This window comes from Felis catus, chromosome C2 (assembly GCF_018350175.1).
Source record: "Felis catus isolate Fca126 chromosome C2, F.catus_Fca126_mat1.0, whole genome shotgun sequence".
NCBI classification, from domain to species: domain Eukaryota; kingdom Metazoa; phylum Chordata; class Mammalia; order Carnivora; family Felidae; genus Felis; species Felis catus.
Window position 1 is genome coordinate 36,845,082 of NC_058376.1, and position 72,089 is coordinate 36,917,170.

Genomic DNA, 72,089 nt, shown 5'->3' on the forward strand with positions numbered 1-72,089 from the left:
AAAGAAGCTTTTTGAGACCAGAATGGAGACAACTAGGGAGAGGTTGGAGATTTGGGTAAAGGCCAGATTGTGTATGGCCTTATTTCTCACGTGAAAAGACTTTCCATTATCCTAAAAACAACAGAAAACCATTAACTGTGGGGAGAAGATAATTATCAGATGTACATACCTAATAAGACTCTGGTTATAGTGTAGAAGCATGATTAGAGATGTAAGAATTGGATGCAAATCCATGAATGTTGATTGTCATGGCTTAAAATGGTTCAAAACTATACTGACTGATTTCATCTCAAATTCTTGACCATAAATCTCAAGTGAGCCTCTGATACTGTTGGGCAGGCACACTACATGACAGTTACTCCCTCTTACGCTCTTCTAATAACTCTTTAAGATGTTCTCTTTTCTTCTCAAACTTGTAACATCTACTCTGCTAAATTACTTCTCAGCTTGTGACCTTGCTTCTTATCTCATTTTCAAGCAGAAGACAACTAACTTGCTCAAACTCCTGTCCTCCAATAGAGGTACCCATATTATCCACCTTCTCTCTGTATATTAAAATGAATAGTTTGTGCTGTAGTCTAAAGACAACTATGCCACTTGGACACCAGATTTCATTTGAGAGGCCTGTATTGCCTATCCAAGGCAAGGTAAGATTCTTTTCTCTGTCCTACACCATCAACTTTTCAACTCTACTAGATCATACCTGTCATTACACAAGCAAAATATTCTCTCTCTCACCTTATAAAATCCTCCTGAGGTTTCACTGTTTAAAAAAAAAAAAATATATATATATATATATATATATATAGGATAATTCCTTCATAGAGTCATTGATGCTTGCTTTCTCTGATATATCTCTTCCAATTCTTTCTTTCATTGTAGTGCTAAATAAATTATCTGGGCTTGTTTTCCTTTTTTGACCTTTTACAATAGAACTTATCAGATACATTAAAACTTAAAGAGAATTATGTAGGGGTGCCTGGATGGCTCAGTCAGTTGAGCTTCCAACTTCTGCTCAGGTCATGATCTCACGGTTTGTGAGTTCGAGTCGTGAGTCGGGCTCTGTGCTGACAGCTCAGGGCCTGGAGCCTGCTTCGGATTCTGTGTCTCCTTCTCTCTCTGCTCCTCCCCTGCTCACACTCTGTCTCTCTCTCAAAAGTAAATAAAGATTTAAAAAATTTAAAAAAATAAAGAGAATTATGTAATAAACCTACATATATACGTCAGCCAGTTGCATTGATTATTAACTTACAGACAGTATTGTCTCTCTCCCACTCTCTCTCCTCATTTTAAATTATTTTGAAACAATTTATAGATATGGCTATCTACCCATAAACGTGCTAGAATGTCTCTCTAAAAGATAAAGGCTTTCAAAAAATTCACAATATTATTTTAAAACAGCAAAAATATTCATTTAATAATAAAAGGCTCAAACTCCCCTAAATTTTTCACAAATGTGTTTCTTTCCAGTCTGTTTGACTGAATCAGTATCTAATAAATTAGTAAATACTTTGTAATTGATTGGACATTTATTATGTCTACCATAAATCCGGATCTTTTTGTGATATCAGCCAAGTGATTACCCCTTGGTTTTATTAATTCATTAGTCATCCTTTCTTTAATTTCACACCAATTATGTGTTTGACCCTGCAACTACATAGAAAATGTTCTTGTTAAGGTCATCAAAGACCTCTGTTATTAAGCACAATGGTAAATTTTCTGTCCACAACTTACTTTGACATGTTAGCAACATCTGACACCACTGTCCAGTACTCATCCTTAACATGCTTTCATCATTGGCCTTCCAGGAAACCACATAATACTTTGGTTTTCCCTCCCACCAGACAAGCTACTCATTCTGTTTGCTCTGCTGGCTTCTCTTTTTCCCAAATACTATTGCTGGTGTGTCTCAGTCTGTGGATCTGCACCCCTTTTTAGTAATAATCAGCTTATGGTTAATATCTCATCCAGTCTCACGGCTTTAAATATCATATATTATACACTGACAACTTTAAGATGTAGATTTCCAACATAGGTCTTTTCTCTAAACTTCTTCATACATAACCTCTTCATTTGTTTGTCTCTTTTGTTTCTTAAATCCCACATATCAGTGAAATCCTTTGATATTTGTCTTTCTCTGACTGACTTATTTTGCTTACCATAATACACTCTAGCTCCATCCATGTTGTTCCAAATGGCATTATTTGACTTTTGAGGCCTTATATTGAGGGTAAGTTGCTCCTCTAACATATACTTAACTCATTTGTTTTTATTCTTTCCAAATTGAAACCTATAAATGAGGATATTCAATACTCTGCCAACTCATCTTCTCTGCATCAGGAAACTGGGGAGTTATAAGAAGTACCACGACACTCATGTTGAACCTCATTGTTAGCATTTTTCAAAGCATACTGTATGTTTAGATTCATTTTCTCTTTCATTGTTACCAGTAAACTTTAAATCTTTTTTTCTCAATTTTGGGGTGCCTTTGTTAAATTATAAAGGTATTTTCTCTGATATTGTAAAGTTATCTCTGTATTAATACCTGACTTACCCTTAGTTTTATAAACTATCAAATTGAGCTATTAGCAATACTTGTCTCATAGTCCTGTTTTGGATGTTACCTAAGTAATAAAATGTATAATGTTTGGTGGATAGCCCTGCAAAAAGTTGTTGACACAAATCAAATTAAACTATTGTTATCACTCACTTCTAAATATGGTACTGAAATCTGACACATATACAAACAGAATTATATTAGAGAAAGAGATAACATTTCCAAATGTATTTATCATAAAAGTTTCCTTTGGATATTTTCTTGAAACAAGACGTTAAATATATTTTAGGCTACATAAACAAAAAAAAAAAGCCTACACATATCTTAGAATGGGTATGGAGAAAAACCTTGCCTTCTAAAGTAAAAGTAGCAGTTTTAATTTTAGAAATTGTATTCTAATGAAGCAGATGGAAAAGCTGTAGGTAAACTTCAACTGCCATTAATTATGTATATCTGTTGGATTTCAACAGCTGGTATCATTATAAACATTATTAGCCTTATTAGGTATGTATGTAGCATTTTATTTGCAAGATGCTTTATAGTGTTTAATTAACGCACAACAGTCTTAAGAAATGGATGAGGTGGTTATTTTAAATTCCTAGTAATGGAAACCAAACGTACAATGATTATCTCTACAACTAATGCTGTTGGTATTTTGGGTGCAAAATAAATTCAAATTCCTAAGTAAGTGCTTATAATCATGTTCTATATTCTTGAAATTCAGCTTTTATGCAAATATTGTAATGCTATTTTATTACTCTGTCATTTTCATGTTTCTGACATTTTTCCTTCATTCAGTGCTTTTTGAATAGTTTTTTTTTGGGGGGAGGGGTGTTGGTTTTATTTTTTTCCTCTACAGAAAAATGTTCATGTAGGAAATCTACAGCAATATAGTAAACATTATTTATTGCATTAATTTTACTTTAAAAATGGGACAAAGGCAAAAATTTATGTATCATAAAATATTAAGGTTTACTTTCCAAGATATCTTCTTCTATTGAAAACCATCAAAGTTCCATCCATAGTTTTTGTCACAATTATTTGTATTAATCAGAATCTAAAACTCAGGGTTTGCAAATGTGTTTATTGTAAAGGTGCAGAACTCCTGATGCCTAGAGTAATATCCAGTCAGTTTGGGTTGACTGAATACTTAATACCCACTCAAAACTGAATGACATTACTCTGTGGATCAGAACTCTAAACCTAATCGTGAGGATTGGATTGTGGAGATGATGACTTTTGCTCTCCTTAAAACAGTGAAGACTCAAGAATATATAATTCTCTTTATAAAGTTTCATGCATGTTTAAACACTTTTAAAATACTTTAAAACTGGGGTTCCTGGCTTACTCAGTTGGTGAAGCACACAACTCTTGATCTCAGGGTCGTAAATTCGAGCCCCATGTTTGGTATAGACACTATTAAAAATAAAATCCATAAAAAATGAAATGAAATATTTTAAAACTATATTTATACAGCAATCAGAATGTGAATGGTTAATAGAATGACATCAAATCAAAGATAATAAAATAATTTATATAAACATGATAATATAAGTTGATACAATGTATTAATTAGTTTAAATTAGTATACATAGACCTTTTAATTAGGATGTTAATTAGCTAGTTATAGGTATTTAAATATATTCTTTCCTTTTCTACATTTACTATCTCCTTCTCCCTTATTAACCAATCTTCTCATTACCACAATCTCTAGAAAATACATACTCCACACAAGGCCAAGTTCAAGTTAAAAGGTATGGTGAAGGAAAATTATATAAAAAGAATTATTGCTACACGGTTCTTATTAAAATAAAAACAGAGAGATATACCATTTCTATATTTATTGTAAGGGTCATCAGGGTGAATTGTAAATTACCATATAGAATTATTAACTTCAGACAGTTCAACTGAAATAAAAACTATATTAGTGCACATAATGCATTCTTATATTGCCTTAGGGAAAGTACTGTACAGTAATCATCACCACCAGTATTTACTAAATAGCCATTTATAAATTGGTACTACCCAAAATCCATAAAACAGGTTTAGGAGTGATACCTGTGCCCTAAGGGCATAATATATGAGACAAATATAACTTTATGAAAAAATGCCTAGTATAGACTAAAATATTCACTTTTCATTAGGACAAAAACTTCAGTGTACTTTGTAAGGTAATGAAGAATAATATGTGACCTTCTCAGAAATTTGTTATATCAATTCTGGAAATAATCACTAACTCCAGCATAAGCAAATATTTGCATAATAAAAATAAATAAGGGGTATATTATAATTTCAAAAAAACTTCTATTTTGAAATTGGATTAAAGACAAAGGTGTTTATAGTAAGATTAATTTTCAAAACTGTAAAATTAAAGACACCAATCATAGTAATTAAAATGGATTTTCAATTACACATGTATTCACAATCCCTTTAAAGAGAAAACTTCATGAATAAGTCTATTATCCAAATTTTAATCTTTTGAATTATGTACTTTTCAACGTGTTTTTTTCCAACAACGTGCTTTTTAAAGGAAAGCCTGAAGTAAGTTAATTCCTCTCTAACAAATAAAAACTATAAATGTAATTGACTTTGGTTGGATGGGTCTCTGTTGCCAATAAGTTACCTATCGGTGATTGATAATGTATCTTGGAACAATGGTTCTCAAACTTTGCTGCTTTTTATAATCACCTGGGAGGTTTAAAAAATCCATGTCTAAGTTGCACTTGCATGCCTACTAAATCAGAATTTCTGGAGTTAAAAAAAAGCATCAGTACTTGCGAAAAAAATTCTGTTTCCAATGCTTAGCCAATTTCTTAGAACAGTATTTGCCAAACTTAAAATGTAATTTGTAATCTAAGAGGTCTGAGGCAGGGCCCAAGAGTCTGTGTTTCTAACTAGCTCCCAAGTGATGTTGCTGCAGGTCCTTGGACTTCACCTTGAGAAGCCAGGTCACAGAGCACCTTTATCAATTCATCACTCAAATACTATTTCAAAGTTTAACACTGTATGTGTTTTTCTGATAAGAGAAAACAGCATTATGTAAAATTTGTTATTTCTTTCTTCCAAAATTGGTCATTTAGTATAGTGCCGTTAATGTTAGCTTTATTAAAATCTTAAAAAATTGTTGATCATAAGTTTAAATTATTTTTCATATAGGTATTTTTCTTAATGTTTATTTATTTATTTTGAGATAGAGAGAGCACACGAGCTGGGTAGGAGCAGAGAGAGAGGGAGAAAAAGAATCCCAAGCAGGTTCCTTGTGATCAGTGCCAGGCACCCCCATTTTTTATATGAGTATTTAGAAATACTTCCTAATGTGAAGACATATTGTCATCTTGGTAGACAGTTTTGTACGTTAAGCCTGTTCTAATTCTTCTATAATATTTTTCAAAGAGTTACGACTTGTGTAAAATTAGAATTCCTTTAGTCCACAGAAGCTTGAAATAATTTAAAAACATTTTTGTGAAGTTTGTCCATGTGAGTCTAATGTTTCACTGTATTATTTTATTTGAGTTAACCAAAAAATAGCAGGTTCCAGATTATCTTCTTTCATAATAATTACAATAATAATATGTTATAAGCACCCTTCATCTGAAAAGTTTAAAAGTCAAATCTTATAACCTGTTCGTAATCTAAAGATGGCTTAATAAATTTACCATATTTTGGCTTGGTTATTGAAGGAAAAATTAAAAAGGAATACAACCAATATGTATCCTGTGCCTATAATTCTGAAAATTGTGTTTTTGTTTTTGTTTTTGTTTTTTACTGTATGCTGAGGAGATATTAGCAGCATTAATTTGCTTCTTTAAATTTACTTTGCTCTTGTTACTAATATTCAGCAGAAAAATCTCATTTACCTTCACTTAATTACATTATATTAATCAAAGCAATACATCTATGCAGCCATTTCCTTTCTAGTTATCTTCATATCTGATTAATATAAGTGGTTTTTTAAAATGATCCTGTAAGTATATTAAACATTAGGTGAAATGGTAATTGAACCTATTTTGATTTTGAATATTGACATCCTGGGTTAGAAGAGGAATACATTATAATTCTCTAAAACTGTTTCTTAATCACATCACTTGATAAAGTTGAGTAGAATGTATGTTATCCCTAATTAAGTACTTGATATTTTTTATTGTCAGAACTACTACCACCACTACCATCACAATCCCAATAAGAAAAGTGTAAATCATCCTTCGTTTGGTAAGGAAGACACTGTTTGAGAAAGAACAAATTTTGTTGAATTTTTAATTAGGACAGAACAGCCACACAGTCTTTTTTAAAATATATGAGCCAGGGGGAAGTGGGAAATATATCAAATTAATGTGTATTAATATCACCTATTAAAAGAAAACCTCAGGTAACATTCCCTAGAATTATAAAACCGAGGTATTCGTCAATGTGTTAAACTAACTCACTTCCATGCAGTGGTTGAGGTGAATTAACTACTGTCATATTGAAATAACACATGCTATGGTGGATGCATAATGACTTCTTGGGAAACAGATGCCAATTAGAAAGTTACTCTTATTACCTCTTCTGCAGCATGCATTGATAACAAGGTCCACAAGTCATGGCACCAAGGCGTAAGTTTCCTTTCTTTCTCATACTTGAAAACAACTGGAAAAAGTTATCTGACACAATAATTCCATCTTCCCTAATCAATAGTGCTATGGTTTCTCAGATCTTAATATTTTTTTTCTGAAAAGATATTCATAAGCTTTTAGTTTTGAATGAAATTTATCTTAGAATCTTGAGAACCTAGAAGGAAATCAAATTATATACCTAAAAATATAATAATTGTAACTGAAAAATTATACATGAACAATTTTGGTTATTATATATTTAGATATAAACTATGGTGGCACTATGAGCAAGAAACCATCACAGTATAAATAATGTTGAAATTATAAGTAAATTCCAAAGCTAAAAATTAGACTTAAATTTATAATTCTCATGTCCTTTCATTTTTCTTTTGAAATAATTTTATATGCATAGAAATGATACAAAATAATACAGATTATTTCCTCTGCACCCTTCACCCAGCTTCCCCTAATATTAACACCTTGAAAAATAATGGTATGATTAAAACTAAGAAATTAATGTTAGCACCATGCTATTAACTAAACTACAGATTTTATTTAGATTTCATCAGGGGCAGCTGGGTGGCTCAATTCAGATTCTGTGTCTGCCTCTTTTTCTGCCCCTCCCCCACTCACGCTCTGTCTCTCTCAAAAATAAACAGTACAAAAGAAAATTATTTAGATTTCATCAGTTTTCCACTAATATTCTTTCTCTGCACCAGTCCAATCTAGGATTCAAAACTGAATTTAGACAACATATCTTCTTGGTTTCCTCTAATCTGTGACAGTACCTCAGGCTTGTCTTTCATGACCTGGACATTTTGAAGGATACTGGTCAGATATTGTCTACGCTGCCCTTCAGTTAGGGTTTGACTGAAATTTCTCATGATTAGATTTAGTGATACGCTTTTTTTTGTGTGTGTGTGTGTGTGTGTGTGTAAGAATAGCATACAGAATTGCCCTTCTCAGTAAATCTTATCAGTCGTACATAGGATGTCTGGTTACTGAAGATACTAACCTTGATCATATCATTAAAGTTGTGTTTTGAGGTTATTATGTGGTAAAATTATTTTTCCCTTTCCAACTCAGAAATATCTTGAGACTCTTTAAGAACATATTAGTATCTATTTCTTTTCAAACTTCCGACCACAAATTTTAGTAGTTATTGTGAATCTTGCCTTCTTCAGTTATTACTGTGGGGTTCTAATGTTGATTTTTCTATTTTCCTCATTCCTTCTACATCATCCATTGGGAATTTTCTCCAAGAGGGAACACTGTCATGTTCCCAATAATTTATGTATTCCATTTTGTTTTAATATATAAAAATATTGGGGCGCCTGGGTGGCGCAGTCGGTTAAGCGTCCGACTTCAGCCAGGTCATGATCTCGCGGTCTGTGAGTTCGAGCCCCGCGTCAGGCTCTGGGCTGATGGCTCAGAGCCTGGAGCCTGTTTCCGATTCTGTGTCTCCCTCTCTCTCTGCCCCTCCCCTGTTCATGCTCTGTCTCTCTCTGTCCCAAAAATAAATAAAAAACGTTGAAAAAAAAATTTAAAAAAAAATCTATAAAAATATGGACTCATGTTAATTTGCTCTATAGCTTACAACTTGATATTATTATTATTTTCCTGCTCTAATTTTCCTGTTCTCAGTTTTAGTCAGAGAGTTCTTTCAAAACGCCTCATCTACCCTTTCTACATGCACATATATCTATGCCTATGTCTACATATACTTCCACAACTATTTTTTTATCTATCTATATCTATATCTATATAGTACTTCCCTATTTTTTATCATTATAAGTTTTTCCAGATTCATCTTGATTTTTCTGCCACAGCCCTAGAATCAATAATTTATTTAAGGAGAAATGGCATTTAGAGATGAATATCAATGCTCACTGCTAAATGTGCTCATTCCTACAAGAGTATCATTTCTAGGGTCTCTCAATAAAAACAGAGCTAGGAAATATAACCACATTATATTATATGTATATAATATAATGCATGGATAGTTAAATCAATAGATCAATCGATAGATAGATAGATAGATAGATAGATAGATAAATGAGTCCTTACATGTAATACCAGAGAACTTATTTCTCCAACAGTGAAAAACTGTGTCCTACTTATTTACAACATGTTTATTTATTTGTTAATACTAGGATATCCATAAAAGTCTTAGAATTGTAACCTATACACCTGTGAAAAAAATTACTAAGTATTATTTATAGAATAGAGTATCTATGTAGTTTCTTTTCTTTAGTCTTATATTATCCAGCCAAAATACTGTTTTCCAAAGTCACATAGGTTAGTTCTTTCCATCCCCACATTTTTCAGTGTAGTTGTCAATTTGAATTGTACTTAATTCGTAACTATATCCTACTCTCAGTCCTCCTCTGTCTGGACTGCATCTTATCTAGGTTGAATTCATAGGTTGAAGTCTAACCCCCAATAAGTATTTGCAATAGGGTCTTTAAGGGGGTAACTAAGGTTAAATGAGCTCCTAAGGGGCCCTAATTCAATAGGAGTGGCGCCCTTATAAGAAGAGACATAGGGAGTGTGCCCACTCATGTAGGGACATAACAAATCAGTGGCTGCCTGCAAGCCAAGAGAGGCCTCAAGAGAAACCTTGCTCAAAGTAAATTGGAATATTATAAAGCCCTAGAAAACAAAGCAAACAACAGAAATGCTTGAGTTTAAAATGATACTGTGACTGGGTTTATATTCAACCAGCTGGAAGTGAAACTCCCGACTCCAAAATAATTCATATTTTGAAAGAAAAAGAGAGAGAGAGAGAGAGAGAGAAAGGAAGGAAGGGAGGAAGGGAGGGATAAAGGCAGGAATGGAGGGAGGAAGGAAGGAAGGAAGGAAGGAAGGAAGGAAGGAAGGAAAGGAAACACTAGAAATTTTCTAAAGTATGGCCTCTGTTACACACAGGAAAAAAAAAAAAAACATGACTGGATCCCAATGGATTCCATCCTGCTTTCCTAGAGCTCAATGAAGAATAAATAAAATAGAGATATACAAGAATTTGGCATCTATAAAAAAGCAAGATGAAGTATAAAAGGATAAGTAGGAAAAAGAAAGCACAACAGAAAAACAGAGAGGTCGGGGAGCCTAAGACGACCCTCATCCAGATCGCCTTCCCCTAGAAGGTGAATTCCCTGGTCATGAAGACTGGGCAGTCATTCTCCATCTCATCTACACAGAACCAAGATTTGCCCCGGGAGGGGGGTGGGGGGGGGCGGTGGGTGGTGGTGGTGGTGGTGGTGGTGGCGTAATCCTTCCCAAGCCGCTGAAATGAAGAAGACGCCAGAGCTCCCAAAACCTTGGATGAAAGTTAAAGAAACTTCAGTGCAAGAGGCCACCTCTACTAGTAACATCCTAAAAATTCCCAAACCTGAACATGTATCAGACTCTAGAGAACCTTCTTGGGGTTGGGGGGTGGGGGAGGGGAGTAAAGAAAATTATAAAAATGAAAAGGACAAACATACTTACTTGACCACGTTCCAAATTGAACTCCCAAATGCCTTCTAAGTCTCCTTCTCATTCTCAATAGAGCCAACACCATAGATCCCAATGAAGATCAGTGACTCAGGAGGTGGCCTAGCCCACCAACGAGGCCATTTCTCAAAGAACTCCACAGGACAGGTGTCTCCTCCACCAGACAGGCGTCTCCTCCATCAGACAAGTATCAACCACAAGGCATAACAGGAGAGATCTCCAATGAAACAAAAAGATGCTCATCTGCAACCTTGTCTGGGAACAACATACTGTCCTCCTTTTATGTCACCATCAAGGAAACCTCCCACAAGAATATCCAGTCCTCCCGGTAGAACTAACAGGTTATCTTCCACAAGTCTTCCAAGAAGGTGCCGTCTGTAACCTTCAGCAACTCCCCCGCCAAAAACGTTTCCCTCAGCACTGTACAATCCAACTACACAAGAAAAAGACGTGCTTCTGTCTCCCTAGACAGAACTTCAAGTAAAATGATAAAACTTAAAGGAACTGAGAAAAGGCAAGTCCTTTACCAGCACTCAAACCTAGAAAAGTAGTTGTCGAAACCAAAAAAAAAAAAAAAAAAAAACAGTTAAAGAGAAAGTAGAGTGATACAAGCAGCAGCAGATTCGGTTCAAGACGCAAAGATGGCCAACAAAACTAGCAGCCTTTATAGGACTCAGGCTCTTTCTCTCAGCAACTTGCGACTCATGAGGTCCCATGTGAATTACAGAGACAGGCAGGCTGCAGAAACACCCTCCTTCCCAGGGTGCCTATCCACGAAAGTGCCGGAAAGAGATTTCCCTTGCTGCAGAGGGGGGAATTGCCGTTACTGCTGCATCAGAGGGCACCGTTTTTCCTCCTTTCTTCCCCTTTCTCTCCCTTCTCCCCCATCTCCTCTCCCACATCCGTGCTCACCTTCCCCAAGAAGACACTCATTCTAGAACACAGAGGACATATTCTCCAGAGAAGAACCGTCTCCGCCCAACCTCCTAAACAAAAGCATCACTCTCGGAACCACAGCAATGCAGAGGCTCCCCCCATTCTTCACAAAGAAGCTTACCAGTCACCAAGAAACATTTGCCTTTGTTATCAGAAAAGCATAAGAAAGAGCCTTCCCTGAGCCCATTTAGCCAAGAAGCACCATCACTACAACCAACCAGTGTTTGCCTTCACCACCACCTTCAGATCACCATAGCACCCTTCACCGTTTTCTGCCCAGTCACCCCCACCTTAGGAGTAGCAGCAGCAGCTTACCACAAAGAAAGCAGTCCATATCTTCAAGTCTTAGGGCCAGGACTCTGGAATTCCAAAAGGTGAGAAAACAAAATAAAACTAGGCAGCATCGGCATCCCCAGTTTATAAGAAGAGTTACCAAGCTCCAGATCTGTCTCAGGATCTCATGATCTGCAGCAATCTCCATCCCTGATGTCACCCAGTAACAAAGAAAACACAAGAAGGAAAAGACTGCGGCTACTCATGTGCAGGTATTCTAGCCCCTGCAGCCATTTCTGTTACTGCAAGCACAACAGCACTGGGAACTCCAGGGACTGAACTAGAGCCTAAGGGGAGACTGAAAGTGAAGCCCGGGGTAACGTAGAAAGTGCCCGGAGATCAATGGGGTAGACTGATGGATTCCCTACATTTGGAGATATTTGGTATGATGTAAATTATATTTCATTTGTACAACATGGATTTATATTGCAAAAGGTATAGCATTTTAGTGGCATTTATTAACAGCTGAACAATTCATTTAGAGTGAAATATTTTAAGCCAAAATTTCTTTTCTTTAAAAAGGCTGTGGGGGCACCTGGCGCAGTTGGTTGAGTCTAACTCTATTTGGGCTCAGGTCATGATTACAGGATCTTGGGATTGGAGCCCCAAGTTGGGCTGCGAACTGAGCGTGGAACCTGTTTAAGATTTTCTGTCTCTCTCTCTCTCTCTCTCTCTCTGTCTCTGTCTCTCTCTCTCCCCTTCTGCCCTGCTGCCCTGCTTGCTCTCTCTCTCTATCTCAAATAAATTAAATTAAATTAAATTAAATTAAATTAAATTAAATTAAATTAAAGATGGATTTAAATATGGTTGGCATTCTTGCTTCCTTTAAATGCCCATGGCTATTCCCAGGGGATTTTTTTGTATTTATTTACTTTCTCTCATTTGAGTCTTAATGCCCTTTTAAGTTATGATGATTTTGACCCTTTTATAGTTTATAATCTTTCCCAGAAATTTAACCATTGTTGAACAATGAATAATAACACATGAACAAAATGAACACAATTATATATAAACAAAATTGTAAATGAATTTTAATGACACAATCTTTACTGTTTATTTACATAAGTATACAAAATATAACACCTATACTATACACCTTTTTCAGAAATAGAAGAGGAAGAAATACTTCCCAACTCATTTTAAGAGACCAGCATTAGTTTAATACCAAAATATTTCTGGTAATATCTTTCCAGAAATGAAATTGCAGACCAATAGCCCTTTTAAACACACTACATATAGGTGTCATGTTTTCTTTAATGGAGAATTTTAACTATGAATTCAATTTATCTGATAGTTATTGAGCTATTGATTATTGGTTTCTTCTTGAGTGATTAGCATTTATGTTAACATGCATTTTAGACTTTAATAAGTAATTACCACATTGCTTTTCAATAAGGCTATTGTAATTTACTGTTTCCAAAAGCAATGTATGAGAATTTTGTTTTCCCTACAATGCTAAAGAAGTAGTCATAATCACAGTTTTTAATATTTAAGCTGATGTTGTAAAGCATTATCTCATTGTTATTTTATTTTACAATAACATGACTAGTAGTGACTAGGTAGTATCTATGACTACTTACATTTATTGCTATTTTGAATTTACTATTCTACAACATGCTTAATCATCTTTGCACCACTTTCTTTTTGCATACTTATGTTGTCGATGACATATCACAGGCTTTATTTCCTACGTACATATAATTTTTATATTTATTTCCTATATAAATATTTGTTTGTCTAGTTGTGGATTGTGATATGTAAATCTCATCAAGCAGGAATCAGCATACGGACCAAATCTGGCCTATCTCTCATTTTATACATAAAGTTTACTGAACTACAGCCACATTCATTTCTTTATGACTGACTACCCGTGGCTGATTTTGCATTACAGAACTGAGCAGAGTGGAGTATTCACAATAGGGACTGTATGGACCAAAACACGTCAAATAATTACTCTGTGGTCCTGTATTGACCCCTGCCATAGACCACAGGTAATAGGATTTAGAACTAGAAGAAAATAAAACATATATTTCATTTTCTATTTGCGACTAAGGAGACAGAATTAAAGCATGGAATAATTGGCCTAATTAAATATATCTAGTTACTCTAACCAAGATGAGAACTCTAGCCTCTTGGTTTTCATTTTCATCATTTCTGTACCTGTATCTATTTTTCAAAATCTGTAATTATGGCCAATTACTATGTAAACATTAAAGAAAATCAATCTTTGGCAAAATAAATACTCAGGAGACTGCAAATATTTTACCATAACAGTATCTTGCCTGAAATATAAGTGGTGAAATTAAAAGATTGTTATTTTAAAATATATGATGAAGACATATACCTTATAATAGAAACTATCAATTTAAGAATAGAATCAATATCTAAAAACAACACTTTTGTTGGGGAAGGTAAAAGATTTTCCACTATAGTGTTTGACAGCATTTAAATTATTTTTTAAATGTAACTCACATGGCATGAATTAGAAATGATATAATATTAATAACAGACATAATGATCAAGAACAGCATAGTTAAAGAATGTTAGGAAATGACATCACACCTTTGTCCTTATCACTCTTCAAGGATTCTACTACTAACTCTTTTGTTTTCCACGATGAACTTTATATAATAAGCATTTTTTAGTTACCATCTTTTACTTAAGATAATTGAATATATATGTATTAGTTTGCTAGGACTATTGTAACAAATACCTTAGACTGGGTGACTTAAATAATAGAATTTTTTTTAACAATTTTGGAAGCTAGGTCCAAGAATCAATGTGTCATTAGGATTGGTTTATGAAGGGCTTTCTCCTAGGCTTGTAGATAGCCATATCTTTGTGTATTCACATAGTTTTTCTCCGTGTTTCCACATGTCTGTATCCAAACATACTCTTCCTACATGGACATCAGTCATAATGGATTAGGGTGCTCCCATATAACCATAGGACCCACTCATTTTACCTTAATTGTATCTTTAAAGACCCTGTCTCCAAATACAGTCACATTCTAAGGTACTGAGGGTTGGGACTTCAACATATGAATTTGAAGGCGAAACAATTCTACCCATAGCAATATATGACCCTTATTGTCCCACATTATTTGGTGACATTTTTTGGCTATTTAAACTACATATTCATGAGAGAGATTGCAAAGTCTATATTAATGAAATATATAAAAATCTGAAGAACAAAGCCAGGAAAGTCTATATCAGAGCAACAATATTTTAGTTCTTAGCAGTTAGGCTTTTTCCCTAGGCTGTGAAACAAGTGTCTGTGCCTTTGCATAGCAAAGCTTTCCCAAGAAAGAAGTTATATTAAATTGTGGATATAGTGGTACATTCTCAAGAAGAATAATTCAGATGCTGGCTTCCTGCACGTTGTTGATACAACTTGTGTTAGATTCAAACATAGAGGTCACTTATATACATTGAATATTTCCTTGATATGGGATGAAACTAAAAAAAGTAAAGAGATATTTCACAGATCTAAACTTTAGGATATGGAGGAAAAGAATGGCACTGTAAAAATTTTTTAAAAAGCTAAGATGAGCAAGCTAAGATCTACATGTGTAATTAAGGTATGCATTCTGAGTTCTGTTTATGAGAAAGTTATCTATTAGGCAGAAGTTTGTTGAATTTTTTTGTCTGGTAAGTGATACTTAAAATAATTGTTGGCTTCAGGCCTGCTAATTCTAAAATGATCAGTTCCTTCTGTATGATTTAATTATTTTTTCATTCCAAATTTTGTCTTGTTATTTTTTCCATAAATTTAAAGGTACCATGATCACAATCTGTCACTAAAACCCACACAGAGAGGAAAATTAAAGATAGTCAAATTTATTCATATGAAAAATGAAAACTATTCATTTCATAGGCCTAAGATTATCTATATATGTAAGTTCAGATCTATCATGATTTACAGTGTTTATGTTCTATTGTTCTTATCAGTATCTCTTCAGTTACTCAATTTATTTCTGTTAGTTACTAATTTTGCTGACTTTGTTATGCTTTACCCTCATAAAGAGTTCTTTCCACTTAGGCAACATAGATTATCTAATAATTAACATTAATGATAATAAAAATAATAAACAGCATCTAAATTTTTGTGACAGTAACTACTATTTCTATATTTAATATATTTCTATACTTCTACAAAAATTTTCCAGAGGATTTTCAAATGACATATTTCATAATCATAACCATAATTATCCGAAAATAAAATTAGATTCACCATACAAAACCATCAATATCTGCTGAAAGCTCCGTATGACATACCTGTTCTCAGAAGTCAATGTATCTACATTTTGAGGATTCCTGGACAGTTCCCTCTTAAGATCCCTAATTCTCATGGGTAACTTTTTATTTTATAAGCTGGGAAACAAAGGGGGTAAAACAATTTATTTGTATGCACATAGTAGGAGAACAGACTAATTCCCAGGTCACTTGACTTCTTTTTACATTTGTATTGCATGATCCCAAACAACGTGTGAAATCATTATTCTAAGACACATATCTTAAAATTATTATTTTGTAATTATGCTTTCATTATTTCAACAATAGAAAAGTATTCCTCTATGTACAAAATGAACAGCTAAGTTTGTATAAAGCCAAAGGTCACTAATATAGAATTTCTGAGGTTCATCCACATTTTATATTAAATTTGGTGAAAATAACATCCTCATTTCTAAAAAATTTATAGAGCTAGAATAGCCCAAAACTATTCAGGTATAAAAGAAATAAATGTTTTTGTAATGCTGCAGTATATTATAAAACATTGATGTGCATTTAGTTTTTTGACTGATTGTTATTATAAGCCTTTATTTCATAGGAAATTAATTAAAAATGTAATGTTCGTGAATGACTCTGCTTAATGATACTCTTTATATAGCTTCAGAGCTTGTGGCTACTGTATTAGGTTTATTTAAAAAAAAAAATGTTTAAAGCCCTGCAGCTATCTGTAGCATTCAGAATCTTTGTTTTCATATGGAAAGGCATATCTGAGTGCAGACAATAATCTTTTCAAGTTTTATGGTTGCTGTGAGCATTTGCTCCTACTGAGGATCAACTGCCTTAAGCTGCAAAGAAATCACAACCTTCAATCCTCCTGCTAATAAGAAAATCCAAAATGGCAGAAAAGATTTTTGTAGTTTCTAAGATAACTTGTGAAGACCTTAGCTGCTTGAAAGTATAGAAAATGCCAAAGAAAAGAAACACAGGCAATTAAAGAAAACTATCTCTTAAACACAATTCAAAATGGAAAGCATATAAAAATGAGAGTGAAAAAAAAAAGCATGACAATCTTATTTTCAAATTAAATAAATATCTTCAGTAATATAATCTGGCTTTTATAATATCAGATTTTTTAAATTTTTTAAAATGTTTATTAGAGAGAGAGCAAAGGAGGGGCAGAGAAGGGAGACAGAATCTGAAGCAGGCTCCAGGCTCTGAGCTGTCAGCACAGATCCTGACGCAGGGCTCCAACTCACAAACTGTGAGATCATGACATGAGCTGAAGTTGGATGCTCAAACTGACTGAGCCATCTAGGCACCCCTGTAATATCATATTTAAACACATGCTATTAAACTAAAGTTTTCATATAATAAGTTTTTTTTTTCATTTGGCTTTCAAAAAGAGGCTAGCCCTTTCTACTACATGATATATCCTGAGGGAATCACAAACTAAAAACAAACTACATAATTAAAAACAAAATCTGTATGTAAACCACACAATAATCTATCTTATATGCATAACTCAATGCATAGAGAATGTCTAGATAATTATCACTAAAATGCTAACGAAAATAATGTAACTTAAACTTTTGCATTTGTATTTTTGAAAATTAATGTTTGTTTTGCCATACTGATGTTTTTTTACGAAACAAATAAGAAATCTATTGTATAATTATTCCTAAATTTAGATCTCCAACCCTGATATATTTCTGAACTTCAGACTCACATATTGGATATCTGTGTTACTTAGTGTAATGGGCAGTTTCAACTTAACATTATAACACTCTTAAATTCTACCATTAAACATGTTTCTCCCACAATATCCTCCATTAAGATGGAGGTAAGTGGCAAAGTTTATTTTCTAGTCTCCCAGGACAAATATCTTGTAGTTACCCTTGATTTCTCTTTTAGTAAACACCCTAAATTCAAACCTTGACAAAATCTTGTCAACTTCAATTTCAAAAGATAGCCAAAAACACCACTTTTCCCTACTTACACTGCTGACATCTTAGTCTAAGCCACCATTACCTCTTGCCTGGATGTCCTAACTGGTCTCCATGGTCTTGCCCCTGTTCTTTTAAGATTTATAGCCAACAAGGCAGGCAGAGATAATCTTTTATAAGTAAGTTTTTCACATCTTCTGTTCAAAATCGTCTGAAATCGTTTCTGATACTTACCAGCATAAAATATCAAATCCTTATCATAGTACTGCAGAGGCTACCCGACATCCATTTTTGCCCAGTTTGTTCTATCCTCATTAATAGAATTCTGATTTCTTTGAAGTGATAATGTGATTATCCCCAAAACTTTATTTCCTATCATGCCTTACAGATAGGGTCCAAAAAGATGTAACTGACATTTTACAGTAATTTCAGGAATGTTCCTACAATAGTGGCAGGTTCAATTGGCACTCCTTTTTGCTTTTATTTGTTTGTTTGTTTGTGTTTGGTCTTTCCTCATTACAGTGTTATGGAATATAATTATGCTATTTAAACTGGTCAACTATCTTATAAGAATAGAGACCATGCTCTATGGATGGTGTAGAAGATAGCTATAATTGCTATCTGAGTTTTTGATGAAAAACTAGATCCATCATTAAAGCCCTGGACCTCGTATTATGCAATAAAGTTTTTAAAATATAAATTTAAAAATGAAGGGTTTCCAGGGTGGCTTAGTTGGTTAAGCATCTGACTCTTGATTTCAGCTCAGGTCATGATATTACACTTTGTGAGGTCAAGCCCCACATCGGGCTCTGCTATGACAGTGCAGAGCCTGCTTGGGGTTCTCTCTCTCTCTCTCTCTCTCTCTCTCTCTCTCTCTGCCCCTCCCCTGCCTGTGTGCATGTTGTGTCTCCCAAAATTAATAAATAAATAAACTTCAAAAATTTTTAAAAATTAAATAAAAGTGAAAGAAGTCACTATTTGAGTTTTCTATTACATGTAGCTGAACTTAGTCCTTACTGGACACATTTGATCTTCAAAGACCTAGATATATCTGTTTCTAATGCCCTAGATAACCACCTGTATTAGTTTGCTAGGGCTACTATAACAAAGAGCTACACACTGGGTAGCTTAAAAGAAGAGAAACATTTTTGTCTCACAGTTTTGGAGTATAGAAGACTAAAATTAAGGTGTTTGTGGTATTATACTTCCTCTGAGACTGTGGGTAGAATCCTTCCTTGCCATTTACTAGCTTCTCGGTATAGCCAGCAATTTTTACATTCCTTGGCTTGCAGCTACATCAGTCTAATCTCTGCTTCCCTCATCATATAGCCATCCTCATATATTGTCTTCCTTCTGTGAATGTCTGTGTCTATGTCCAAATTTACTTTTTTTTATAAAGACACCAATTGTATTGGATTAAGGGCACAATCCAATCCACAATTAACACTGCCCCTAGTGATTTTTTTGCCTGATCTTTGTATTAATGCAGCATAATGCAATTCTTTATTGAATATTCCAAGTGTGCCCTTGTCTTGGAGTATTGGAGTAGTGGATAGAATGGTGGCTTCCATAAAGACAATGACTACCCCTTAATACTTGGAACCTGTGATTGACCTTATTTGAAAAAAGTGTCTTTGGAAGTTTAATGAAATTAAAGATGAGATAAATGAAATGATCCTGGAATACCTGGATGTGCCTTAAAGTTAATTAAAGTCCTCCTAAAAGAGTACTACTACTGGAGGAGAAAACAGAGAAAGCAGGAGAAGACAAGGAAAGAGGTGGGAATTATGCCAAAAGCCAAGGATACCTGGTGCCACTAGAAGGTAGGCAGGGCAAAGGATTCTCTGGTAGAGCCTCCAGAGGAAGTGTGGCCCAGCGGACACCTTGATCTCTGACTTCTGGTCTCTAAAATTATGAGATAAGACCTGAAACTATAAAAATCTTAGAGAATACAGGCAAGTAACCTCTTTTGTTGCTGCAGCAACATTTTCCTAGATATGTCTCCTAAGGGGAAGGAAACAAGCAAAAGTTAACTATTGGGATTACATCAAAATAAAAAGCTTCTGCACAGGAAAGGAAATAATTAACAAAACTAAAAGGCAACAGACAGAATGGGAGAAGATATTTGCAAATGACATATTGGATAAAGGGTTAGTATCAAAAATCTATAAAGAACTTATCAAATTCAACACCAACCCCCACAAAATAAAAAAACAAGTGAGAAGACATGAATAGATATTTCTCCAAAAGACATCCAGATGGCCAAGAGGCACATTAAAAGATGCTCAAGATCACTGATCATCAGGGAAATACAAATCAAAACTATAATGAGATATCACCTCACACCTGTAAGAATGGCTAAAATCAACAACAGAACAAACAACATACGTTGGCAAAGATGTGGAAAAAGGCGAACCTTCTTGCACTGTTGGTAGGAATGAAAACTGGTACAGCACTCTGGGAAACAGTATGGAGGTTCCTAAAAGTTAAAAATAAAACTACCCTATGATCCAGCAATTACGCTCCTAAGTATGTACCCAAATAATACCCAAAGAATATGAATTGCAAGGGATACGTGTACCCCAATGTTTATAGCAGCATTATCTATAATAGCCAAACTATGGAAACAGCCCAAGTGTCCATCGACTCATGAATGGATAAAGAAGATACGGTATGTATAAATATTTATATATATACATATATATAAATTAAAATCTTGCCATTTGCAATGACATGGAAGGAGCTAGAGAATATTATGCTAAGCCAAATAAGTCAAAGACAAATACCATATGATCTCACTCATATGGAATTTAAGACACAAAAGGGGAAAAAAAGAGAAAAGGAGGCAAACTACAGACCAGACTCTTAGCTAAAAAGAAGAAACTGATGTTTGCCAGAGGGGAGGTGGGTGGGGGGATGGGTAAAACAGGTGATAGGCATTAAGGAGATCCCTTGCTGTGATGAGCACAGAAGTGCTGTGATGTACAGAAGTGCTGAATCATTATATTGTACATTTTAAACTAATATTACACTATATGTTAAATAGATGGAATTTAAATAAAAACTTTAAAAAAATAAAACTATAAGATGATAAATTTCTGTTCTCTTTGAGTCATCCAGTTTGTAGGAATGTGTTACAACAGCCTCAGGACTTCAATATAGAACTTTTGCATAAGCTCGTCCTTTGTCCTAGAACAAATTTTTTTTACATATTTGCTATAAATTAGGCTTCCTAACTACATTCAAGTCTCAAAGGTTTGTTTTTTATCAACCTTACATATAGTTTTCATCATCTCACATATCACATATCTCTGTTATTTTGTGTCTGCTTCTCTCACTAAAATAAAGGAAACATGAGAGCTGAAACTTCATTATCATCAGCTCTTAGAAGATGCCTACATCAGAGTAGACACACAGTAAATACTTGGTTGATCTAATGTAACTAATTAGGAACTAATAAGTATTGATTAAACTAATGAACAAAACTGAAAACATTAAACTGACCTCTACATGTGGTTTTATTTAGTCTTATTTTAATCACTAGGAAAATGAAAAGTCATGACTTTCATAATTACATCTCAGTTTATCCTTTATGATGTTAGGGAATGGTATCAATAATATGAAATGGATAGGAAGACGAGCACTACAATTTATTTATATATTTTCATTTTCCAAGCAGCACTTTCTTTAATTCACTATTTAGAAGAAAGAAATATTGACTTCATGCAAGTGTGTTATTCTGAAAATATAGAGCATATATATTTTTATGTATAAAATAAGCTAATAAGTTTGTGAAACATCAGCTATTCATTTTTAAACTTAAATAGATACACAAAAATAGACTTATTTACATCAATGCTATGTTGTTCACAATACATATGTAACCCTTCATTTGTAGTCTCATCAACCTTCCAGCCAAATCCCGATACTGCTAAGGGCCTTGAGACAGGACTTGGCAAAGTATGGAAATGCAGAGACAGAGTACAGAAAAAGTGAATTGTTAGCCAAGAAGCGTTTGGAATCCTAAAAATAGTTTCAGTGGAAGAGTATTTTGAAATCATAATATGAAGAAACATGATTGAATAGTCACATGCATCTTTGGTGAGTGTGTAATAGAATAAAGAGGGCAAGATGCCTATGCCAGAGATGGACCTCTAAAAGGGAAACAAATAACAAATATCCTGAGATGAATGTGGCAAATCTCCTTATAGTTTAATTAATAATAACATTGTCTATGTCTTTTATTCTGTCCTATGCATCATAGCTTATTTAATAATTTAAATTTAAATCAAGAAAGTTGATATTCTATTAATTAGCTTCTCAAAATTTTATGTGACTTGAAACAATTTAATGGTAAGGAGAAGGTCTATAATATTACCCTCTACTTCTAGTAATATGTAAACTGTACGTTTACTAAAAATGTGCTATTTTACTAAAATATTATATATAAACAATTAAAATTCTATTTTATGGTATCAAATAAAGCCATCTTACAGGAGGTTCTCAAAGCCACTTCTTCTCCTTAAAAAAAAAAAAGAATTTTGTTTTTTGAAATGTCAATTTATGAGTTCCACAAAAAGCCTATTTTTAAAAAGTAATTTTTTAAAAAATGTTTTATATAGTTGTGTGCATGTGTTTGCCCTCTGATTCTAAATGCTATGAGAGCTTTGGGGAACAGTGGCTATTTGTTCATTTGTGGAAATATTTAAGAATAATTTTAATATCCAAAATTCACTCATTATTTTAAAATATATCTTACTATATCTTTATCAGTCCAAGAAGAATATTTTTGGATAAATGTTTATCTTTCTAAAAATAAGATTCTGGGGCGCCTGGGTGGCGCAGTCGGTTAAGCCTCCGACTTCAGCCAGGTCACGATCTCGCGGTCCGTGAGTTCGAGCCCCGCGTCGGGCTCTGGGCTGATGGCTCAGAGCCTGGAGCCTGTTTCCGATTCTGTGTCTCCCTCTCTCTCTGTCCCTCCCTGTTCATGCTCTGTCTCTCTCTCTGTCCCAAAAATAAATAAACGTTGAAAAAAATATTTAAAAATAAGATTCTATGAAATATGATAAAATAAACAGGAAGAAAATTTGCTACTTCAAGGAACACATTTGTAATTTTAAAATCATATCTTAATATAGATTAATCAGAATTTTATATTAATTTGTTTCTTAAAGTAAAGAACTGGTGGATACAAGTGGTCTTCCTAGAAGAGTTTTAATATATCATTAAGGCTCTTTATATGGAGATAGATAAATAGATAGATTATGTATACATTTATGCACAAAAAGCATACATAAATGTATCCACACATTGAAGTCTTATTTTTTTCTCATTCTCATTCATTTTAAAATAGAAACCAGAATAATTTAGAGTGAATTAGTACATAGCATCAGGGACAACACTAAAGGCACAAGTGTTTTCATGTCTGCTGTATGGGAGCCAGAGCTATTCAGATTTGCTGCAAGCTTCTTCCATAAAAATAACCCAAGAGACCGCATTCTTATACCACTTGGGGGTACCTCTGATGGTACATATTAATTTATATTGGCAGGAAGTTTTGGAAGTCAGCCATTTGCCAGCTTTCCAAGTACAAATTGTATAGCTACAGATGTTGCAGCAGTAGGTAGGTACAGAAAAGTAGAAACCATGAAAAATAAAAATGAATTACTATTATTTTTTTAGAGTTTGTATGTAAATAATTGAGGGATGATAACATTTTCAAATTGAAAGACTAATTTCAAAGCTTATTTGAGCAAATTAGTCTGTGTATAAATAAAATAAATTAAGCTTTACTCAAGTGCAGAAATATAAGTTTAAAATTTGGATCTACAAATAACTGGCAAAGAAAAATATGTCGATTCAAAAAAGGGGCTGCTTCTGAAGAATCTTTGCTTGTTCAAGAATTCTCAATCTATCTGTATAAATGTATATAAAACCACTAATATACTTTCAGTGTCATTGGCAAGAAAACCATAAACTATCATTTCCATTCAATGGTTTACAGCTAAATGGTTTAAAATATGAATTTGGCAAGGGGAGAGAAAGGGGGAAAAAATGAGATCTATGACCTGAATTGTTCACACAGAGATATCATTTTAATAGAGTTTTTAAAAGCATTTTATTCAATCTTAATATCCCAAATTTGAAAGATAATTAATCTATTTCAACTATTCATACCTCCTCATAACCCAGTTTAAGCCAGTTCCCATAAGAAATATTAACTCTCATTATTATTGAAAATTGCATATCTTTAAATTAACCCATTGATTTGCTAATTACACTGTACTCTGGAAAATTCTTCTGTTAGCTTCACTAAAGAACAGAGGAAATTATTAGGGTGCATTTTGAATTCCGTTTTTTTATGCATTTAAATAATGATTATATTTGTAAGTTATATTTGTGATTTAAATACTATTTTAATTCCATTGAATATGAATGATAGAATCATATATCGTTTATAGGAAAGAACATTGTCTTCAAAACCATTGCTGTAGGAAGCTTTAAATCCATTGATATCCTTGCCATTTATGGCCACTATATTTCAACGTATAGATTTTGTTTAGCTTTTAAACTGACTTAAAGGTCTGACAATATCAATTATTCTTCCTTTGAGGGTGAATATGATTTTTGAAAATGAAAATGCACTAATTGAATAAATTTATGGTAAAAATAAATAATGCAGAGTAATGACATATGCACTCTTGGAGATAACAGTATTAAGGTTCCAGTAGAGGTGGAATTTAATCCTATGACTACAAATAAAAACAATATGGCTTTATACAATTCAAATGAACTTTCATGTTTAGGTTTGTCTACAAAATGGATAGTTTAGGGGCATCTGGATGGCTCAGTTGGTTAAGCATCCAACTCTTGATTTCTGTTCAGGTCATGATCTCACAGGCATAAGATCAATAACTCCATTGGGCTCCACACTGAATGAGGAGCCTGCTTAAGATTCTCTCTCTCCCTCTCCCTCTGCCCCTCCCTTGCTCACATATGCAGGAGCTCTCTCTCTCTCAAAAAAAGAAAAAACAAACAAAACAAAATGGATAGTTTATATCAATTTACTTCATTTTCAAAGCTGAATTTAAAATTATTACGTTACTTATTACATGTAAAATAGATTGTATTTATTTAAATATTATCAGATTGTAGAAAATGTTGTAGCGTATGAGAAAAGAAAAGTGGAAGTCCCCTGTAATCTTTTTGTCTTGCAAAAACTAGTGTTAATATATACATATAACATTATATGTATATAAAAGATATTATACTAAAGAAAAATGGAAGAGAGAACACTTTTTAATAAAATAAGTAAATATTTTCTTTTTTTAAATATTTTTTTTAGTGTTTATTCACTTTTTTGAGAGACAAAGTATGAGCAGGGCAGGGGCAGAGAGAAAGGGAGACACAGAATCTGAAACAGGCTTCAGGCTCTGAGCTGTCAGCACAGAGCCTAATGTGGGCTCAAACTCACGAACCATGAGATCATGACCTGAGCTGAAGTCAGATGCTCAACCGACTGAGCCACTCAGGCACCCTTAGAAGTAAACATTTTCATCTTTGGGCCAAGATGGAGTAACAAGAGCTGGATTTATCATCCTAACTTAAACAAATAGAATCTAGATAACATCTGAAAGACTGTTTTCAGACATTAGACAACAAACAGCACAGAACTGTGAGTCCCTGACAGAGGGGGCCAAAAAAAGAAAAAAAAAAAAAAAAAGATAAGTCCTGAGAAAAAGAAAATCAGAACTTATCTCATAATTGAAAAATAAGGCAGACTGGGGCGCCTGGGTGGCTCAGTCAGTTAAGCATCCAACTTCAGCTCAGGTCATGATCTTACAGTCTGTGAGTTCAAGCCCCGGCGTCAGGCTCTGTGCTGACAGCTCAGAGCCTGGAGCTTGCTTCAGATTCTGTGTCTCCCTCTCTCTCTCTGCTCCTCCCCTGCTCATGCTCCATCTCTCTCTGTCTCAAAAATAAATAAAAACTTTAAAAAAATATTCAAAAATAAATAATAAGGCAGAAAATCAGAAAGGGCATAGAAGAGTAGAACAATATGTCCTAATTAAGATTTATAGAACAACACAATCAATGGCAGTATAATACACATTTTTTCCCAAGTGTAGATGGAATATTTACCAAGATAAACCATAATTTGGCCCAAGAGTCAAGTCTCAATAAATGTAAAAGGAAAAACAGCATGGGATGTATATTCTCGGAACACAACAGAATTACAAAATAAATCAAAATGAGAAGATACCTGGAAAATTCCCACATATTGAAAATTAATCAACAAACTTCAAAATAATCCACACATTTAAAAAGAAATACAAATGAAAGTTTGAAATTATTTTAAGCTGAAATAAAAAAACACTTTTAAATAATAAAATATGCCAGATACAGCTAAAAGAGTATATAAAGCAAAATTTGTAGCATTGATCACATTAGTAAAGTAAAAAGGTCAGGACATCTGGGTTGCTCAGGCCATTAAGTGTCTGACTCTTGATTTGGCTCAGGTCATGATCTCATGGTTCTTGAGATAGAGCCTCACATTGGCTCAGAGCTGACAGCATGGAGTCGGCTTGAGATTCTCTCTCTCTCTCTGTCTCTCTCTCTGCCCCTCCTCTACTCATTCTCTCTCTCTCTCTCTCTCTCTCTCTCTCTCTCTCTCTCTCTCCCTCTCTCTCTCTCTTTCTCCAAATAAATAAACAAACATTAAAAAAAGAAAAAGAAGGAAAGTAGAAAGGATTAAATTCAATGAGTAAGTTTTCATCTTTAGAAATTATTAAAAAAAAGCGAATTGAACTCAAAGCAAGAATTAATAATTATAAAAACTGAAATAAACTGAAATCAATGAAAAGCATAATAGAAAGCAGAGTAGAAAAATAAACCAGAAACTTCTTTCTTTCTTTCTTTCTTCCTTCCTTCCTTCCTTCCTTCCTTCCTTCCTTCCTTCCTTCCTTCCTTTCTTTCTTTCTTTCTTTCTTTCTTTCTTTCTTTCTTTCTTTCTTTCTCTCTTAACATCAATACGATTGATTATAGCCATACTGATCAGGAATAAAAAGGCCAATGTTAGAGAAAAGAGAATAGGCATTACATGGGTAATAAAGAAATACAAATTATGACATGCATATTAATGTATGAATTATGAAAAACTTTATGGTAATAAATTCAACAAGTTAGATATACATATATTATCTGAAAGATAAAAACTATCAATATAACAATGTATAGCAAGATAACAGTGTAACAAACTCCATAGAAGATATTGATAATCTGAACAGCCATATCTCTACTTAAAAATTGAATTCATAGTTAAAGATGTCCTACTTAACATTTAAGGAATGTTTGTGCAAATTCTTCTCAATCTTTTCCAGAAAATGAGAGATAACAACACGTCCCAATATTTTTTTTTAATTTCAATGAGCTATACATGAGAGTATTCCTATATGCTTATTTTCCCTCCTAAGTTTTTATTTAAATTCCAGTTAGCATACAGTATGGATGAAAGACCTAAATGTGAGGCAGGAAACCATCAAAATCCTAGAGGAGAACACACATAGACAAGTAACCTGTTTGACATCAGACATAGCAACATCTTCCTAGATATGTCTCCTGAGGCAAAGGAAACAAAAGAAAATAATAAATTATTGGGATTTCATCAAAATAAAACTACCTCTGCACAGGGAGGGAAACAATCAACTAAAACAAACAAACAAACAAAAACTACAGAATGGGAGAAGACATTTACAAGTGACATATCTGATAAAAGGTTAGTATCCAAAATCTATAAAGAACATCAAACTCAACACCCAAGAAACAAATAACCTAGTTTAAAAATAGGCAGAAGACATGAAAAGACATTTTTCCAAAGAAGACATGCAGATGGTCAACAGACATATGAAAAGGTGCTCAATCTGCCAATTCTTTTTATGAGACCAAGAGTGATTCCCAAAACAGACATGACACTACAAGGAAAGAATAATATAGACCATTATTGCCCATTAATATAGACCCAAAGGACCTTACATTTTTAGCACATGGAATTCAATGATTTATAAAAAATATAGTACCCACATTGGAAAAACCAAGTTCATTCCAGAATGCACAGTTTAAAAGAAAACTCAACCAATGGAACTTATAATATTAACCCATTCAAAAAGAAGTACCAGTTGAACATTTCTATAGATGCAGAAAAAAACATTTGAAAGAGTTCAACACCCATTCATTATAAATTCGCAAAACTGAATGAAAATTCCTCAACCTGAAAAAGAATTTCTATTAAAAATGTGCAGCTAACATTATACTAAACAGTGAAAGCCTGAAAGCTTTACCCAAATTTCTTTTTTTTTTAATTTTTTTTTCAACGTTTATTTATTTTTGGGACAGAGAGAGACAGAGCATGAACAGGGGAGGGGCAGAGAGAGAGGGAGACACAGAATCGGAAACAGGCTCCAGGCTCTGAGCCATCAGCCCAGAGCCCGACGCGGGGCTCAAACTCACGGACCGCGAGATCGTGACCTGGCTGAAGTCAGAGGCTTAACCGACTGCGCCACCCAGGCGCCCCTACCCAAATTTCAAAAACAAGGCAAAAATATGTGTTTTCACTACTTTTAATTAACAATATACTGTATAACCTAGCCAGTGCAATAAGAACATAAACAAAACAATGGAGGAGCACTTGGTGGCTCAATTAATTAAGCGTCAGACTTGGACTTAGGTCATGATCTCTGGGTTTGTGAGTTTGAGCCCTGTGTCGGGCTCTGTGCTGACAGTTCAGAGCCTGAAGCCTACTTCAAATTCTGTGTCTCCCTCTCTCTCTGCCCCTCCCCTGCTTGTTCTCTGTCTCTCCCTCTCTGTCTCAAAAATAAACACACATTAAAAAAAAATCGATGGAATACTGGTTGGAAAGGAAGAAATAAAAGTGTTCATTTTATTGGATGGCGTAATTTATATAGAAAAATCAAGGGAATCCATACAAAATCTCTGAGAACTAATAAGGAGATTCAGCTAATCTACCATAACCAAGTTGTAGTTTTATATAATAGCAAATAATTGGAAATTTAAGTTGACGTATACTACTTTTACAATTATAAATTATTTAGAAATTTATTTTTTTTAATTTAACAAGGTATGGACAAGTTTCATTAACTAAAAGGTACATAAACATTGCTGGAAGGAATTAAAGACAATCTAAAAAATGAGGACATATACCATATTACAAATGAGGAAACTCCATATTATTTATTTTTTCTTTTTTATTTTTTTATATGAAATTTATTGACAAATTGGTTTCCATACAACACCCAGTGCTCATCCCAAAAGGTGCCCTCCTCAATACCCATCACCCACCTTCTCCTCCCTCCCACCCCCCATCAACCCTCAGTTTGTTCTCAGTTCTTAAGAGTCTCTTATGCTTTGGCTCTCTCCCACTCTAACCTGTTTTTTTTTTTTCCTTTCCCTCCCCCATGGGTTCCTGTTAATTTCTCAGGGTCCACATAAGAGTGAAACCATATGGTATCTGTCTTTCTCTGTATGGCTTATTTCACTTAGCATCACACTCTCCAGTTCCATCCACGTTGCTACAAAAGGCCATATTTCATTTTTTCTCATTGCCACGTAATATTCCATTGTGTATATAAACCACAATTTCTTTATCCATTCATCAGTTGATGGACATTTAGGCTCTTTCCATAATTTGGCTATTGTTGAGAGTGCTGCTATGAACATTGGGGTACAAGTGGCCCTATGCATCAGTACTCCTGTATCCGTTGGGTAAATTCCTAGCAGTGCTATTGCTGGGTCATAGGGTAGGTCTATTTTTAATTTTCTGAGGAACCTCCACACTGCTTTCCAGAGCGGCTGCACCAATTTGCATTCCCACCAACAGTGCAAGAGGGTTCCCGTTTCTCCACATCCTCGCCGGCATCTAGAGTCTCCTGATTTGTTCATTTTGGCCACTCTGACTGGCGTGAGGTGATACCTGAGTGTGGTTTTGATTTGTATTTCCCTGATAAGGAGCGACGCTGAACATCTTTTCATGTGCCTGTTGGCCATCCGGATGTCTTCTTTAGAGAAGTGTCTATTCATGTTTTCTGCCCATTTCTTCACTGGGTTATTTGTTTTTCGGGTGTGGAGTTTGGTGAGCTCTTTATAGATTTTGGATACTAGCCCTTTGTCCGATATGTCATTTGCGAATATCTTTTCCCATTCCGTTGGTTGCCTTTCAGTTTTGTTGGTTGTTTCCTTTGCTGTGCAGAAGCTTTTTATCTTCATAAGGTCCCAGTAATTCACTTTTGCTTTTACTTCCCTTGCCTTTGGGGATGTGTCGAGTAAGAGATTGCTACGGCTGAGGTCAGAGAGGTCTTTTCCTGCTTTCTCCTCTAAGGTTTTGATGGTTTCCTGTCTCACATTTAGGTCCTTTATCCATTTTGAGTTTATTTTTGTGAATGGTGTGAGAAAGTGGTCTAGTTTCAACCTTCTGCATGTTGCTGTCCAGTTCTCCCAGCACCATTTGTTAAAGAGACTGTCTTTTTTCCATTGGATGTTCCTTCCTGCTTTGTCAAAGATGAGTTGGCCATACGTTTGTGGGTCTAGTTCTGGGGTTTCTATTCTATTCCATTGGTCTATGTGTCTGTTTTTGTGCCAGGAAACTCCATATTATTAAAAAGACAATCCTCAACAAGTTGATCTCTAAATTGAATGCCATCCAAATGAAAACCCAATAGGGTAGAGTTTTAGGAGAGGGAAGAGGTAAAAATTGACAAGCTGATTATATGGAAAATCACAAAATCTAGAATAGCAACAATTTTTGCCAAGAAAAAAAACAAGGTTTTAGGACTGTAGCTTCCTGATGTAAAGAGTGACTGTGAACCTACATTGTGACTGTCAATAGGTTATTGACATCAGGATAGATATGTAGATCAGTGAGGAAAAAATAGAAACCCCTGAATAGATTTACCTGCATAGGGTTAATTACTTTCAGCAGAGGAGCAAAGAAAATTCAACTAAGAAAAGATGGTCTTTTCCAAAAAATGCTTTTGAAACAAGTGAATATTTATGCAAAAAAGAAATCATAAAACTTACCTAACACCATATACAACATTTAACTTAAAATGGACCAAAGATAAATATAAGAATTTACATTAGAAGAAAACATGGGTGCTATTAGACACAAAGACAGAAAAGTTGATGTAAGAAATAGAACAGAGAATACAAAAAACACATCTAGCAATATGCAATTTGGAGTAAAATTTCAAAAATTATACAGAATGCTTAAAAATCAAGAGATGGTCAAAGTAAATGGAGATTGCCTGAGTTTTCACAACTTAAAACGATTTGACTGAGAACTAAGACCACCTGCATCAACATAACTATTTGCTCCAAGATACTTTTACTCAGGAAGTTAAGTAACTTCCGTGTTTGCATGAGGAAGTTCTTGCAAAACAGTTTGTACAGGTATACACTTTGCTCATCTGGGCAAAGGGCTGTCTACCCAGAACATCAATTGTTCACTGAGATAAACAGTTCAGTTATCTGAGCAAGTATTTGACCACTAAAAGTTGCTTCAGTCTTGCCTCCATGGAACAGACTTTACCTAATCCCAATTAATTTCCAACAATGGAAGTCTTGTTTTAAACTGCTCATCACCAAATCCAAAAATTCTCTACATCCTTCTCTAACTTTTCCCTTTTGACACACCATAAAGAATGTCAAACTATTTCTAGTTGATAATGTAAAAAAATGAAAGGAACTCCTTACAAGTGAAGAAAAATATACATAAGACAAGACTAGGCCTCTGAAAAAAAACACAACAAAAATCTATTTTGACACAGAAAAAAAATGCTAACATGAAATCACATAAACATTTTACGGATTCACTAAGAAATTTGGTTTTTTTGCTAGGGAAAATTAAATGTCACAATGGAGTCTTGGATAAATAAAAATAGACCATTTAAAATTTTATGGTAAATAGTCAATACCATAATAAAATACCAATGCAACATATTATAGTATAATGTAAGACAATTCAATATAACATAGTGAAAATATAATTCCTGAACAGATATCAATATGTTTATAAATTTGAAATTTAGTGAACTAAGTTTTCAATAAAACAAAGTTATTAGAACACTGTTAGTAAACTGTTAGTAATTAGAGTAATTAGAAATTAACTAAGACAGCATAAAAGTAATGGAATTTTGCATAAAACAAAGAGTCTCACAAATAGCAATTCAATTAAAAAATGCCACATCTAACTTGAAAACAGAAAGAAAACACAACATTAAGAAGGAAAGGAGATTTAGTGAAAAAGATGTAGGAGAAATTTTTAGAAACATTACAATGTTCAACTCTAAAAGAAAATTTAGAAGATATAAAGATGATTTTCTAGAAAAATTAAATTACCAACAGAAGGTAATTATACTGATAGGCTGACAAGTTAAAATAAATTTACAAAACAAATGAGCAAAGGGGAAAAGAGAGAAGAGAAGAGAGGCATCCCAGAAACAGACTCTTGTTTTTATTCAAAATACTCATTTATTTTAAGAGAGAGAGAGAGAGAACACAAGCAAGGGAGGGGCAAAGAGAGATGGGGAGAGAGAGAGAATCTCAAGCTGGCTCTGCACTATCAGCACAGAGCCCCACTTGGAGCTCGAACTCATGAACCCTGAGATCATGACCAGAGCCAAAATCAAGAGTCAGATGTTTAACCAACTGAGCCACCCATGCGCCTCTCAACAGACTCTTAACTATACAGAACAAACCGATGGTTACTAAGGGGCAGGTGCATCGGGAATGGGGGATGGGGATTAAGGAGTACACTTCTGATGAGCACCAGATGTTGTATGGAAGTGTTGAGTCACTCACTATATTGTACCCCTGGCATTAATATTACACTTTATGTTAAGTAACTAGAATTTAAATAATAACTTTGAAAAATTATAACTAGTTTAAATAAATAAATAAATAAATAAATAAATAAATAAATAAATAAATAAATTTGTAAGGCTTGTCAAAATTTAAGATCCTTAAGAAAGGCCATTTGGTAAGGTTAGGGTATAAATTACCGAGCTGGTCATTTGGAAGGCATCAGAGAAAATTTTCTGTATAAGTTTTTAGCTTGCCAGCCTGAGCCAAGGAAATGAAATCCTTCCCTGCATTTTGGGCAGAATCTGTGTTTTGGGACCTACCCACAAAATATTTGTCTCCTCCTAATGTGAGTGATATCAAATCAATATAGGGATAACATCAACATTTCTGATTTTAGAAAGTGCTTTCTAATTAATTGTATGGATATAACTTTGATACAAAGAATCACAACAATAAAACCTTAATTCCAATATTCTTCATAATGGGTTTCATGGGCTACTGATTCCTTGGAAGGTGTGTGTGTGTGTGTGTGTGTGTGTGTGTGAGAGAGAGAGAGAGAGAGAGAGAGAGAGAGAGAGAGAGAGAGACAGATCTAAGTTCCAAAACTTTGTTCCAGTTTTTCAGGGTCCCAAAGTCCCTCCTCATCCTTCTCACAAAGCAGGTTTCATTTGCTACATATAGAAAAAGATCATGATTAACACATCTCTGTTTCTAAATTCTTCAGTGGCTTGTTTCATCTGGCTGCCTTTCCTCTTCCTCTCTTCCTGAATTTCTAATGAGTCGTAAAATCAAAAGTCCATCAGAGCACCAGGTTAAAAGAATATTCTTCCTACACTTTGCTCTATTTTTCTCTTTTGTTTTGTCGCTCTTGCTTTCTCAATCTTTTACATTTTCCTCCCTTCAATTTCCCCTTTACTTTGGCCTTTTATCTCCATGTACTAACAAATAAAGTACCATTCAACTCTACTACCCTATGTCATCATCTTCTTTTTCATCCTTGAACTCTTCCAAAGAATAATTCACAGTATGCTGCTTTCACTTATCAGCCATTCATTCACAACAAGTTTCTACCTTTGTTAACATATAATAAAAACAGTTCTCTGCCTTTCCATCATTCTTCATACAAATAGCATGGCCCAAGGGGACATACTAATAAAAATTCAAATCACAACTCTGGGATCTTAGATATGTTAGTCTTTATAATGTTTAGGTTTCATGTATATAAAATTTCTTTATTTTTATATAATTCTTTGATAAAATATATGTAGAAATGTTTCTGTAAAAAGCATCACTCATGTTTTACTTTAATTACTCTTTATAGCTTCTGAACTTGCTTTTGTATGTAAACATTATCTTCTAAAACTTTTCAGTTCTGTTACCTTATGGTTTTGTTTTGTTTTTGATTATCTTAATCAGGATTATTCATTGAAAACTTAGGATTCTAAAAATGTCAGGAGAGGGGCGCCTGGGTGGCTCAGTCGGTTGGGCGTCCGACTTCGGCTCAGGTCATGATCTCACAGTCCGTGAGTTCAAGCCCCGCGTAGGGCTCTGTGCTGACAGCTCAGAGCCTGGAGCCTGTTTCAGATTCTGTGTCTCCCTCTCTCTCTGCCCCTCCCCTATTCATGCTCTGTCTCTGTCTCAAAAATAAATAAACGTTAAAAAAATAAAAATAAAAATAAAAATGTCAGGAGATAGAACAAAGCGGGGAGCCATTGAACTCTACAGGTGGCTATAAAGGGAACAGGAAAAATGCAGTTGGCCTGGAGAGGAATGGAGCAAAATTGTCAGGATCAGAATCCAGTGTTATAGGATAAACAAGTCATAAAGATAAGCATGGTAGAAAGAGTATCATGGGAATAAACTAGAGAAATGTAGTCCAAGTGTATGATAAATGTTTTGGGTAAGTGCTGAACAAATCACAGTATAGTCAGGCAACATATATCTCATTGGTAATTGTGAAATGCTATTTATCCCAGTAGAAATGATAAGGAAAAACAACTATGGCTTAATTTCAGGATGTCTTAGAACCCAAAGAACAGACAAAAAGTCAAGCCTGAAGATTTAGAAAGAGCTGCTTGAGGAAATGGAGTCCAAGCTGAGATCCAAAGGCTTTTCTAATAAAGAGGAAAAACGTGAATTCCTTTTGGATGGAGAGTGAAAATACAGCCTTATAAGAATGTTGTATTGGACACACTCAAGTGTGATGACAGTGGCATTGAAGAGACAGGGTAGGTCAGTTGGTGCTGTGTCCTGATGAGCCTTATGAACCCTGTTGAGGTACTTGGACTTATTCTTAAGCAAACAGATGACAGTGAACTCTCTCTAGTTTTACATATATGCAGGTCATAGAAGATCATAGGCACAAAATATATTTCTTGAAAGTCTGATTTTTGTGTGTCAAATGAGTCATCAAGGTCACCTCATAATCTGTTGTTCATACCAAGAATACATGTGTTACTCTTTGAACAGCTATAAAAATCCATGCATAATACTCCAACTGGTTCTACATTATAATGATAAACAAGAGTTCAGAAACAAAATAAAAAGGCTTTTGTCTTCATGCTTTATAATAATGATCTAAAAAGACTAAAAAGAAAAAAAATGATTTTAGGAGTAGTTATTTCAGACTAAGAATCATTCAACCAATCTCAAAATCTGTTATGAGATGGATGCAAAATACAGCATAAACAGGCTTTCTTTTTATACCAGGATTTTAAGAATTATCATTTATCTCTATTTCCAACTCTTTTTCCCAGTCAGATCCCTGACTACAACCTTCCAAAGGTTTGGCTGGTTCCTTGAATATTTCTGTCTCTGAAATTCTATGTTGATAATTTTTGACTAATAGAATTTATCCCTTTTTTGAGATTCAAATTTATCCTTTGAAAATAATTAGCATGATTATAAACATCTGTATTCTCTGGAAGTTACCCAGAAATGCTAAGCAAAGTATATAAATTATTAGGAATTTATGGTAATATTATATTTAATATTATCTTGTATCTATTTGATTTTATTGACTGTCTTTTTCTGTCCATGTGTTGAGCCTTGCAGTTAGCCATTCCTGGGCTCCAGTTATAATTATTATTGGACATAGAGTAATGCATCATGATGATAACTTCCTAACTTAAAATTTCATGGCTTATTGCACTTCCTTTTATTTTTAAGAACAACAGCATTTTGTTCATTCCAATGCTTCTATTTAGCAAGTTTCAAAAACTGAGACTTTTGCACTACAGTCTTCTGAGGAACTTTGAACCCAACCTACTTCAATAATAGCCAGCTGACTGGGGTCTGTCTGGAGGACCTAATTGGTATGAGTGACGCACAGTAGAAGACAGCAGCTCAATTTGTATGCAAGCGTCAGTGTAAGAAGTATGACACTCACAGTGAGAGCAGAAAACAGCAAGCCAATAGTTCAGGACTAGTCATTCAAATGGACTCAAGGTCACTTCCTTTTGTCTATGTTTTTTACAAAGAGTTACTTAGAGATGGGAAATGGAAGAAATGAATTTTTCATGAAAGATAGTGCCCGAGGAAAAGGAAGAAAAATGTCTATTTCATTGTGCAGACCTAGAGCAAAGCAAAGGCAGGTTGGCTACAAAAAGTCCTGGGCAAAGCTTGACTCTTTCTTCTACCACAGAGTTGGATGAATGGAGCTTGGCAGTAATAATGTATCAATTTCCCTTAGGTATACACCTGGATGGTAAAAGAATATAAGAAAAACATCTTTCATCCAGAGCCAGGGAATGATTCAGAATTTCCTGTATCAAGATCAAAATCTAAAACTGTCTATATTATATAATATATGATATTTTTTTAATATTCAAGGAAATTTTCACCCATATTTCTGTGTGTTTGGAAATTTTGCAATATTTTCATTACATTTATATTATAAATTAAATTTGAGTTCATAATTATAAGGGATATCTTAAAGAAGTATATCAGTAAATATCTTCTTCCTTATTGCTAGTAGTTCTCTAAGCAATCTCTATAGGTCCCACTGTGACTCCTATGACCTTATGTAAGGAATAATAAAAGAGAAATGGATTTTAAAAAAGAAACAAAGAAGGAAAGAGAGACAACAGTGAGAAAAGTAAAAAAAAAAATTGAATGAAAAAAAGGATGGAAGGAAAGAAGGGAGGGAGGAAAGAGCAAAAGACTGACTTTACAATATAAGACATATGATTATATAGTAGTAACAAATTAGACAATAAGTGTGTAAGGGTTATAATTAGTAAATAGTATCTTAAGCCACCCAAGAGTTATATGCATTTAAGATGTTAGAATAACCATCTGAACTGAATAGATATATTTCTAGGTGTTATTTAAGTGAACATAAATTTATTCCAATGAATATTTTTGATTGCTTAATATATATCAGCCCTACTCATATCTACCCATTTACCACTGGTTTTTCTTCTTGAACCCTAATACAAATGAACCCTACTTACGTCAGAGTTGCTTGATTTTCTCTGATACTAAACTCTTTCTCATTTTTTTTCTTTTTTCTTTCTCCTCTTTCCTGCTTCCTTCTTACTTTTGTTCTTTTGTTCCACTTTCTTTTTCTTTTCTTTTACCTGCTTCCCTTCCTGCCTTTCTTATTCTATTTTCTTTCCTTTAATTACCTGCAATACACACCACATGAGATTTCACATTTTCCAGTTGGAGGTTTCGTTAGGCTGATTATTAAAAGTTTGGTCGCTATCATCTATATTAACAAAGTAACAAGAGGCAAAATGACTAAAACTGTCTAAATAATGGCAGGTAATTAAAAGGATAAATGAAATTAACTGAACAACAGTTTGAAATAAAGAGTAGGAAAATTAAACAACACCTGTTTCTTACGAATTGCTATTGGTTTTAGTGCCTAAAAAGGAGATCTAGTAAATTCTGTTACCTTAGGGAACACAATGGCAGTGAGGATGGGGCAGAGCTCTTTCACTGAATATAAATTTTATTTGAAGAAATTACGGTAAGGATCTGAGGATGAGTTCTGCTTTAGATAAATATGACACAAAATTTTAGTATGAAAACCAACAAATACCCTGAGACAGAAGTAGTGGAAAATGTTACGATTTGACCAAAAAAAAAAAAAAAAATCAAAAAACCCCCACCAAAGACCAATTTATCCTAATTAAAACAAGAACATATTAGAGCACAGTGACTTTCAGTCACAGTCAACCTTGTACCCACCAGGAATGCGAGGATTTAGAACTCTGCATCTACTACACACCAGAGCTACGAATTCCCAAGAAAGTTTTCTATAAATGTATTTAATTTGTTTAATTGACATCTGAAGGAAATTACTTCAGTATTAAAACATAATTCACTTTAAGTAGATAGAGGTGTTAAAATTCCCTGAATTTATGATATTGAAAGTAAGAAGCTAATTCTGGCCACCATCTCCACATTTAAAAAAATCATTACAGGGGGCACCTGGGTGGCTCAGTCACTGAAGCGACCAACTTTGGCTTATGTCCTGATCTCACTGTTTGTGAGTTTGAGCCCTGCGTGGGGCTCAGCTTGGAGCCTGGAACCTGGAGCCTGTTTCAGATTCTGTGTCCCCCTTTCCCCCCGCCCCCGCTTGTGCTCTTTCTCTCTCAAAAAATAAACATAAATTTTTTGAAAAAATAAAAAAAAAATAATTAAAAAAAAATGATTACTGGGGGCGCCTGGGTGGCGCAGTCGGTTAAGCGTCCGACTTCAGCCAGGTCACGATCTCGCGGTCTGTGAGTTCGAGCTCCGTGTCGGGCTCTGGGCTGATGGCTCAGAGCCTGGAGCCTGTTTCTGATTCTGTGTCTCCCTCTCTCTCTGCCCCTCCCCCGTTCATGCTCTGTCTCTCTCTGTCCCAAAAATAAATAAACGTTGAAAAAAAATTTTTTTAAATGATTATTTAACTCCACTTTCCATCTTGTATCATGTATGTGTCTCACACATTCTAGCTTCTAAATGATGGATCTATAGGAAGCACTTTTACGAAAAATAAAATTGCTTGTAGCATGCCTATGAAATTATAATTTTTCTACATAGAAGAAATCTAAATATGGTGCATATGGCACTCTTGTCCTCTCCTGGAGCATGTGACATAGGTCAAATAAAAGATTTGTTGATTTTTCTTTAATTTTAATCTATCACTATGCCATTCTTTAACAACAAAATTCTTGATAGTTATCAAGTACATATTAGGACTCATCTGAAGAAGAGTGTCCATTAAATGTTTATATAGGTTGAACTTGGTAATTCCTATAATTCTTGAAAAAATATTAAATAATTTACTTCACACTTTGTATTTTCATTGAACTAAAATTTTATGATCTTTACATTTTAAAGAAATTACTGCACTAGCAAGTTTATTGGTTAAAGACAGCTCTCTCCCCTCCATAAGTCCATTACTGTAAGGGCACAAGGATCCTGTTTCATATTTCTATTTCAGATCCAGTGAGAGCATCTGGCACATAGTAGGGGCATCCATTTACAGACTACAGATTACTATGGTACTATACCTGTTCATTTGTTTTCCTTTGTACCTTCCATATTGAATAAGAACACAACTGTTGAGAGCATTTAATTGTGTGAGTTCATGGAATGAAACCTCATATCCTCTTGTGTGTCTGTGTTGCTGGGAGACCTAGGTTACTGCCTACAATATGTTTTTGTACTGAATAAAGCTGCGGAAACCAAATCCAACAGTTTTTGGCAAGGAAGCTCCTTTTCATCATGAACCACCCTCCCTTGGGACTTGGACAGTCTTCTCTCCTTGGAAGGCTTAGGCATTTGTAACTTTTTACACCTACTATGTCCCTTGAGATATAGTATTTCCCCAGATTTCAAGAGAAAAGTTGGATTGACATTTTCTCACATTATTTTTTCACACTTCTTCCAATTTTCAAGAAAATAAGAACCACTTGATAGCTAGGCCAAGTGCTATTGCTGCTTCTGTTATTAACTCTTTACTATAATACCACGACTTAATCTACCTAAGCTAAATTGTCATATTCTTAGCCTTCTATTAAAATATTTCTTTTGAATTCACCTGAGTTTCTTTGACAACAATTCTCAATACATGGCTTAATGATTCCAGGTACATCAGCATGAACATTAACTTTTGGATCTTTATCCTTTACCTTACGTAATTTTAGAGTTTTACCATGAAAGTAAATAATAATTTTCTCACTATTATCAGTAATGGTATTTTGATTAAGAAATTATTTTGCACATGTGCTGCTGAAATACTGCAACCCTAACTTATTTTGAACTGTCTTTTCTATTTTTCATGCTACAGAGACAGGGGGAGAGTACAGTTACCATTATGTAGCATTTCCCTAGTTAATATTTAAAACATTGTGGGGAGCCTTTTCAAAATCACAGCATTATATAAGTTTCTTTGCTAAAGTTCTTATCTTCCACAAACTTACACCAGTAATTGGCAAACATTTTCTGCAAAAGGCCAGATAGTAAATATTTTAGTTTTTCAGGCCATATGATTTCTATCACAACCACAACTCTACTTTTGGAATAAAAACAACAACTACAACAACAACAAACAGCCACCGAAAAGAAACAAATCAGCAGGGCTGTTTATGTGGTTTTATTTCTGGATACTTGATATTAGTTTGGTAGGGCTGCCATAATAAAATGCCACATACTGAGTGGCTTGAGTACCAGAAATTTATTTTCTCACAGTTCTGAAGGCTACAAGTCCAAAATCAAAGTGTAGACAGTGTTAAGTAACGAAAATTAAACTGAATAAATTCTACAGCTCTAATTGGCTTTATTAAATGATTTATGAATCAGGCAGCATCCCATCTAGTAAGTAGAGGCAAGATCTGAGGAGTTGTACAGAATGTCAGGTTTGTTTTTTTTTTTTTTTTTTTTTTAACGTTTATTTTTGAGACAGAGAGAGACAGAGCATGAACGGGGGAGGGGCCTAGAGAGAGGGAGACACAGAATCGGAAGCAGGCTCCAGGCTCTGAGCTGTCAGCCCAGAGCCCGACGCGGGGCTCGAACTCCCGGACCGCGAGATCGTGACCTGGCTGAAGTCGGGCACTTAACCGACTGCGCCACCCAGGCGCCCCAAAGATTATTATTAAAAAAAAAAATATTTTCCAAACATTTAAACTGTAAAAACCTTTGTTAGCTCTCAGGTCAGGCCCTACAAAAACAGGCAGCAGGACAAATTTCACCCATAGGCCTTGCCAAATTCTGCCCTAGAGAATTATTCCTTCCCTTAAACATTTCACTTGCATATGAACACAGTAAGTCAAATTATATACATTATATAGTACATTGGTGCTTTCCTGTTAAGAAGACACTGTTTTCATTATAATTCAATTTTATATATAAACAACAAAAATAACCCAATATATGCAATTAGTATCAGGTTCTCCAATTTTATCAGACTACTCTTGCAGGGTATAATTTAGTTTATGTTCATATTTTAACTCTTTTTACAAAGATATGCATGTAGTGCTGTCTTTGGTGGCAGCACATATATAGATATACATGTAATAATAATGCCTTACATTTGCATATTAAAATTTACTGTTTAGTTTGATTTTCATATTTTTGCTTTTCAGTGTAGTGATAGTGCCTTGCTTAATTATCTTGTCAGTGTTAAATAACCAAGCATAATTTCTGCTCCATTGTTGATGAGCATTGCATATAAATAAATGAAAAAAGGCAGACATCATTCTCAGATTATGTATAGATAAACTAAGACTCAGAGACTTTAAATGATTATCACACAATGAGTATGTTCAAAGCTGTAATAGGACAAGAGATTTCTAGTATTTTAGATTACTTAATGGGATAAAGACATACCAATCAATGCACTTTATTTTATATTTACTAATATAGTCATATAATATTCCAGAATTAAAAGATGCATCATTCATGAATATTTACTATAATTTTTTCTATATAGAATGATAAACTATTCAGGACATTGAGCATAAGATTAATATATATGATTTTTTTAATATATGAAATTTATTGTCAAATTGTTTTCCATTTATATTTTTAAACCATATTTTGCTACAAGAATCCAAAAATAATTAAGGCATCATCTCTCAGTTTTCTAAATAGGAGAAATAGTCACAAAAACATGTGGTTATCATATTATAAGAAATGTGCAAATATAGATCTATAAAAATTTAAATTGTATATCAAAAATATATACACTTTGGGTCATATCTGGAGAAAACTGACAAAGGTGGGGTGCCTGTGTGGCTCAGTCTATTAAGCATTGAACTCTTAATTTCTGCTCAGGTCACGATCTCCGTCATGAGATTGAGCCCTGAGTTGTGCTCCACACTGGGCGTAGAGCCTGCTTAAGATTCTCTCTTTCCCTCTTCCTCTGCCCCTCCCTTGCTCATGCTCTCTCTTGAGTCTTTCTCTGAAGAAAAAAAAAGCTGAAAAAGGAAGTAACATTTGAGAAAAACCTTGAAATAAAGAGTGTTCCAGTTCATCATGACAGTCTGTGCATACACACTCAGGTCTCTTTTCACCTCATTTCACATTTAAATTTCATGATAAATATAAAAAAATTTAAAAAATGTGATTGTAGCAATTCTGAGAATTCAGGAGGCGTCTCATGATCATACCAAGAAACTAAATAATTTCTGACAGATTTTATGAAAATGACTAAGAACCCACAACTCCATGCCAGGGAAAATCTCTAAAATGTATGTCACATTGGAATTGCAATGAAATCAACAATAGCAGAGTCTAGAGAATGAAATGGATCACTATAGTCACCAGGGAAACTGAAAAAAATTCAGGTAAGACATAATTGAGATAAATGAGATAAAGGAAGTTAAAAAAATGGTTTTCATATGTTGAAGCCCTAGTTTTCCAAAGACTATAATTTTATTTGTTTCTTCAAAGCTTTCCTTAATTGTTACATAAACTAATCCATGATGAGAAGATATCACTAAAACCTTTTGTTTAAATTCATCAGTCTATTATCCATAATTACTTCTTCTTTTTCTATTCATTGATGTTATTAAGTGTGTGAAAGTTTGACTTTTATACTGTTACTTCCTTTTGACAAGAGTGGTAAGTCAATTCAATGAAAAAAGAACAATCTTTTCAAAAAATGGTGTATGGACAACTGAATGCACATATGCAAAACAATACAGTTAGACTCTTATCTTGCATCATACACAAATATTAATTCCAAATTTATCCTAGTTCTAATATTAAGAGCTGAATCTATAATAGTCTTAGAAAAAGAAATAGGAGTAAATCTTTGTTACCTTGGGTTAGGGAATGTTTCTTTATAAATCATATAAAAAGCACAAATAACTACAAGAAAAACAGATAATTGAACTTCACTAAAATTTAAAAATCAAGGACACCATCAAGGAAGTAAAAAGATGATGCACCGAATGAGAAAAAAGAATGTTTCAAATAACATATCAGATGAGGAACTTGTGTCTATAATATACAAAGATTTCTCATAACTCAATAATATTAAGAACCTAATTTAAAAGGATACAAAGGGTTTGAGTAAACATTTATAGGGTAGTATACTTTTTAATAGTTTATTAAGATATAATTTATATAAAATTCACCCATTAAAAGTGCACAAATTAATATTTTAAATTATATTTACAGATATGTGCAGCCATCACCATAGCCAATTTCAGAATATTTTTATTATCTCAAAATGAACCCTAATAGTCTTAGCTTTTAACCCCTTGTATCCCTCTACCTCCTCAAGGTATTTATTCTTCAGAAACAAAAATCATAAATAAATCTTAAGCTGATCTCAGTGATTTTATCATATTATTATAATATTGGCTTTATTCAAGTACATAAAATAACAAAAACAAATGCATATATGTAATGAGGAATCAATATTTACAAATATAATCAAGAGTAAAATTAAAGATATTTTAAAAAACTACTTTTTACTATTGAATGCCAATACAAAAATAAACTCACAATTATCTTAAACAAAAGGTATTTCCTGGTATTGTTAACAGGATGAACACAACTCATTCCCAGTTTTTCCAGATATCATTTACATAATAACCAACCTACGGCTCCTTGGAAAAATCATTGATTCCAGGTCTGGAGTATAAAGTATTCATGAACAACATTTTACATTAAAAAACAAGGAAGTACATGACAACTTATGATAAGAGTCATGTCAAATGGACAAAAAAATCCAATTTTAAGGTGCTCCAATGGCCACAACTGGAATAATTTAAACATCACAAAAAATAATGCCTGAAATTTACTGTTTAAAATTAAATAATCATCCTTTAAATCATAATGATACTGAAAAAAAAAGAAAAAACTCATTTAATATCCATGGAGGAAAATATTTCATAACTACTTACTAAAAATCTACTTATAATGAATCTATCAAGCATTTATCATTTCATATTTTTGAATAATAATTAATTTTTTATTGTTACTAACAATTTTTGAAAAAATTTTCCACCAGTGGTGGTAATCATCATGCCAATTTCTTCCTCAAAAAAATTGATAATTAAAATTATAACTACTTACACTTCCTTTTTAAAGGAAGACTAGCAGTTCAAATAAAACTGCAAAGGAATGGCAGGTAAATTTAGAAGCAATGATAAACAGAACATCATGTTTTCAACCTATGAGAAAGTAAATGATTCACATAATGATCACTAAAAAATCCTGAAAACAACAGTGAAAAGTTATCAGGGAACAGAGTATTTGCAAAGACTCAAAGTATCCCCCAACATGGCACTTGCTGATTCTAAAAGGAATGGCATTCTTTTATATTTTTGAGACCTGGTAGTTATATTCTTTAAAATACGGTGTTCATTGTTAAAAATGAGATAGCCTGGTATCAAGTGACCTCTGATGTGATTCCACACAAAGTGCTTAGCATCATCTATGAAATGCTCTTATCACAAATATTTACCCTGTATCCATACCATCATCTAGGTTACACTAATCTGGCTTCTAGTCTACATGAAATATAGGAAATGGAGAAAGATATTACATAATACTGTGAGAAAACAATCATACACATAGAGAATATGGACCATTCTACAATCAATTAAACAGCTTTGTCTATTTACTTCAATGTTATTTTTTAGAAAAGTGAGGTTAACCAAATGTAAAAACCAAGTGCAATAAGTGAACCTATTTGAAAATATGTGTATAACTGATATTTCTATCATAATGGTACATTTAGGGACACTTAAGTATGAACTAGAAATTAAACAATTCTAAGAAATAATTTTTGAGTAGTTTTAGATTGGAGGATATTTTTAAAAAAGAATGCATACTTAGTGGTAAAGTATTATGATTTTTCAGTTTTTAAACCAATTCCAAATAAATAGCAATACTTACATATGTGATTCCTATACCATTTATCTTTGTATATCTATATATTTATGTTTAGACCTATACATGCAAATAATGCAGACATGACAAATTTTAATAATTATTAAATAAATTACATCATTATGTTATTCTTTCCATGAATCTTTAAGTTTGAAATTTTGCATAATAAATAGCTGTGAGAATATGGTGACAATTAGTAAGTCATAATGACAGCTTCATGGTTTTCAAAGTAGAAATGAAAGAGAACATATCATTTAGTTATGCTGCAATAAAACTATCATTAATAATAAAACCATACTTGAAATATTTTTATTGATTAAAATATGACTTTCATAGAACAGATGATCAAAGCAGAACTTGAAAGTTTGATAAAGTTTCCTAAAGTATGGGTATTCAGTAGAAATATATTCTGCTCCAAGGGTCAACAGAAGCAGTAAAGAAAAGGTGTGTCTACACAGGGAACTAGAAAGTAAGATTAATTTACATTGTACTGCTTGACCAGATGGTACTAAATAGCTTGTGCAAGATTTCTGCCACTTGCCTTTTCTTTTTACTCTTTTTTTCCCACCCTTTTATATTATAGACCTCATTAGCCTCTGAAAAATATAATATGCAATTATTAAATCATATTTTCTTCCTTTAAAGAGTGAATGGACTGACTTCTATTAAAAAGGAGACAGACTGAATTAAGAACTTTATGGGGCACCTGGGTGGCTCAGTCGGTGAAGCGTCCGACTTCGGCTCAGGTCATGATCTCGCAGTCTGTGGGTTCGAACCCTGTGTCACGCTCTGTGCTGACAGCTCAGAGCCTGGAGCCTGTTTCAGATTATATGTCTCCCTCTTCCTCTGACTCTCCCCTGCTCATGCTCTCTCTCTCTCTCTCTGTCTCAAAAATAAATAAATGTTAAAAAAAATGAATTAAGAACTTTACTTAGGCTTCTTATTAGAAACAATATTTTTAAACAATGTCATGGAAAAAAGTTTGGAAATTGTTATGGACTCCCATGGGAGTCTCTGTGGGACAGCTCACCACATGAAAGTTTGTGTCATTAGAATGAACAGCAAAAACAGCCAGAAGAAGAGAGGGGGAAACTAGACAGAAGACATAGTCTTTTTATAATCTCACTTGTATAATCACACTGTAGGGGAGGTGATTATACCAGAACATGAGTACCAGGTGTCAAAGATCATAGGGAGCCATTTTCAGGAGACTGCCTACCACAGGTGACAAATTCAAAGGCCCAATTTCAGAAATTTGTTATTTCCTAACAAATATAAGCTATCCAAACATACACAAAGAGGTATCAGAACCTTAAATAGACCAATTAATATAGAAAACTTTTCAAATATGAATAAATTAATGTTATTGGATCAGTATTTGATGGTTAATTTCTTTTGAGCTTAAAAGAGACCCATATATTAATTATTTAAGCTACCCAGTTTTTTAAAATAAATTTAAATAAGACTAAACTTTCCTAATCATACCTAATAAAGACAGAGTGGTCAATGACATAATTTGATATTGTCCCTACTATTCTCAATGATTATTTTACTTAGACATATGTTTTACTGTTTTATTTCTTTTCATCCCAGTGTAAAGTAATATTCATGCTTTTAGAACCTTTACTGTATGTTCACTACTATATTCCCAGTGACTGGAATAGTGCCTGGAATATAAAGTGTTTTTAGTAATTGACTATATTATTAATTAAAAAATCAAATAAGGTATTATGATTTTATTTCTCTTAAAATCACGTATGTGTCAGAAATAGGCATATTAATCAATTATCTATAGTTTGCAATAGACATCTATGGGAGGAGAAGGAAGATAGTGTGCATTAAAAGGGGGGTAATAAGCATCTCTGTATTAGTAAATCATTGGACTTTTTATGTCTCTGTTGCTCTGGACATTTCATAAATAATAAAATAATTAAACATAAAAGGGTAAAAGATAAATATCTCACTAGAGGTTATTGGAAATTTAATGGATAAGGAGTATTAAGAGAATTTTCTGTGGCAAGGAATATGAAACAGCACAATTATTATTATTATTACTAATATTATTATTATCACAGCTAAATGCTTCTTTTCAGAAAGAAGATGAGAATAAAATAAATATATTTAGTCCTCTGATGGGGAATTTTTATTTCAGCAATCAAGTACATTATGATGTAATATTTCAAGTAAAGGGTTTTACCCTTTATGGGAATGGATTAAGAATTTCAGATACTTATGTATATTGAAACTAAAGCTAATTGAATACATTGCACAGAACTGAAGAGAAATATAATTAAAATGTTTAACGTACTTTAGTGTTCCAAAATTGCTGTAAAGCATTTTTTAACATGGAAAAAGAGATCTGCATTTTGTTCAGCCTTCCTTTTGGATTCCCTTAGTCACTTATATTCTATCAACAAAACCATTGTGGTAGGTAGAATTTGCAGATAACTCATAAGATTTATACTCCTTTGTATGCACAACATATATATTACTCCCTCCCTTTTAATGTGGCAGAATTGAAGGGATTTTACAGATAAAATTAAGATTCCCAATCAAAAAGGAGTTCATCAAAGAGGAGATTATCCTGAGTAGGCTTTATCCAATCAGGTGAGCCCTTAAAAGGAACTGGACATTTACTGAGGGAAGATATTTAAAGTGTGAGAGGGCCTAAGGAGGGGACCATGTGCTAAGGACCTGAGTATGATCTCTAAAAACATAGAAAGGTCTCCTACTAACAACTACTAAGTAAATAGGAATGTTGGTTATATAGCTGCAAAGAAATAAATTCTGCCAACAACCCAAGGGAGCTTTAAGACTGACTTTTCTCTAATCAAACTTTAGTCAAGGACACACCCAGCTTTGTCAAGTCTTGAACAGAAGACACAGCTAAAATGTTCTGGACTTCCGACCCATGGCAAGTATGAGATTATAAATCCCATATATCCTGAGGTTCTGTATTGATTTCAGATCATGGATATGTTTGGGCTAAACCAGTTTTTGATAATTTCATGTTGGTCATAATAAGATTCCAGGAGTTACACTAGTAAACAGAATAGTTCCTAAATCATCCTACTCAGAAATTTCACTGTTTCCTCCCAGTGTAATTGCAGAAAATAATATTTCACAGATGACTAAGAATTCATTGATTTAATAAGTAGAAAAATTATTTGGTTGATATTTACTATGACAAATTTGATTAAATATGTTTTACACTTTAGTGTTTTTTTGCAATTTTGAGAAAAAACATTAATTGATGCATGATAACAGCAAGTGAAATGGAAGATATATTTTTAGTCTGTTGGAGGAGGTCATCAAGAAGCTGTGACTGCCAGTTGGACCCTGACAATTGGAGACTTCCACCTCCTCCCCTGTCCTTGGAATGTGTGTGAAGCTTGCCTTTCCCACTCACAAACACTGTTCCCAGGCTGTCTGGACTGGGTATGTGACTAAATCATTTTAAGGTCTCTTTATAAACTTCAAGGATTCTAGAAGGCAGGTATAGAAATCTATTTGCATTGTGGCTACCCAAGATAAGCCTTAGAAGTAAGTTCCCATGCTTATTAAACTTGCCACCTACCAATCTGGAAGTGGCCTGCCTCTTTTTTCAGTCTCTCTTTGTCCTTCAAGTACAGGGCTGGTTTCAGGGTTCACCCAGAAATCTCCCAAGAAGGTTGTGAGCTAACATAGAGTCAAACAAAAATTATGATACAGAATATCAAGGAGCAGATATATCCCAAGGGAATAATTGAAATAATTATAATGAAATCTGTATACTTCATTTGTTTAAACTGTTTTTGACATCTTAATAGATAATTTTAGCTTTATATAATAAATATATGAGAACTGAAGTTATCAGAAAACATTATCCTCATTAAGAATATGTTATTTTATTCCTAGCTATTCTTACCTGCTTGTTCTAATGATGCAAGCTTTCATGTTGTGAGCTGCCCCATAAGGAGTCCCATGTGGTAAGGAACTGAGGAAGACCACAGATTGACAACCAGCCAGCAATTTTAAAAGAATTTCTATGAAGTGATTATGCCCCATTTGTTATCACCTCTTTAATAACTCTACACATAAGTTTGTAGTCACATAAAATAAAATAAAAATATAAAATGCAATTACTGATAGCTGAGTTGAATACGTTAATCTGACACAATGTTATACATTTTCTATGAGTAACAGTACTGATTATAAACAAAACAAATATAAAATGATATATCAGAACTTTAGAAAGAAGAATATAATGTTCTAAAACCAAGTGCTGCCAAAGTTTAGAAGTAAGGCACATATAGTAATTTTACCTACTCAACAAATGTCTTTGGTAATTTTATTGTCATGAAGTCATAAAATTTTATCTAATATACCCAGTTTTATGTCTTATGCCTTTAAGTGCCGGTAAATATGACATGATACTAGAATGACTCATACCTGCATAACTTAACTAAATCTTCAAGATGGCTAACAAATTGTCAGTGAAAACAGTGTAGCAACCAAAATGAGAACATATAAAGAGGTATAGGTATGCCTAATCTTTACTAGGGATACAACTTTACTTGGGAAGTACTAGTCTCTTTAATCCTGAGATGAATTAAAAATGACACTGTATTAGTGACTTATAAATATTACTCCTCACAATACCAGCAGTCTGGAAATACATTGGGTCTGGATAATAATGAGTCAGTCTTCCACGGCTCTGCTCCTACCACTGATTTAGTTATTAATGATATTGTCCAAGCCTCTAAGCTCTTACTTAGTAAAGATGAAGACATTCTGAAGAGTCGTTAAAAACTTTGATGTTCCCAGTTCCCATAGTTTTCTCCCTTTTCCCTGTGTATGGTATTGAGTAAAATTCTTCTAAATTATCTGTGTGTATAGGGACTTTGCTGTCTTACAGGGATCCTGTGAAGTACAATTCTACCTGATGCTCCCTCTACATCACACCTGAAGTATAATGCTCATTTCCTGCTATTGTAGACCCCTGTCAGTCCTGCACTAAGCCAATAACTGACTCATCAGTGCTCTTAATCAACACCAATGGAATCTGTAGGAATATGGGAGGTCCTATAAAAATATGGGAGAGGATAGGGGCACCTGGGTGGCTCAGCTGGTTAAGCATCTGACTCTTGAGAGGGAGCCAAGACGGTGGAACATCATGGAAGTTTTTTGTGTGTCTCACATCCATGAAATACAGCCAGACCAAAACTAAACCATCCTGCACACCTAGAAAACTGACCTGAGGATTAACACAACAATCTGCACAACCTGAACCACAGAATTCAGCAGGTACCTGGTGTGGAGAGGTGAACTTCAGGAGAGAGAAGCTGCAGAGGGCAGGGAGGTGCTTTTGTGTGTGGAGAGAGGATGGAGACAGTGGGGAGAATACGGGAAAAGCACCCTCACCAAAAGCAGCTGGAAGGAAAGCGGAAAAGTGGAAACAGCCACAGGGACTGAACTAAAAAGGGAGAAAGGAGAAAAGAGAAAGAAGAGGGTTTAAATTCCATTAAGACTGTAAACGGGGAGCACAGAGAGTCTGCAACTCTGCAGCTCAATACCTGATGATGCTCTGGTGGGAAGGACGAATCCCCAGGAGCACAATGGGGTCCAGGAGGTTCTTGGGCAACATGGGGAGAAGCGGTCCCACTGCTGGAAGGAGATTTGGTAGACGCTGTGAGGCAACATGGACACAGCAGACCCCAGAGAACGGCCACATTTGCTGGTGCTGGAACAAGGTCCTTAAGGGTGAAACCTGGTGCCAGATGTATGTCGTGATTTTCCATAATCCCTGAAAAGCTGCTGCTACACTATCTCGCGAACTTTTTCTGGGGCTGGCTGGCACCTGGCCACAATCTCTGGGTTTTGGCAGCAGCAGGGTCCCGCAAATGTTCCTGGGTGTGGCTGGCATTTGGCCATTGGTCCATGAGATACTCCACAGAGAGGCAGAATGGGTCAAAGCCACAGTCCCTCAGAAGTAAGAGGCTGGGGAAAACAGCCGCATTTGAGACAAAACTCAAGAGAGAGGTACTACCTGGGGTTGGTCACGGACAGTGAATAAATGGGGAGTGGATGAAAGCTAAAGACAAAGGACTAGGGCATGATTGCTGATTGGAGAGAACAGAGTTCCAATACTAGAGACTGGGTAACTGGGTGGCGCCATTTTCACCACTCCCGCGCATGCGCATATGCACCATAACACTCCATGTCAGAAGACTAGCAGGGCCATCTAGTGGATAAAGGAGCCATTATGCTAAGCCTGCCCAACTGGGCCAACATCGATCTTTAAGAACACAAGTCTCTTCGCCTGCTTAGTTTATGGACTATAAAGCACTTCATAGTCTGACTTCTAGGGGAAAACGAAGTAATTTCAGTCCTATTTCAATCTGTTAGCAGGTCCATCTATTCAATTTTCTTTCTTTATTTTTCTTTTTCTCTTTTTCACTTTTCTTTTTCTTGAATACAGAAAGAGAAAAAATTTATTTTCAATTTTTATTAAAAATATTTTTCTTTAATTTTTTTACTATATATTTTACTTTTGTGTCAATTTTTTCAAATTCTATTTTCCTTACAGCATTTTATTTTAGTCTACTTCAGTTTATTCATTTTTTTCAAATTTTCAAAAGATTTCTTTTTTTTTCTTCTTTCCCCTTTTTTCTCTAATATATCAAGCCACTTTCACCACCCAGACAAAATCACACCTAGGATCTAGCATCATTCGTTTTTTTGTGTGTATATTTTTAATTTTTTAATTTTAATATTTTTTACATTTTAATTTTTTTACTTTAATTTTTTCTACCTCATTAATTCATTTTCACCCTTCAAAATGACAAAGGAGTTCATCCCAAAAGAAAGAGCAGGAAGAAGTGACACCCAGGGACTTAACCAACACAGATACAAGCAAGATGTCTGAAACAGAATTTAAAATCACGATAATAAGAATACTAGCTGGAGTCAAAAATAGATCGGAATCCCTTTCTGTGGACATAAAAGAAGTAAAAATTAGGATGAAATAAAAAATGCTATAACTCAGCTGCAATCTCTAATGGATGCTGCGGGGGCAAGGATGGATGAGGAAGAACAGAGAATTAGTGATATAAGGGACAAAATTATGGAGAATAACGAACCAGAAAAACAGAGGGAGATTAAGGCAAAAGAGCACGATTTACGAATTAGAGAAATCAGTGACTCATTAAATAGGAACAACTCAGAATCATAGAGGTCCCAGAAGAGGAAGAGAGACAGATAGGGCTAGAAAGGTTATGTGAGCAAATCACAGTGGAAAACTTTTCTAACTTGGGGAAAGACACAGACATCAAAATCCAGGAAGCACAGAGGACCCCAATTAGACTCAACAAAAACCAACCATCAACAAGGCATATCATAGTCAAATTCACAAAATACTCAGGCAGGGAGAGAATCCTGAAAGCACCAAGGGAAAAAAAAAGTCCTTAACCTACAAGGGAAGACAGATCAGGTGTGCAGCAGACCTATCCACAGAAACTTGGCAGGCCAGAAAAGAGTGGCAGGATATATTCAGTGTGCTGAATCAGAAAAATATGCAGCCAAGAATTCTTTATCCAGCAAGGTTGTCATTCAAAATAGAAGGAGAGATCAAAAGTTTCCCAAACAAAAATTAAAGGAATTTGTGACCAGTAAACCAGCCCTGCAAGAAATTTTAAGGGGGACTCTCTGAGGGGAGAAAAGATAAAAATATAAATAAATAAATAAATAAATAAATAAATACCAAAGCATCAAAGATTAGAAAGGACCAGAGAACACCACCAGAAATTCCAACTCTACAAGCAACATAATGGCAATAAATTCACATCTTTCAGTACTCACTCTAAACATCAATGGATTCAATGCTCCAATCAAGAGACATAGGGCAACAGAATGGATAGGATAACAAGATCCATCTATATGCTGTTTACAAGAGACCCACTTTAGGCCTAAAGATAACTTCAGATTGAAAATAAGGGGATGGAAAACCATTGATCATGCTAATGGTCAAGAAAAGAAACCCGGAGTAGCCATACTTATATCAGACAATCTAGACTTTAAAATAAAGACTATGTATCAAGAGATGAAGAAGGACATTATATCATCATTAAAGAGACTGTCCACCAAGGAAACCTAACAACTATAAACATTTACGCACCAAATGTAGAAGCACCCAAATATATAAGTCAATTAATCACAAACATAAAGAATCTCATCCATAGTAATACCATAATAGTAGGAGACTTCAACATCCCACTCACAGGAATGGACAGATTTTTTTTTAATTTTTTTAATGTTTATTTATTTCTGAGACAGAGACAGAACATGGGTGGGGGAGGGGCAGAGAGAGAGGGAGACACAGAATCAGAAGTAGGCTCCAGGCCCTGAGCTGTCAGCACAGAGCCTGATGTGGGGCTTGAACTCACAAACCATGAGATCATGACCTGAGCTGAAGTTGGTCGCTCAACCTACTGAGCCACCGAGGTGCCTCTGGAATGGACAGATATTCTAATCAAAAGATCAACAAGGAAAAAATGGCTTTGAATGACACACTGGACCAGATGGACTTAACAGATATATTCAAACATTTCATCTTAAAGGAGCAGAATATACATTCTTCTCCAGTGCACATGGAACATTCTCCAGAATAGACCACATACTGGGACACAAATCAGCCCTCAGCAAGTACAAAAGATTGAGATCATACTGTGCATATTTTCAGACCTCAACGCTATGAAACTTGAGATCAACCACAAGAAAACATTTGGAAAGGTAACACATACTTGGAGACTAAAGAACATCCTACTAAAGAATGAATGGGCTAACCAAGCAATTAAAGATGAAATTAAAATGTATATGTACGCCAATGTAAATGATAACACCACAACCCAAAACCTCTGGGATGCAGCAAAGGCGGTCATAAGAGGAAAGTATATAGCAATCCAGGCCTCCCTAAAGAAGGAAGAAAGATCTTAGATGCACACCTAACCTTATATCTTAAGGAGCTGGAAAAAGAATAGCAAATAAAACCCAAAACCAGCAGAAGACAGGAAATAATAAAGATTAGAGCAGAAATTAATGCTATTCAAAACCAAAAAACAGTAGAATAAATCAATGAAACCAAAAGCTGGTTCTTTGAAAGAATTAACACAATTGATAAACCACTAGCCAGTTTGATCAAAAAGAAAAAGGAAAGGACCGAAATAAATAAAATCAAGAATGAAAGAGGAGAGATCACAACCAACACAGCAGAAATAAAAACAATAATAAAAGAATATTATGAGCAATTGTATGCCAATAAAATGGGCAACATGGTAGAAGTCGATAAATTCCTAGAAACATATACCTTACCAAAACTGAAATAGGAAGAAATAGAAAATTTGAACAGACCCATAACCAGTAAGAAAATCGAATCAGTAATCAAAAATCTCCCAGAAAACAGGAGTCCAGGGCCAGATGGCTTTCCAGAGGAATTCTACCAAACATTTAAGGAAGAGTTAACACCTATTCTCTTGAAGCTGTCCCAAAAAATAGAAATGGAAGATAAACTTCCAAACTCTTTCTATGAAGCCAGCATTACCTTGATTCCAAAAGCAGACAGAGACCCTACTATAAAGGAGAACTACAGACCAATAGACCAATTTCCCTGATGAACATGGGTGCAAAAATCCTCAACAAGATATTAGCCAACCGTATCCAACAACACATTAAAAAAATGACCATGACCAAGTGGGATTTATAACTGGGATGCAGGGCTGGTTCAATATCTGCAAAACAATTAATGTGATTTATCACACCAATAAAAGAAAGGGCAAGAACCACATGATTCTCTCAATAGATGCAGAGAAAGCATTTGACAAAACACAGCATCCTTTCTTGATAAAAACCCTCAAGAAGGTAGGAATAGAAGGAGCATACCTCGAGATCATTAAAACCGTATATGAATGACCAAACGCTATTATCATCCTCAATGGGGAAAAAACTGAGAGCTTTCCCCCTTAAGGTCAGGAACAAGACAGGGATGTCCACTCTTGACACTCTTATTCAACATTGTATTGGAAGTCTTAGACCCTGCAATCGGACAACACAAAGAAATAAAAGGCATCCAAATTGGCCAGGAGGAGGTCAAACATTCACTCTTCTCAGATGACATGATACACTATATGGAAAACCCTAAAGATTCCACCAAAAAACTGCTAGAATTGATTCATGAATTCAGCAAAGTTGCAGGATATAAAATCAATGCACAGACATCGGTTGCATTCCTATACACCAACAATGAAGCAACAGAAAGGGAAATCAAGGGATCAATCCCGTTTACAGTTACACTAAAATGCCTAGGAATAAATCTAACCAAAAAGGTGAAAAATATATAAACTGAAAACCATAGAGAGTGTATGAAAAAAATTGAGGAAGACACAAAAAAATGGAAAAAGATTCCATGCTCCTGGATAGGAAGAACAAATATTGTTAAAATGTGAATACTACCCAAAGCAATCTACATATTCAGTGCAATCCCTATCAAAATAACACCAGCATTCTTCACAGAGCTAGAACAAATAATCCTAAAATTTGTATGGAACCAGAAAAGACCCTGAATAGCCAAAGCAATCCTGGAAAAGAAAACCAAAGCAGGAGGCATCACAGTCCTGGACTTCAAGCTATACTACAGAGCTGTAATCATAAAGACAGTATGGTACTGGCACAAGAACAGACACTCAGATCAATGGAACAGAACAGAGAACCCAAAAGGGACCCATAAACGTATGGCCAACTAATTTTTGACAAAGCAGGAAATAATATCCAATAGAATAAAGACAGTCTCTTCAGCGAGTAGTGCTGGGAAAACTAGACAGCGACATGCAGAATGAACCTGGACCACTTTCTTACACCATACACAAAAAGTAAATTCAAAATGGATGAAAGACCTCAATGTAAGACAAGAAGCCATCACAATCCTCGAGGACAAAGCAAAAGAGGCAAAAACCTCTTTGATCTTGGCCACAGCAACTTCTTACTCAACACATCTCTGGAGACAAGGGAAACAAAAGCAAAAATGACTACTGTGACCCCATCAAAATAAAAAGCTTCTGCATGGTGAAGGAAACAATCAGCAAAACTAAAGGCAACCGACAGAATGGGAGAAGATATTTGCAAATGACATATCAGATAGAGGGTTAGTATCCAAAATCTATGAAGAACTTATCAAACTCAACACCCAAAAAACAAATAATCCAGTGAAGAAATGGGCAAAAGTCATGAATAGACACTTCTCCAAAGAAGACATCCAGATGGCCAACCGATACATGAAAGAATGCTCAACGTACTCATCATAAGGAAATACAAATCAAAACCACCATGAGATGCCACCTCACACCTTTCAGAATGGCTAACATTGACAACTCAGGCAACAACAGATGTTGGCGAGGTTGCAGAGAAAGAGGATCTCTTTTGCATTGTTGGTGGGAATGCAAGCTGGGGCACTTGGAAAGCCACTCTGGAAAACAGTATGGAGGTTCCTCAAAAAACTAAAAGTAGAACTACCTTCGACCCAGCAATTGCACTACTATTTATTTATCCAAGGGCTACAGGTGTGCTGTTTGGAAGGGACACATGCACCTCCATGTTTATAGCAGCACTATCAACAATAGCCAAAGTATGGAAAGAGCCCAAATGTCCATCGATGGGTAAATGGATAAATGGATAAAGATGTGGTAATATATACAATGGAGTATTACCTGGCAATCAAAAAGAATGAAATCTTGCTATTTGCAACTGTGAGGATGGAACTGGAGGGTATTATGCTAAATGAAATTAGTCAGTCAGAGAAAGACAAAAATCATATGACTTCACTCATATAAGGATTTAAGAGACAAATCAGATGAACATAAGGTAAGGGAAACAAAAAATATATATAAACAGGGAGGGGGACAAAGCATAAGAGACTCATAAATATGGAGACCAAACAGAGGGTTACTGGAGGGGATGTGGGAGGGGGGATGGGCTAAATGGTAATGGGCATTAAGGAATCTACTCCTGAAATCATTGTTGTACTATAATCTAACTAATTTGGATGTAAATTTTAAAAAAATAAAGTATTATGATAAAAAATATCATCTGATTCTTGATTTGGCTCAGGTCATGATCTCATAGTGGAACTGAGCCCTGTGTGGGACTCTGGGTTGACAGCACAGAGCCTGCATGGGATTGTCTCTCTCTTCTTCTCCTCCCCTTACTTGTGCACTGTCTCTTTCATTCTCTTTCTCTCTCTCAAAATAAATTAACTAAAAAATATAGGAGAGCATATAGTGGAAACAAAGAATATTGACATGGAAATGGTGATGATATTGAAAGGGTAAGTGCTAGATTTTAGATCAGGCAGGATGTTTCACCATAAATGATACAAAAACTTAATTAGCTTAATCTCTAAAAAAGGAGTAAGAGGGAAGATAATCTTTCCAGTAAGTCAGTACTCATATCGACATAATCTAAAGAGAAATAATAAAATTCTCTTTTCCCCCTGCATCATGTGCCCATCCTCTCAATCAAAGGCAGGAGATGGCAACTGGTGGGAATTAATATATGGATATTAATTAAACCACATGGGTTGAAAATGTATTTTCCAAGGAAAGTACTATTAAACATAATTGTTAGAACATAGAATTTAGTAGAATTTACAAAGCCTAATAATTACATTAATATTGAAATGGTATTACATGAAGAGTGGATAAAACTAACAGTGAACTGAGCTTTTTGAAGAATACATCAGACTCAGAGCTTTTCCTGGAGAAATGGGCAACCTAGTTGGTTCATTAGTCAAATTCTACATGTGGTAATTCATGTTAATTTATAACTGCACAGTTTAGAAAGAGATGTACAGATTGTTGGGTACACTTAGTACTCAAAGTGTATTCCTATATTTGTGCTTAGAAAAAAAGGGGGGGTTTCCCTTGGTTAGGTGTCTGAATTCGGCTCAGTGCATGACCCCGCCATTAGTGAGTTTGAGCCCTGCATTGGGCTCTGTGCTGACAGTTCAGAGCTTGGAGCCTGCTTCAGATTCTGTGTCTCCCCCTGTCTCTGCCTCTGCCCTGCTCATGCTCTGTCTCTCTCTTTCTCAAAAATAAATAAACATCCCACCTCCCCTGGAAATAATAGTGATTATTCAGGTGGATATTGTCTCCCAGAATTATTTAGGTTGATTGATTCTGTTAAACCAAGTCTGGGAAATGATTACGTTGTCAAACTCTATGCTTTAAAATAGAATAATATCCTCTAAGTTAGTGACACTAAATGTTGAGCCAACATATCAAAATATATGCAGTTTAGAGGTTGATGATAGAAAGGTCCTGAGGAAGTTCTGTTTTCTGTTCAGAGGAAGTCCCAGCTAGCAGACTGAGCATGGTAGCTGTGCAGTAGTAACTCAATGCACCACAGAGGAGACAAAGAAAAGTAGTTACATTGGGAGATTCTAAAATGGCACAGTATGTTGAGGTGTTTGAAGCACCTGAGCAGACAGCAGGAGATTAGCAAAAGGTAAGGTTTTCTGAGAAAAACACTGACAACCTGTCCTTCTGAAGAAAAGCAAAAAAAAAAAAAAAAAAAAAAATAGAAGTCCATTTAATTAAAAAGAATGGTCAAAAGTTCATATTGGAAACAAACACATATATGAAAATTAGGACTTGAGTTCACTTAGGTAAGAACGGTGTCTGCTATTAAGTTCCAGAATGTTTCCCAAGGTAAAAAGTGGGACTTAGTTTCTAGCTAAATTTAGGCATTCCTATAGGTGTGGGTCAAGTGGCATCCTTAAAGATAATTTGGACAAAATTAAAATACGAGACAAGCCCTGAACTGTATTATTTGTTTTATAAAATGTTTTTGTTCAATGTATTTGTTTTGTAAAACTGTAATTTTACAATTGTAATTGTAATTACTCAGAGAAAAACTGGTAACATTAATTGTTATTAAATTCTGTTGTAAATATTTTTATATTAATTATCAGAAAATGATTTAAACTGAAATAGTAAATCAGTTTATTTAAATAAAGTGTATGTTAAAGGCTGTGAGACTATAGTTCACAATAAATTTTTTAGATTTGGTTGTCTTGGAATTTTTTTACAAATCTTTAATCTAGAAATATTCAAAGAGCTTTTTAAAAAGAACACCTGCTTAAAGATTTTTTTAGAAGTTGTCATTTTTATAATTAGAGAAATTATTGGAATTGTGATTCTCAGCTATTTATAAGAGACTTTAGCTTGGTATTAGATCCAAGTCATCTGATTTTTAAAAATTCAAGTAAAATTGAGTATTAATCTTGGGGTATCTGGGTGGCTCCCTCAGTTAAACGTCCAGCTTTAGCTCAGGTCATGATCTCACACTTCATGAGTTCGATCCCCACGTTGGGCTCTGTGCTAACAGCTCAGCCCAGAGCCTGGAGCCTGCTTCCGATTCTGTGTCTCCCTCTCTCTGCTCCTCCCCTTGTTGCACTCTGTCTCTCCCTCACTCTCTCAAAAATAAATAAACAGTAAGAAAAAATAAAACTATATAAATAAATTAAATATTAACGTTGATTTTCTTTTCTTAAGTTCAGAGCCCACCAAATAAACTATCTCTTATGGCAATCTGGCATTTTACCTGTAAGAGCCAAAACTGATAATGCTATAATATTTGCAGTTTGCTATGCAGTTTTTGAAGTGATCAAAATTTACTTTAACTGCTCTCAATTAAAATATCACAATTAATTACCTTAATATATGTTAAATTAATTAAAGGTTGTGCTTAAGAAGCTAGGAATGTATCATTTTTGTTTACATTGCCATCTGTTCTAATTACATATCCAAGGTTACTGGACATTATCCAAGAATGTGTAGTGACTATTGACCTAAAAAATTGCTAGCTGAATTCTTTTTACAAAATAAACAATGATTAAAAATAGAGTACTCTTTTGGAGTAGGAAACAAAAAAAAACCTGGTAAATAGGCCCGGGTTGTTCAAGGAGACAATTTCTCTGAAGTTGCCTTCAGTAAAAAAAAAATTCACATTCACTTATCTTGTATATAGCAAAGGAAAAATGGTGGGGGGGGGGGATTAGTAACTAGTATTTTCTCAATTCTGTATTTTTAGTTTCAAAGTGTAAGTTTCACATTCTTATAAAATCCACACATTCTTTAGGTTCTTGATATACAGTTTAAATATTATTTTTTAAAAAAATTTTAATGTTCATTTATTTTTGAGAGAGAGACCACGGGCAGGAGAGGGGCAGAGACAGAGGGAGACACAGAATATGAAGCAGGATCCAGGTTCTGAGCTGTCAGCACAGAGTCTAAAGAGGAGCTCGAACTCAAGAACTGTGAGATCATGACCTGAGCCGAAGTCAGATGCTTAACTGACTCAGCCACCCAGGTGCCCCTCCAATTTAAACATTCTGTGATAAGATTGTACAAATATCTAAGGACTAGTGTTCTGGATCATCATTGTCATTTTCTGACCACATGTTTATTTTATCATATTAATTGAAGACTTTGGCATCTGTCTCCTCCACTTTCCATTTTAAGTTTCACCATTTTCTGTGGGACTATATTTTCCACAAGAATAAACTCTATCAGCATTTATTATTTTTAAGGTCAAACTCTGTATTTGTGAACAGTGAACAGGAAGTGACAATCTTGTTCAGCTTCACTCTGCTATCATCTCTATATGTGTTAATCAGGATTCAATCAGGAGGTAGAAACCACATAGTAATTTGAAGAACTTAATATAAAAATGTATAAAATATAATATAATATATAATTTAACTTAATATAAAAATGTAGTTATTAACTACAACAGGGAAATAGAGTAATGAGGAATTGGTGCATAGGATGTAAATAGAACTCAAAAGAAACGTACGAGAAGTATATACAAGTGTAGTTACTACCCCTAGAGTGGAGACATCTACAAAAAAGGACCGCCCAAGGCTAGATCCAGACCTTGCTGGAGAAGCACAGTGTTGACTACTGAGTGGCAGAGAAGTCACTAGAGTGATACTGGCATAAATTGCTAGAAAAGTGTCCTCCAGAACTTGTCATGAATCTACCCGTTAGGGTACTAGTGAAATCTCCTCACAGGGAAATGCATCATCAGAAGGACTCCACCAGAAAATCAGCAAAAGGGAAATTGCATTTAGATGTCATTACCAAGAAGGCAGTGGGGTACACTAATTATTTAGGTTATTGAAACTCTTTGGAAACTAAGATGTTGAAAAAAATGCTAAAGTGTGTAGAATATGTGAAAAACTTGGATTTATACTGAAATATCAAAAGAGCTAATGCAGAGGGTATATAATCTGATTGCCTATACAGCCTCAAAATAAGTAATTTTTCTAGCCAATCAACCATTTCAATATTGCAAACCAATATTTTTAAATTATTCATGTAATTTCATCAGAATAATCAAGTAAATATAGCCTCTAAAAGGATTTAAGATTTTTTAATGCGATTATGTAACAAGATATAAAGATTTCAGAAGAGAGCATTCCTCTTGAAGTTTGAAAATCTGCAAGTAGGAAAAAAAAATGAGATTGCATTTGCTTGACTTTCTTATAACTTCCACTTTTTAAAAATTCTTTGGTCCTAGTTTAGAGTATATTGTTTCATAACTTCAACATATTTGACCCTAGTTTCGATGTGGGAGTTGGTGAGATGAGAAACTTCAAACTGTGATTTTTGAAACCCCCAGTTCAAATGCTCTGGGGTGATACTGTGAAGAGACTATTCCTTAAAATAAATGATTTGATCTTCAATCAAGAAAAGTGTTAACTTCCTGGAAACTTTCCAGTTTGCTGTTCTGAAGAACTCAATTTAGCAATTTCATCAACTTTCACTTATCCATGTTATTGGAGAGAAGCAGTGGCATGAATAATCTAAAAGTGCAGTTAATTTTAAAAGAATTTATATGAAGTGATTTTCTGTAGTAGATTTAACTTCCTAGTTGTGTTGTACCTAAGCTAATAATAAAATTAGTTTTTCTTTCCTCAGGGCATAATAATTGGTACCTCAGTAAAATAATGTGTGATAAGAGAAAGGCAGGCACTTTTGTTAGTTAACATGAAAAATCCTTTAAGGAGTACAGCCATATGTGGACTGTTAGTTGAAAATTGTTGATAATAAGAAAGCTTACTGTGTGTGAAAATCTGGAGAATCAGTACAACCGACTCTGCATTGTGAGATGCTGACTGGACCTCATTTATATGCACATTAGTTAGGTGAATATACTTTACTAGCTTATCCTTCTGTGAATCCATGGATTTCAAAGCACTCTGTAAATTATAAAGCATTAGATAAATATATCCTAAATTGGAAGTTTTCATAATGTGGTCTACCGATTCTTTATAATTCTCTCTCTCTCTCTCTCAATATATATATATATATATATATATATATATACACACACACACATGTAATATATATTATATTATATTATATTATATTATATTATATTATATTACATTATATTATATTATATTATATTATATTATATTATAATGTATAATATATATATGGGAGTTGTCCTTTTAAAATGTCACTGTTTTTTCCCATATTTTCTCCTTTCTTGTTTCCCAACTAACTGGGTGGCAGGTTCTGTGATTCCTTATCTCAAAGAATGATCCTTGAAGATATTTATTTCCAAAAGCCTAAGTCTACCAAAGAAAAAGGATGACAAGAGATGGTTTCTAGTAAATTAAGAAAGGAAATTCTATTATGGCATAATATAGGAGAATATGATGAAGTAGTTTGGCGACTTTAGGGAAAATGAGGTATATGTATAGGGCATTAAGATTCTGGTTCATGCTGGGGTGCGTGAGTGGCTCAGTCGGTTGGGCATCTGGCGTCCGACTTCGGCTCAGGTCATGATCTGCCGGCTTGTGAGTTCCAGCCCAACCTCTGGCTCCGTGCTGTTGGCTCGGAGCCTGGAACCTGCTTCAGATTCTGTGTCTCCCTCTCTCTGCCCCTTCCCTAGCTCGCACACTCTCTCAAAAATAAATAAACATTAAAAAATAAATAAATAAGAAAAGGATTCTGGTTCATGCCAAATCAACTGCAAGCTCAGTCAGCTGAGAGAAACAATCCTGGAGTAGCTACAGTAGCTAAAGGAAAATGTTGATTTTAGTAACTAACAACAACAAAAACAACAGATGTAACCAACTTGAAAAATCTGTAGGGAGATTGGAGTCTTTCTAGTGAGTGTATGTGGGAGATTGAGGGTTACAAAACTGGGAGAGGCAGAGACTTTTGAAGGAACATTTTAAATACTATGGTTCTTTTACTTGTTGAATCTTTATTTTATCAACTTGAGGCAACAGGAGTAGTATCAGGGCAAGATCAATACTCTATGCAAGAAATTGATAGAAACTGGTGTGCCCTGACCAGTCATTTATAAACATTTCTTTTCCACCTCCTCCTCCTGAATCACAAACTTTGCCAACTGTTTTCTCCTAATGTTTCTCAAAGTCATGCTCATGAATATATGAAAAGTTAATGTATAATAAAGGTAGCATCACAAATACATGTAGAAAGGACAGATTGTTTATTAGATAGTGTTGTAAAAACTGGATCATTATATGGAGAAAAATAAATTTGGATTTCTACCTAACTCCAAATGGAAAGGTGAACTCCATATGGTTTAAAAACTTAATGAAAAATAAAACTATAAAGTCAATAAACAAAAATGTTAGGGGCGCCTCGGTGGCTCAGTCGGTTAAATGTCCAACTTTGGCTCAGGTCATGATCTCCCAGTTCCTGAGTTCCAGCCCCACGTCGTGCCCTGTGCTGTCAGCTTGGAACCTGGAGCCTGCTTGAGATTCTGGAGATTCTGTGTCTCCCTCTCTCTCTTCCCCTCCCCTGCTCACATTTTCTCTTTCAAAAATAAACATACATTAAAAAAATTTAAACAAAATGTTGAAGACTATCATTGTTACTAAGATACCATGAAGAATTTCTTAAACAGGACTTTCAAAGCACTAACCATGAAGCAAAACAAAAGAAAAAGATGAAAGAATGATAATATTCAATAAAGATACCATGAAAAATATAAAAACAGAAATAATGCACAAGACTGATAAGGATTAATGTTTAGCATATAGAGACTGTAGTAAAATATGCTAATAACTATAAATCAACCAGAAAAAGATAGCAATCCAACTAGGACAATGAACAAAAGAGAGAGAAAATGTATAGAACAGGAAACTCATAAGCAAGATATGGAAATATTTTGTAATTCACTAGTAGTCAAACAAATTGAAATGAAAATAATTAGATATCGTATTAAACCCATCAAATTGGACAATAGTAAGTCTTGTAGGATATGGGAAAGTAGAGCTCCTGTTGTAACATGATGGTGCAGCTATTCTTAAGAGAAGACTGACTGTTCTTGGTCAAATTAAATGCATGACCTATGACCCAAGACTTAGACACATAAGATATTCTTGTGTAAATGCATTGAAGGATATATACAAGATATTGTACAACCTATTGTCTGCCCTTGGAAGGATGAATAACTGAAATGTGGTGCAGCCATCTGACTGAGTGGTGTATTAGTTATTAGCAACTAGGCAGTGATACATATAACAACATGTATTAATCTTAAAAAAAAGCACTGAAGAAACAAAATGTAAGAAATAGAGTAAGATTTATTACATAATACGATCATACATTTAAAATGTGTGCAGCTAAAACAAGACATATTCCAAGCACACATACAGGAGACATATTCATACAAAACATAATAAAACAACTATACAGAAAGGGTGAGAAAGAAGAATGTAGATAAAGTAAAGGACTTATTAGGAACAAATTAAAGGCTGAGATATCAGTGATAAGGCAATGGAAATAGCATCATCTGAGAAAGCTGAAATCTCTGGGGACTGAATTGATTTCTACAGGCTGCTCAGCCCTCATTTGAGTGTGTCCTATCCTTGCCTCTCTCTATAGGCTTTCCTGGCTCTTTTCAATGGAGAAAGAACAGTCTCTTCAATAAACTATGTTTGGAAAACTGAAAAGCCACATGCAAAATAATTAAATAGGACTCTTATATCCTACACAAATATCAACTCAAAATGGATTAAAGACCTAAAAGTAAGATCTGAAACAGTGAAACTCCTGAAAAAAAGCATAGGGGAATGTTCTGTGACATTGGTCTTGACAATGATTGTCTAATATTTGACATCAGAAGCACACATAACAAATGCAAAAATAAAGTGTTACTATATCAAACTACAGAATTCTCCACAGCGGAAGAAACAATCAACAAAACCAGAAGGCAAACTATGGAATTAGAAAAAATAATATTTGCAAACTACATATCTGAAAAGAGATTAATATCTACAATATGTAAGGAACTCTTACCACATAATAGCAAAAAGTCTCACAAATAACTTGATTTAAAAATGGGCAAAAGACCTAAATAGATATTTTTCCAAGGAAGGCATATCTATGACCGACAGTAAATGATATAAGAAGGTACTCAGCATTACTAATCATCAGGGAAATGCCAATCAAAACCACAGCGAAATAACACTTCACATTTTTTAGGATAGCTATTGTAAAAAAGTCAAAAGATAACAGAAGTTGGCAAGGATGTAGAGAAAAAGGAACCCTTTACACTGTTGGTAGGAATGTAAATTACTACAGGTAATAGGGAAAACAGAATATAGATTCCTCAAAAAATTGAAAATAGAACTACATTATGTTCCAGCAATCCCACCCTCAGGTATACATCTAAAAGAAATAAGTCACTCTCTTGAGGAGATATCTGCACTCCCATGGTCACTGCAGCACTATTTATAATAACCAATATATGGAAACAACCTAAATGTGTATTGTTGGGTGAATGGATAATGAAAATTATGGTATATATACATACAATAGGAATCCTGCCATTTGTGACAACATGGATGAACCCGGAGGACATTATGCTGCATGAAATAAACCAGACACAGAAAGATAAATATTTCACAATCCTATTCATATATGGAATCTTATAAACAATGTTGGATTCACAATAACAAAGAATTGAATGGTGATTACCAAAGGCTAAGAGTATGAGGGGGAAAAAGGGAGGTTAGAAAAAAAAAAAAGTAGAATGGAAGTTGCCAGGGGCTGGGGGGAAGCAGTCATGGGGAGTTACTGTTTATAACTCCCCATATATACCAGGGGTATAGAGATTCAGTTTTGCAAAATGAAGAGTTCTGGAATTAGATGGTGGTGATGGTTACACAACAATAAATGTACTTAATATCACTGAACTGTATACTTACAAAAGTAAGATAATAAATTATATGTTATATGTATTTTGCTACAGTAAAAAACTGGGGAAAAACTTAATTCTGCAGCTGGATGCTATCTTGGTGACTATACAGCAGGGATGATGATGATCAATGTCTTGAGTCTTTGAGTTCTTTCTGAGCTTCTTCATGAACCATGTGAATTATATGAATTTTATCAATCACTCAACACACCAAAACAACAGTGAGAAATTGAAATTTGGGTGACCTTTGGAATCTAGTGAGAGTTGAGGTATATGCACCTAGAGAAAACATCACAACCTGAACTTGTGCATTGGATGTATGGACTAGATCAAAAGAGTTTGAGTCTCTTAGAGCTAATATAATGATTAAACTAATTCAATCTCCTTTTCTAGATTAACACTTACATCTTTCAGCAGCAACAAATAGTATTTTGGAAAAGACTGAGTAATATTAAAAAAGGGCATACAAATTTCAACACAGAAAAATATCAATCTAATGAGAAATCAAACAGTCAAAGCTTACAATTAAAAACAATGGATATATATATATATATCTATCTCATATGTATTATACTGTATACATTCCTTTTATATATCATGCATATATATATATATATATATATATATATATATATATATATTATACATACACATACACACACACCAAAAAACAAAACCTTTTGAGTTAGACAAATTAAAAATCTCTACTTTTGCAAGCAGTAAAACCCACTATCAACACTTGAGGAAAATCAAATCTCTAAAGGCACAGTAGAGAGCATATGAGTAGCATATGGAATTAAAACTAAGAAAAATCCATATAGCAGAAAAGATTAATATAGAAAATACAGTTCCATTGGTTTTGCTGAGTAATAATTCAGAATGAATTCAGAATGAATGGCAGAGTCCAAAGAATTTTAAATATATTTATATAATTGAAAAATATTGAATACAGAAAAATATCTTTTATAATTTTAATAAATCAAAACAAAATAAAACCTAAGACATTTTCTGATGATTTTTATTAAACTGAAGTAAAGACATCTTCATTAGAGAGTACATCATTATTAGAATTAAAAACTAGGAGAAAAAAATGCAAAGCAAAAAAATTTTCACAAATCTAACAGTAAATGGCCATGGTTATTTCTGAACCTGTTTTCAACTCTAATATTTCATTTTATACTCACCATTATTATATGACAGTGTGTGTTTTAAGTCCTCACATTATTTAATATTCTCAAATTTTAAAATATTGTCAATCCAGTAAATGTTAACAGACATGTTGTTTTTAGCCTGCATAAAATTAGATATCTTTTCACTTTTTATTTGCCATCTGTCCTTAATTTCTATGAATTGCTTGTTCACTTTGAGGTTTTAATTTCATGATTTCCTCTGCTGGACCTTTTATTTCTATATGAATAAAAAGCTTTGATTTATAATAAAATATACAGTACAGGTACAATTGTAAACAGTATGCAAAACTCGGTCAAGTTGTTGTTTTCTTTTCTTTTACTGTTTATTTCAAATTCATTTCAAAGTTAAGGAAAGGATTGAAGAACAGTGAAAAGAATACACCATTTACCTTTAATTCAGATACTTAATTCAAATTCTAAAAATTTTTCCAATAATATACTTTATATCAAAAAGATTCAGATCAAGATCGCATGTTATCCTTAGATGTCATTCAGTCCAGAGCAATTCTTTGTTCATTCTTGACTTTAATATCCTACATATTTTTGAAAACTACAGACGGTATTTTTTAGAATGTTCTTTAATTTGTCTCATATCTCCTCATGATTAGATTTAAATTATGTTTTTTGAGTAGAAATGTTATAAGAATAATTTTGTATTCTTATCATTGTATCTCAATAGCTGCCATGCAATGTGAATATGTTCCATCATTTGTATTGTTTGATATAATTACTTGAGGTACTGTAAGCAAAGACTCCCTACTGCAAAGTTGCTTCTTTCCCCCTTTTTAAAACAGGTAAATATTTCGGGGGTACACACATAAGAGACTATGAAGATATCCTATTTCTCATCAAGGTTCCAATCAGATTTTTTTTAATGTTTGTTTGTTTATGTATGTATGTATTTATGTATTGTGTGTGTGTGTGTGTGTGTGTGTGTGTGTGTGTGTGTGTGAAAGAGAGAGAGGATTGCCAAACATGCTTCATGCTGTCAGCAAAGAGTCTGACATAAGCCTGGAAACCATGAACCAAAAGATTATGATCTGAGCTGATCAGGAGTTAGACACTTAACTGACTGAGCCACCCAGGCACCCCTAGGTTCCAGTCACTCTTAAGCAACAATTGACGTTACTTGCCTCCATTTAATTGCTACAATATTAAAGTATAATTTTCTAATTTCATCATTTCTTCTAAATTTGTTACTTCTGAATTTGTGGATTCCTATTTTATCCAGTGTGATAAACACACATACTATTATGATCATTATTTATTTTGGAACTCAATTTGTTCAACTGAGCCAATGACAGTGCTAGCCTCTTTAAATTGACTTCCTTACTGTTACAATATGTCTTCTCCAATCTTTAAATATTTCTTGTTTTCTTGTGCAATAAAGTTTTCCAGAGCCATGTGGTTCTTTCCCAGACCAGTCCTGGAATCAATAATTTCTCCAAGGAAAGGTAATTCCCTTCAGTGGAAAATATTTATTGACTAAGTTCTGAATTTTAGGTATTTTCAGTTCTATCGGGAACTTGCGGTCCTAGGCCATTCAGTGGATAAAGTCAAGGAATAAATGAATGCATATTCATATATAGGGGTATTACACATACACACAAACATAGTTTAACATCTACAATTGTTTCTATACCTATGAACTCACACCTCTACTTCAAAGTTCAGAATATTACTTTAGGACTTATTCTAGCATTCACTATTTTCATATTTCACAGTCCTTTCTCCAAATGTGAAATTTGGCTCTAATTATTTTCCTTGTATTTATTTACATATTCATTAATACCCTGTATTTAAGCAATTTCTGAACTTTAATGGATTGCTGCCCCACTTACTTCTGCTTAATGGCTTTTTAATTAGGCCAAGGAAGGAAGGGTGGAAAGAAATTAGGAAAAAGGAAGAAAGGAAGGAAGAAAGAAAGGAGTCTTATGAATTTTTACGTATGTGTCTATTAGTGTAAGCTTCATCCCCGTTAAGGCACAGACCCTTTCTTCTCATCTCAGTAAGTTCTGTCATGTTCTTTTTCAGTCAACTATTCATTCTACTTCAATCATTGCTCTGTTTTCCATCAGCATAGATTAGTTTTATCCATTCCAGAAATTCATTTTAATTGGATCACAGAGTATGTATTTTTTTGTGTTTGATTTGTTCTATTCTGAGCAAAATTACTTTAAAATTCATTATGTTGTTGTATGTATTGCTATTTCATTCGTTATGTCTTTCCGAATTACAATAAATGATGTGAATATGCCGTAATTTATCTGTTCATCAACTATTGGATAATTATTTCCACTATTTGATTATTAGGTAAACAGCTGTTATAAACATTTTTACAATTCTTTGAATAAATATAGTTTTGTTTCTCTTGGGTAAATACCTAGGAGTGGAATTGTAGGTCATAGGATGTTTGTACTTTCATTTTATGAGAAATCTGTTTCTAAGAAAATATTTTTCAAATGAGAAACATGTTTTCCAAAGTGATTATATCATTTTATACTGCCACCAAATATACTTAATGACATTTTTAGATGAAGCAATACATTTCAATACCAAGATATAGATGTATATTCTCACAGACACATTCATTCTAATAAATCATTTCTAAAATATGTGCTTAATATTATTTAGAATCTCTAAGAATATTCATTCAAATATAATTTTTTCAGAAAATAAAGATAAATCCTTTGGTGTTTGAAAATGAATGACACAACAAGGCACTGAATGGTTTATAGAAAAGTTTGTCACTCCTTTCTCTTTCTATCTTCCCCCTCCACATATTGAGAAGGAACAAATAGGTGACCGAAGTGTCCACTCTGGAAAATTATTTCAAATAAATTACAATAATTTAATAGAAGCTGATATAAACTCACATTTTACAACAAAGTATAAAGATGTACCTTTTTCCTTCTTAGTGCTAATTTCTCCTTGCTTCATTGTTTCTTTTTTTGGTCTGATAAAGCATTATATAGTGCCATTTTGAAAAAGTTCTAGTTTCTTCAGACATATACCTGAGCCCTAATTAATTGATTTGTTACTGTGTTAAGGAAATCTTTTATTTTTGATGGAGCATGAACTATAAATTCATTTTTGTATAATTAAAAAGGTTGTGGGGCGCCTGGGTGGCTCAATCGGTTAAGTGTCCGACTTCGGCTCAGGTCATGATCTCAAGGTCTGTGAGTTCCAGCCCTGTGTCGGGCTCTGTTCTGACAGCTTGGAGCCTGGAGCCTGCTTGGGATTCTGTGTCTCCCTCTCTCTCTGCCACTCCCCTGCTCACGCTCCATCTCTTTCTGTCTCTCAAAAGTAAATAAACGTTAAAAAAAATTTTAAAAATTAAAAATGTTGTAATAATGCATGTAAAGAATTTTAAATTTTATACAATTAACATATATGCTTATTTCTGTTTGTCTTCCACAAGTCACATAGCATAACAAAAAAACACATTAAAAATCAAAGAGTAACAGAATTAGATGCTGTAAAAAGTTCCCATAAAATAGAAACATTTGCAAAGTAAAATATTATATGTAATTGTGTTTTTAAAAAATATTTTAAGACATATATTATTGAACAGAGAAATAGCCTTGAGTGTATAAATTCTGATAATGAAGTTGTATATAAATACTTAGTAATATACTTTTTCATAGTAAGTATAAGCATTAATAAGAGAAAGAACTAAACATAAACATGAAATATGGTGGTCTGGTTATGCACCTGTTAAATTAGAACTGATGTGTTATCTATTATGGCCATTTAAAGTAATACTTAGTGGTCTCATTTATTCTTCCAGAAACTTTAAAACCCACAATTGTAAAAGAAACATTCTTGTAAACCTTTTGATCTTTACTTATATTGGAACAAAATGGAATAGAATGTAGAATATAGAACTTATTTTGGCATACTTTTCTTAGCGAACAATACACACTAGCCTTGTGATGGTAGTCAGTAAAAATATCCATTGGGAAACCTTCATTTAATTAGAATAAAATACACCTTTTTATTTTATTTTTTTTTAATTTTTTTTAACGTTTATTTATTTTTGGGACAGAGAGAGACAGAGCATGAACGGGGGAGGGGCAGAGAGAGAGGGAGACACAGAATCGGAAACAGGCTCCAGGCTCCGAGCCATCAGCCCAGAGCCTGACGCGGGGCTCGAACTCACGGACCGCGAGATCGTGACCTGGCTGAAGTCGGACGCTTAACCGACTGAGCCACCCAGGCGCCCCTAAAATACACCTTTTAAAAAAAAATAGAAAAAGCATAATCTCAACAATTGCCAAAGTATTCTTTTTATTTTATTCTTCCACTTAATTCACATTAAT

At 34.2% G+C, this 72,089-nt stretch overlaps 1 long non-coding RNA gene across 1 annotated transcript; it reads left to right on the plus strand.

The window, feature by feature from the left end:
* The first annotated feature begins 11,212 nt into the window (after positions 1–11,212).
* LOC109503389 lies at positions 11,213–49,422 on the plus strand. Its single transcript, XR_002162337.3, has 2 exons — positions 11,213–12,296; positions 49,199–49,422. It is a non-coding gene; the product is annotated as an uncharacterized LOC109503389 (long non-coding RNA).
* Positions 49,423–72,089: the final 22,667 nt, after the last annotated feature.